The following is a 72089-nucleotide window of genomic DNA, read 5'->3' on the forward strand; positions in this document are numbered from 1 at the left end:
TATGTATTTTTAATATTTATAATATTTTTTATTATTTTTTTTCTATATAACTTTTAATAATTATTATAACATTGTGGCATACATAATTTTTGTAAATAATATTTACTATAATACGATATTTTTTAGTGTCGATATTTTGTTTCACGATATACTTACTTTCGATATATTGATATACATACTAATTACGATATTTTTGTATTCAATATTTCTTTATTTCGATATTTTATTTACCTACGATATTAAATCTTCGATATTATGTCATATCGATATAAAAATTTCGATATTATGTCTGATTACCTCTCCTGATAACAGGTGAGTAAATCAGAATTTGTAGTTCTGCTGATTTTATAGGAATTTTTTAAAGTTCAAAAACTCCACACTTAGAAGAATTTTCAAGTGAAACCAGTCAATGTTAGCCTATGGAAGGAAATTCAAGTAACTGGTAAGTACGGTTACAATTACTTTTCATGATCAGTACTGGGCTCAAAGATGCAGCACTGATGTCTCTCCTGATAACAGGTGAGTAAATCGGAATTCGCAGCTCGGCTGATTTTAGAGGAATATTTGTACGTTTCAAAATTCAACACTTAGAAATTTTTCTGCTGAAAACCACACAATGAATTCCTATGGAAGGAAATACAAGTTACTGGTAAGTACGCTTAGAATTACTTTTCAGGGTCAGTGCTGGGCTAAAAGATGCAGCACTGGGTTCTCTCCTGATAACAGGTGAGTAAATCGGAATTCGCAGTTCGGCTGATTTTAGAGGGATATTTGTACGTTTCAAAATTCAACACTTAGAAACTTCTCTGCTGAAAACCACACAATGGATTCATATGGAAGGAAATACAAGTTACTGGTAAGTACGCTTAGAATTACTTTTCAGGGTCAGTGCTGGGCTAAAAGATGCAGCACTGGGTTCTCTCCTGATAACAGGTGAGTAAATCGGAATTCGTAGTTCGGCTGACTTTAGAGGAATATTTGTACAATGGTGAAGGAAGGGGGCGGGGCCTGAGGTGACGTGTGCAAACACGCTCTGTGGCACATTTTATGTTGGGGGATTAGGTCCCCTTGAATCCTGAGGTCCCCTTGGGGCCAACTAACCCACCCGGTAACTGTTAGGGTTAGTGAGACACAGAGAGCTTGTCCCTCTCAGTATAGTAGCTTTTATTTGCACACACTGTGTTAAGGTACTTTGTGCTAACTCATTAGTTAGAATTTAGTTGTTAGCTTTTATGTGACTGATGATTCCTCTTTTCTAGGTTTGATTATTATTGCTTTTACCAAGGCTTTTCTCTTTGTAACACACTCTAGACAAATGTGCAAAACCCTCTCATGTTAAAACCTAGTTTACATAAAAACCGAAGCGCTGCACGCATCTCATGATCCACGTGCAGCGCGAGAGAACCACACACAGCCCCGGCTATAAAAGGCCTCACCGATTCTCACCCAGTGCTTGTGCTCGTCTATTTCCCGCTTACCTGAGACTGGATCCTCTTCGTCTGCATTCGTGCTCCTGTACCCTTCAGATTCTGTGTTGGCTTCAAGAAGGCGTGGTCATAGGCTCATCCGTCTTCCGGCAATCAGCTTCAAAGAATCCTGTCCCTTCTCCCAATCACTTGTGAACCAACCTGCAATATAAAAGAACAAGGTTAGATAGAAAAACAACCTCTTCAAGTATCAAGTAAGTGAAATCCCCTTTCTTAAAGACAAGATCTTTAGACAGCGCTCTCAAGAATTTTATTAAGGCTCAGATGAAAATAAAAACGGACATTGTTTCCAGGTATTGCCCACGAATTTTTGAAACTTTGTGAAAAGAACATTGTTTCTTTTGGACTTTGAAACTCGAAACTGAAAGAACAGTGGTTGCAAGACTTTTGGTAAATAAGGCTTTATTTTTAAAAAGGTCGTTAGTGCTTTGAAGGAAAAGTACAGAACCCATTTTTTGCAGAACTTCTGGGCAAGTAAACAAGTGAGTGTGTCACAAAAAGAATCATAAGTCTAACTTTAGGAATCAATGTATGCAATCCTAATCACAGTATTTATTTCTTTTTTAGAAGTTTCACTGAATAGAAGAAACATCCCAGAACATAGAGAATCATTTACCTGGAGGCTAGAGACCAGGAATAGAGAGGTATATCAGCACACTATTTAGAGAAGGAAAAGTCAGGCACACTATTAGGGCTAGGTTGTACTTACCTGTTCTTGTTCATGTTTTATTAGGCACATGTTCCCTAAGAAGTCTGATCGAATCACAGATCGTTTCAACTCATCTCCAGTGGAAAAGACGCAGGAACTGTGTTGTTTCTCTTTTTATTATTTTATCCACTTCGCCCTCCCCTGGAGCTTCTGGTTTTTTGCGCACTGTGAATAACTAGTGTGCTGGAGCAAGCAGTTTCAGGGTGGTATCGGACTGTCTTCAATATCCAGCAGAACTAACCGGATACTCAGGTGAGCTTTGACAGTACCTCCAGTATGCACCAGGGGTCTGCGTTGCAGAGAAGTGTTCAGAGGCCTATGATGGGTAACCACAGACAAAAAGGGCGCTCAGCAAATCCAGGGTCTGTAGATTTCCAAAGTAGAGTGGTGCTGCCAAGGAAGAGGATGTGGTTACCTACATCCACACACGGTTTTACCTCAATAAAACCAACAATGAGCAAACAATTACCCTCCCGAGCACTCAATTAATGTAATCAAATAATGTAAAGTTCCAGAATTTCAAATCAAGATTCGCGCAGGCTTCAAAGTCCAAATCCAAATTCTGATATCCCAGAATGATATTCCAACAGAGTTTTATTGCTTGGTAATACAATTCAATCCAATCAACAGCTATATCTTCTCAATGATGTGTCGTGATTGTATGTTCACAAATGACTTCCTCAGGGCTGCAACCCAAAATGAACAAATGAATTCATAAATACAAAATTTTCTTCGACTACTGCGATTCACCAAATATCCAAGTTGTGAAAGGATAGTACGTTCAGAAGGCCCTAGTGCAGACTAGATGAAAATCTGAAAAGAAAGAGAAAAAGAAAAAAAGGGAAACTCACATCATCTGCTTGCATCACCCCATGCATGTGAAAGTTCTCATTTAGTCTACTTATTCAGGAGTCCACGACTAATCAAAGTCCAAGAGTTAATAAAATTAACATCATTACTATTTAAATAAGCAAAGAATTCCTGTAAATCATTAGGGGTCCCGGTCCAAATCATCAAGCAATCATCTATAAAACGACCCCAATAATAAATAAAATCCACCCATTTCAGACCGCGACGGCCCCAGATCCACTCCGCCTCAAACCACCCCATAAAGAGGTTGGCAAAAGACGGAGCGAATCTGCAACACATCGCCGTACCGAGACATTGTCTGTACCATTGGTTGTCATAAATACATACATTGTTTTCTAATACCAATTCCGTCATATTCAAAATCATCTTGGTATGTTCTAATAATTCTGCTGGTCTCCTGTTGAGAAAGGTTTCTAAAGCAGCAATTCCCAAATGGTGCTGAATATTTGAATACAGCTGAAACCACATCTAAGGTAACTAGATACATCCCAGTCTCCCACACCACGTCCGTCATGATATTAAGTACATGTTTGGTATCCTGAATATGAGAGGGAAGATTGCAAACATATGGTCTCAAAAAAGTATCAATAAACTCTGAGAGTCTTTCAGTCGGGCCACCAATCCCCGAAATTATGGGCCTACCAGGTGGGTTCTCTGTGTCTTTATGAACTTTAAGTAGAGTGTATAAACACGTTGCACGTGGACAGGATATTGTCAAATAATTAAATTCATCAATATCTAAAAGTGTTTGATCATACCAAAGTTTCAATCTATCATTGATCATTAGTTTCAGTCTCTCAAGTGGATTACCCCTCAAAGGTTCATAATATCTCACATCATTTAACTGTGAGAGGACCTCTGCCTTGTATTTGGTGGTATCCATAACAACAATATTACCACCCTTGTCCGCTACGCGGATAGTAATATCATCATTATCCTTCAGTATTTTAAGTGCCTTCCTCTCTCCTACATTTAGGTTATCACATTTCCTATACGGGCCACTTCTTCTCTGTTGCTTAATCAATTTGTCAATATCCAGCTCCACTGATCTGTAAAATGCATCTACGGTGTTACCAGATTAAATTTGTGGGGTCCATTTAGATTTTAACTTGAGACCACTGCTCTCACTATGAAATCTATTCACCTCTAGATCTTCTAGTAAGTGTGATATCGTAATAGGATCTTCTTCACTTTCAGTTAAAGACAATAGTAATTTTGTTGCATTAATCCCTTCTATAGTCAATTCACTCATATGTTTTATTTCAGTAGTACATTTATCGTTCCTTGGAACATGTACAATTTTTTTTTTGATTTTCAACAGTCTCACAAATTTGTAAATATCTGTTTTCGGCATAAACCAATCTGGTGATATATTTGGACAAAAGCCCAATCCTTTCTTCAACAAGGTGACCGTATCCTTAGTCAAATCAAATGAAGATAGATTAATTATCTCTATTTCATTACTGCCAGCTTCCTCAGTCTCTAGGAATTCTTCCAAGACCTTGTTCTCATACCTCTTCTTACTCCCTGTTATCCCCTTGCCTCTGGTACCTCTCCTTGTCTTACGATACCCTGCCCACGGTTTCTGGTTCCTGTATCTCTGTTCCCTATTCTTAGTCTTTTCACCTCCTCTAAAAAATTATTTTCTATATTCACTACAGCTTGGGCACCATCCGCCTCCTCATTCTCGCTACTGGAAAGGTTGCTTGATGAAGCGTCTGTGTCACTAACTGTGGGAATAATCTGTTTTGGTCTTTGACCTTGATTCATTAAATAGTCAAAGCGTTTGGCAAAGGTAAAGACGTGTCCTGATTTATAGTCATTCTCATCGCGTCTAAGCTTTCTTGCCTTCCTGTTTTTAATATCTGCTTGTAAGTCATTCAAATAAGTATCTAAGATTGTATAATTTTTAATAGTTGCCTCTGGAAGGTTGAGTTCTTTAATTTCATCTTCCACTTTTTGGATTTCAAGTAAAAGTTTAGTTATTTTTCTCTCCGCATTCTCAATTAGAATGGCCATCAGATTTCTTGAAGAGTTAGTAAGTTCTTTTTCCCAGTTCACTAATAAATCTGGTTCCAGGTCTTCGTATGTGGGCATTATTTGAGATCTTAAGCCCCTGGGTATCCTATTTAGGGTCAAGTACTGCTTTAGTGTTGCAGCATCCCACCATTTGTTAAGTTCCTGTCTCTTCAAAGATTCTAGTCTTCTAAATTTATCTCTTAGTCCTTCATCTTTAGTAGTCTTGTTTATGTTGGTGGCTGCGCTAATAGATCCCCCTGGTGTTAGGTTGCTAAATAATTCTTGTGCCTCCTTATCCCTATTCATTTTTATCCCCTTCAAACTGGCGGATGCTCCTTACTGTGTTAAACAGAAACTATGATGGGTAACCACAGACAAAAGTAGAGTGGTGCTGTCAAGGAAGAGGATGTGGTTACCTACATCCATACACAGTTTTACCTCAATAAATCCAATAAGCAATGAATTTCGGCACAAAATAGTGCCTTCATCAGGGACACTATTTGTGCCGAAATGCATTGGGCAGGAATGGAAAATAGCTAAATGTTATGAATCATGATTGGTCATAAAATGTCAATATAGAGTATATTGTATTATTGAAAATATTGTGACAAATTGTTAATCACAATTGTAAAAAGATTATGGAATGCATTATTATTTGATTGATTTATAGAGAATCAGATTATGATATTAAATAACTGATTGACAACTGTATACAGATTTTATATTGATATTGTATAATTATTTAAGATGTAGGACAACACCAGGTGAACTGTGCGATGAGAGTCTATCCCATCATAACTAGTGTTTCAACCACAGGCGTGACATACCTGAATAGTTGCAGCACCGCTTGATTAGATAGAAAAATTAATTTAGATAGGAGTGCTCCTCACACATCCCCTGAACTGGAATAAATACTTTAGACATTGCCTCTAAACTAAGCCTGACTCCTTTTGTGCCAAGCTGCCAGAGGGTTAAGTGCAGGTCACCAGTAGGTAGATATAATTAGGACCTAGTTACCGCAGGAAAAGGATTTTTTGGCTTGTCTATATCTTTGACGACAGTTGAAGAATCTTCACGAAATATGTTTTTTTAAATGTGACGCACTTTTTAGCTGCTGTCTGGAAAAGTTTTGGGGTGATCCGCCAAGTGGGAGCCTAGAAAATAGGGGGGTCCCAAAATGTTTTTCCCCATGTTATTTCCCATTGAGATTTGGAGCACGACTTTAGCCCGAACAGCTGAATGAAATTACATCAAATTTGGCAAAAAGCTAGCTCTTGGTCCAGAAAGTGAGCTTTTTCTGATGTGATGTAAATCTGTTTTAGGGATATTAACCGAAAAACAAATTTGTATATCTAGAGATGCAGATCCTCCACAGATCAACCCGCAGGGAATCCACGTACCAGCACGCCAAAGCACGATTCTAATTGGCAGGCCGCACCTTCACAAAAAAGTTGCAGGTGCCATTTTATTTATCGGGAAATGGTTTCCAGGGCTGAGAACTTAGTTGAACATTATGTGAAACTGTCAGGTGAGAGCTCTCTTTTTTAAAAATCTTTTTTATTTTTCATAACAGTGTGCATACATAAATCAGTACAGCTCATTACAAATAAGACATCCATGCATTTCGTTCCCAGCTGATTACACATCAATTTCTCCCCCTCCTCCATGTTCATTATCAATTGTATCTGTCAGATGTAATAACCACTGTGGTCCCTCTCCCGGAACTGAGGGGGAAGCACAAACATTGCCCCTGTGTGTGTTCCATTTTCCCCATACCAGGTCCCATTTCTGTGGGCACCCCCTGCTTTTGTAGACCGCTTTTTCTGCAAACATACACTAATCCATATCTCACTCCCATTCCTCCCCGGTTGGCGGCTCCGGCACCCCCCATCTCCGGGCAATGTTCCGTTTAGCAACCATAAATCCCAGAGTAGCCCAGAGTTCATCAGTGGGGTTCATGTCGGAGGCCTCCCACACATTGAGGGGTCGAATCCGATTCGGGAAAAAAACCGTCCGTACGATTTGTATCCAGAGCCCTCTCCGTACGAATCGTACCCGTCCGTTCGAGTCACGAAGTACGATCTGTATTCCGTGATTCCGCCTGAATGGTCGCGATCCGTACGTATTGCAAGGCTGAAACCGTGAACCGTACGACTCGTACACATGCCGTACGACCCGACGAGTACGATCCGGGCCGGAGTATGAGGACGCAATTCGTACGGTCCACGTCAGGTGGGGCGAGTTGTACGGAAAAGCACACAAACACTTACGCACCGTAGGGTTCGTACACCCCATGATCGCAGGAGTACGCACCGTACCCCTGCGATCATGGGGTGTATGAGCCATACCCTCATTGTACGATTGGTGTACGAGCCGTAACCCATGTACGATCGGTGTACGAGCCGTACCCCCATTGTACGATCGGTGTACGAGCCGTACCCCCATTGTACATGGGGTAAGGCTCGTACACCGATCGTACAATGGGGGTACAGATCATACACCGATCGTACACCGATCGTACAATGGGGGTACGGCTCGTACACCCCATGATCGCAGGGGTACGGTGCGTACCCCTTTGATCATGGGGGTACGCACCGTGCCCGGGGGGGGCGTTCCGTACCTGTTTCGGCACAAACTCTGCTTTTACGGCTGTTTTCAGCTCCCGTAGAAAAAGGGTCGTACGGTGCGTACCCGACACGTATCGTACTTGCTGGGTCGTAAAAACCAGCTGTGAACCGTACAGATGTCGCGTACAGTGGGTTCCGAGGGAGAATCGTACGGAGATTAGAGTCGTACGGTGTCTTGTACGACTCATACGGAGTACGGCTCCTGGTACGAATCGTACTTTGTCGTACGTACGGGGGACGTTGCAGGGTACGATTTGTACGGGAAAAACGCTCCGAACGGCTATTCGGAGCGGTTTTTCCCGAATCGGAATCGAGTAAACACAGTTTGGGTGTCACAGGCAGGGTAGTGCCACTAACCCCACACACACCCACAACTATGTTGGTCCAGTATGTCTGGATGACTGGCATTCCCAGAGTGTGTGGTAGAAGGTGCCAATCCCCCCACATCTCCTTCTACACTCAGTATCAACACTTCTGCCCATCTTAACCAATGATGTGCATGAGATGTGTGTTCTGTGCAGGATCTTTAACTGGATTAACCTCAGGCATGATGATATGGCGACTTCCCTTCGGGGAGGATAACGCATCGCACCAGTCCTCCTCCTCCAGGTGCCCAGGTCTACCTGCCAGCACTTATGCAGCTTTTGTGGTGGGTCAGTAGTGTTGTTGATTATTTTGCGATAGGTGAGTGCAATCATTTTACGGGCCATGTGTTCCGTGAGTAACCTGTCCTCCAGAGGTGAGGCATCCGGCACCCCCCCCTCGAAGCACTGACTTTAAAGCCTGCTGTATTTGTGTGTATCTAAATACCTGCCCAGTAGATAGCTCGTATTCTTGTTGTAGCACAGCAAATGTATTTATTTTCCCTTTTTTGTCAAGATCCCACAATGTTGACAGTCCAAAGTTATCCCATTTTCTCAAATCCTCGAAATCTGATTAGCTTGCCCAATGTCTCAGTATGCCACAGGGGTGTGCTCAGTGTGAATTGATTACACCAGCCTAGTTTTCTCATGATGGCGTGCCACAGGGCCACTGTAAGGGCCGTTGGGCTTGTGAGTTGCTGCCTACCGGGTTTCGTATACAAAGCCTTTCTAAATCTCCAATTGCCTAACAACCACCTGGTCATTCGGTAGGCCGGGTCTTCTGAGTGCCAAACACCCATTTATTAATTATCGCCAGCTGTGCCGCCTAGTAATAGACTTGAATATTTGGTAGCGCTATCCCTCTATCATACCACCCCCAGACCAGCTTAGATGCCGCAATACGGGGTGATTCCCCATCGCATAGTAGAGTTCTGACTTCCCCATCTATTGAGGTAAAGTATGTTTCAGGGACGCTGTAAGGCGTATTTTGTAGGGCATATAAGAAATGGGGTAGTGCCATCATTTTGTATAATGCTGCGTGCACGAGCAGGGATATTGGTAGTGCTCGCCAGTGTTGGACGTCACCTTGCAAATGCATGAAAGGGCCTACAAAATTCTGTTCATGAAAGATTGTTGGGTCGGCCATCTGTCCGTCTCTCTGTTCACTTCACTTTCCGCCGGGAGGACTGGGGTGGGCCCCTGTAGCAAGTATATTACTGAATTGGAGCAGTTGATGGTATAGCCAGATTACCTCCCAAAGTGGGAACAGACATGAAGGATCCTGTCAATGAACGAGTGAAGGGATGCTACATATAATGAAATATTGCCTGCATAAAGTGAGATTCTATCCTCCCATCCGACTGTCAATTAATCCACATATCAGCAGATCTCCTGGTATCCAGCTCTCCAAGGGCTCTAAAATCAGTGCAAATATAACGGGCGACAAAGGGCAGCCATGCGCTGTCCCATGGTACAGAGCGAATGTCCATGATTTGTGGCCGTTCACCACTACTTGCGCGAGTGGGCCGGTATATAATAGCTGGATCCATTCAATTAATTTTACCCTGAGGCCCATGCGTTCCAGAACGGCAAACATGTAAGGCCATTCTATTGTATCAAGGGCATCCAGGGACAGTATAGCAGCTTTTTCTTGAATAGTATCTTTCCTAGCGAGGACGCAATTCACTCTTCACATGTTTAGAGCTGTATTCTGGCTTGGCATAAATCCGGACTGGTCCAGGTGTACTAGTTTAGTCATTATTGGTAGTAAATGAGTTGCCAGTATTTTGCCCAGGATTTTTACCTTAATATTGAGTAAAGATATGGGGCAATATGAGAAGAAATCCTCAGCCGGCTTCCCCTTCTTATGGATAATGACTAAGGAGGCCGAGTGTTGATCTCTGGGCAGTATCACCCTACTATTGCTCTCAAGATACATATTGAGCAGGTGGGGAGCCACATTTTTGACAGTTAGTTTGAGGAGTTCTACCAGAAGGCCATTCGGTCCCATGGCTTTTCAAGCCTGTATACGGTGTATAGCCGCTATTATTTCCTCAAACGTGAGGTCTTTGTCGAGTAATTGTTGGTCCTTGATGGTGAATGTCGGGATCTGAATATAATTTAGTAGTTCCCGCGAGTCATCGATTGTGTATGGGGCCAAGGGGGAATTGAACTTCTTAAAATCAGCTGCAAATATCTCTACTACTGCTGGCAGATCCCTAATCCATACCCCATCCTGTCCATGTATGGCCGCTATCCATCAATCTGCCCTGTCTTGTCTCTCTAGCCATGCAAGCAGCTTACATGCATGGTTTCCGAGCTCACATATTCTGTGCCCGGTGTTTGTCTTGAGCAGCCTCAGTAGTTAGCACCCTATATTCCTGCCGCTTGAGCTCTAAGACATGGGCAACTGTATCATTTTGTGAATTTACAGTAGCTTGCTCCCTGTCTAGAATATTGTGCTTCAGTTCTTCTAGTTTTTTGCATTTCTCTTTCTTTTGTCCCACCTCCAAGGTGAAAGCCTGCCCATTTATCACTGTTTTATAGGCCTCCCAGATGACTCGAGACGATTGGATCAAACCCACATTTTTGGAAAATTGTTATCTGTGGCTTCAATAAGATTCAATTTAATGTACGGAATTTGGAGGCACCAGGGGTTCATCAAGATTGTACTGCGAGTGCGGGCTGTGCCAGCCACATATCGAGCTGATATTGGGGGTGTGGTCCGAGTTGCCCTTAGCAAGATGGCTAATTTCCCTGAGATAATGATCTTTGTCAGCCAGCATCAGAATATGGTCTATTCGTGTTCTGCTAGTATGTGCTACAGAGTAAAAAGTGTACTGGCATGTTTATAGATGTATCTCATGCCACACGTCGGCCAGGCCCAGAGACGCCAGGTCATCAGCCATAATAGTTTTGCAGCGGGGATTATTTTTGGGTGGGAATCTATCTAGTTGCTCACATAGGGACATATTGAAGTCGCCGCCGATCACTAATTCCCCTTCCAGTAGATCTAATATCATTTTGCTCATATCAGGTAGCCCCACCCTGTGAAGTGCCTGAGGAATGTAAACCGACATAATGTTTACACATCTGCCATCCCAGGTGCCTGAGAGAACCACAAAGCAACCATACTTGTCTGTGCTTGAGTGTGTCAGTATGAAAGGAAAACTTATCCGCAAAAATATCCCCACCCCCGTGGACCCAGTGGTGAAGCCTGAATGCACCACTGATTTATATCCCCACCTGTCAAGTGCCCTATATGTGGTTCTGGCCGAATGGGTTTCCTGCAGCAGAACAGCATCCATCACATGCAGCTTATTATACTGGAGAGCCACCCCTCTATTAAGTTTGTCACCATACCCATTTACGTTCCAGGAGAGCAGCATAAATGCTGCCATGGAGTGCGGAAGTGTTGGTCATCACTGGTATCTGCTCCCCTATGGATACTGGAGCGCGATTATCTAGGGCTGTCCCTCTCTGTGCTGTTGACAGTTCTGTATTCATAGTGGATACTAGATTTATGAGCTGTGTTGTCCCCACACCGAGGGGGAGGGGAACCAATCGCAACAAAAGCATGCTTTGTTAGCCAATTCCCTGGATGTGTACGTAGCAAAAAATGAAGAAAATAACCCTAAAACTTACAAACACCCCCATCCCTCCCTCCTGTATGACGTACTTTGAAGTACCCACCACTCGAACATTGCAGAGTGCCTGTTGCCCTCCCTTCCCTGTTTCGGGGGAGACGACGATCCTAGACCCACCCTCCCAACCCCATTTTCGATATTTATCAGTGCACCTGGAGTAAATATAAACAGGCTCGACATTGGTATACTCAGCCGGTGTTGCCATAGAAGTCACCCGTTCCAGGACCCATCCGCCCAACATCGTCCAGCAACTTTCACTGATGAACTTTTCTGAACCTTCCAGCTGTTTGAATAATCAAAGTTGAAGGCATAAACTAGAGTACGCTTCCTCTTGGGTCTATTAGAAGATGTTTTGGTGACACAGTGTGTGGTGCAGTAAGCTATGTGCCCAAAAGTGTGTCTTAATTGGTGAGATTCTGCTCTTCTTGGCAGGACACGGTCCGCTTCTGGGCGTTCACCTTTTGTCTTCTGAGCCTGTCTGGATTCCCCGGTTCTCCGATTTTCGGTCAACCGTCCAGCCACTCCCAGGCCGCTTCAGGCTCTGTGAACAACCACGTTTTGCCTTCTGCCTCAACTATGAGTTTTGCAGGAAATAACATTGCATATTTCAGTGCTTTTCTCTGAGGGCTTTTTTAACTTTGAGGAAGCATCTTTGTTGCCTTTGTACTTTCATAGTGAAATCAGGGAAGAACATGATGGTATTGTTCTCAACTGTTCTGTATTTGGCTATTTTCACTGCCAGCAATTTCTCTCCCTTGTCTGTAGCTTCTTCCAGTGCTTTTCTGTACCTGGTTGTTTCTGCCTTTAGCATTATCGTTCAATATGATTCATAGCTTAGTGTTGCGAAGAGGCGCAGAACACTTACATAATAGTTTGATGGAGTCCATCTGGAACCAAAAGGGTACTGTAATCGCTAATTCACAGGACGCTGCAGTACTCCGCAACAAAGTGAGAACTGAAACAACCAGCAGAGAGATTTGAATTGAAGGAAATGTGTATATAACAACAGGTTTTTAAATGGTAGGAGCAGGAAAACAGGGCAAGAAGCAGACACAAATTCAACAGGAAAGTAGGGCTAAATGTCTACAAAGAGCCTCCAGGAGGTATGTGCCTGGAGATATTTATCCCAGGATTACTTTACTTGCTAAATTTAGTTGAAAAATAATAACTTCGGTCTGTCTGCTCACCCTAAATTCAAAGATACACAGGGACGGATCAAGGTGAAAAGTATTTTTTGTGAATTGAGGGATGTGTCTATATGAGTCTAGGGTAAATAGTACATCTAAGTGATTTAGACTGAAAGGTGTGCCTGTGTGTGTGTGTGTGTACCAGAGAGCGTTATGTTTTTTGAGTGCAGGGTGAGGAATGTGCGTGCGTAAATGTGGTATAGGTGTGTCTGTGCTACTATTTTTTCCATATCACCCATGCATATGCTTGCAAAATGACGCATTTTTAGGTCTCGCCTATGCAGCGCGCATGCGCTGAATAAGAGGGGACCTCTTGGAATTGATCAGCTTTTTTGCCCAAAAACGTGCACGCTTTGCATGGCTTTCAATTTCAATGCGTTCCCTGGTGCGAGCTAGCTTTGGTAACATCTGTTTGTAGTTATCTATTTGTAGCAAACAGATGGTGCCCCTGCTCTCTCCCACAAGGGAAACAGGCGCAGGCATGCAGGGGCCATATGTTTTTTTGATTAGCATGGCCTTTCACTTTCACAGTTGTGTCGCTTTCACAGTCATTTTTCCCCCAGCAGCATCTCCTACCCTGCATTTGTGCAGAGACATATATGCACATTTTCAGCGAAGAACTATGGGTTTTCGCGTCCTGGCAGCTGACTGACAGAAGCTTTTTAGCTGTTGATTCACTTGCTCTCCTCCCACCCCCCCCCAAAAAATAGGAACATCACCAAGTATGAAAACAAAGGGGTCAATTTTCTCTTGGTTGACGCTCACGGACTTATAAAGCGGATTCTAATAAGGCAAGTTTTCAGCTCTATTTCTCGACGTAAAACATTTTTTAATCGGACAAAATGCGCAGTTTGCTTGTCAGGAAGCCCGGGATGGCGGGCGCGCATCTGTTCCACAGACACCCCAGGAGCCGTGGGCTGTGCTCGCTTTAAGCAGTGTACACGAGCGTGGGCAGACTTTGCCTGCCAAGTTGTGCATTTCATCTTGAGGGCCCAAATCAGAGTTTTATCCACTGTGTACTGGGGGGATGCCAAGGCACGGAGAAAGTGGGCGTTCATTGGAAAGGAAGCTGGGGGTGTGCTTGAGGTAGTCGAGTTGTCTGTCTGTGGGAGGAGAGGCTGTGAAAATGTAACATTTATTAAATCAGGCTGTGCCCCTTACCCCTTCCTGCCCTTTAGCTACGAGTTACAAAGAGGGATCAGAGAGGCATTACTACCCAGGCACCTCCTCTTGGCAATAACAATTGTTTGTAGATGTTTACCCGCATACACTATTTAATAATGAAACAGCACACGCCACTGCAGTGACCCTTCACACATTGATAACAGCTATGGGGCCTATCTGCCAAGATGATTCGAAAGCTTCAGAGAGTCCAAAACGTTGCTCCTTACTCATCCATAACTATGCTATATGACTTAAGAGAATATGGCAATCAAATGCTTTAGGGTCACACTTTTCAGATTCAGTTCTTAATGTTTATTAATCCTTTGACTTGTATTAAAATGTCTTGGCCAACACATGTTTCGTAAAAATGTTCACTTCCTCAGGGTCTGACGGTGTCATGTCAAACTTCCATTCAATTTGTAAGTCTGCAATGAGCCAGTTATGAGTCGAATGGATAATGGACTGTGCTCTGAATTTAAAGGGAATTTAATGATACTACAGGATTGGAGGAAGTCCCTCATGATAACACAATTGGCCTGTTCATATAACACCGTCAGGCCACGAAGGAGTGATCATTTTCATGAAACACGAGTGGCTAAGTTTTTTTTTTTATACTAGAGAAAGGATGAATAATAATTATAAACTGAAACCTGAGAAGTGCACCCAACACTCCTTTTGTTAATATTTATGCTGAAAAATAAGTCTGGGCAAACTGATGTAACTGAAGAGGACACCACATTGGTCTAAAAACAATGGATGCCCTGAGTTGAGTGACTTGGCTTAAGAACAGCTGCACCTTGCTAAGGAAACACGAACACCGGTCTGGTGGATTATTGAACTATTAAGTTCTTATACGACACGGTTCTATCTAGATACCGAGCATTGCAATGTAACTATGGAAAGGTGCATGCCCGGTCACATGAATTTAAGAGATAGAAAACGGCATTCGAATAGCGCTCAGTGTTTACATATATCAGAGTCATTGAGGGGAGGAGACAGCACATGTTTCTCTAAACACGCAAGGCTATATAAAAACGCACCTACTACAATAGAATGACAGACTGTATCCATACAGCTGCAATTAGCATGAAATGCAATAACATGCTGACTTCAAAATCATTAAAAAGCTATAACTGCAGAACAGTCAGTAGGGCTTCAGTAACATTTTACATACTACCCCTCCCTTTTTCCTTCACAGTGCAAGGAGAAGTGCCCCAATATAAGGCAGCACACACCAGTACAGCGCCTAAAGGAAAAAGTTGGTGTTGACCTGGGGAGCCAGTAATTAAAAATCTGGGTAAGCTATATATGGCAAAATTATAACACAGCCCCCTTCTGTTTCTGGAATTTTGAATGAAACTATGCAAAATAGAGGCTGAGTACATTCTATAAATTTTTTTAGCCCTTGTTGAAATATACATATCGGTGGCTTCTACTACTAACGCGACATCTCCACTAAAGAAATCAGAAGGTAGCTATGATTTACCATCAAGCCCTGCACTCCAGACAGGTTGCCTAGTCTAACATAGGCTTTTTTAACTTCACTTCCCTACAGGATTTATAACTACCTGCAGACCTGGCAGCATACAGTCCAGTTGAAACCCAAAAGGTATACTTGGGACAACAGTCTCCCCGGATTCATCGGGCTGAGAGTTTTAAATAATTAAGGTAATCACACCTTATTCCAATATTCAACTAGGGTATGAGACATGAGCCACCCACAACCAGATGAATAATTAATAGTGAAAATTGAGAGCACCATGATCTATTGGAATTAGTGAAATATTTTCATGTAAACATTGCCACTACCCTTGGAGAGATATTGTAATACCTATCTCCTACACCCACTAGCGATATGCCCTACCTTGGAATCAACATGTTCTTTTACAAATACCAACAGGTTGCCTTAGTTTTGTAATCAGGTCATGGCTAATCATGAATAGAAACAACAGTGTTCTGTGTCTATAACAGTCAGGACGTGTTTTATGTTTAAAAAAAGTAGGAAGAAAAATGCTTTGTATATACACTTGATACTTGTCATACGCAAAAAAGTAATTATATGTTTCTTTTTAGAACTTGGTCCTGAAGAAGGTTTTTAATCGTTTCTTCAAAAAACCGAAACGCCGCGTCGACCCCTGTTCTTGCAATAAATTGTTATGTTTATAGTGTTTATGAATGAACTTTTGCCTTGAAGTACATACCACTGTATTTTTTATCTTGTTTTTAATCTAGCTACTGTATAAATTGTTTTTAATTACCTGTGTCTTTGCGAATGACCTCTGAAATAAATATATACTGTTATATTTTTCTACAAACCTACACGTCCTGTCCTTTTTAGAATTTGATTAAACTAAAAATGTAAGAGTACTGAATATTTTTCTGATTCGTTTGCATCTAGGTGTTGGCCGCCTTACTAGCTACCTTTATAACCATTAGGTTTTGCATACAACAATGTGTGATTGGTATTTGTAAAAACACAAGTTCGGGCATCCGTAAGGTCATACTGCCCAATCAGGGCCAACTGTGGGACTTCCTTGCCTTACTACCTACTCTCCCCTGTCCCAGATTTGACAGTTAAGGGGGCCTCCTAAATTTTTTTACTTAACAGATACCGCTCACTGTGGATTGCTAAGCAGCGGGTCAAATTCAAAAACCCTAAACTTGTCCACAAGGCCTTGAACAGTGTACTGGAGAACCCAACCACATTTCCTCTCCTTTACCACCAGATTAGCCATCAATTTCACACTCCCGAACAGATCTTTGCTTCTCTTAGTGTACAGTGGTTCAGAGGACAGACTCTGCGCTTTCACAACTCGACCAACAAGGAATCCTTACCAAGGACGTTTCTTAGTCAAATAGGTCTGGGGATGGTGATAGCTCTATTGGCTGTATTGACTGCACTTATAAGGGGACTGGACAGAAGCACTCACATCTGCTTCATTTTGCTGGGATCTTTCTGCTGAATGTGGTAAAGTTGATCTCTCCATCCTGATCCAGCGACCTGAAGAGGTGTCAGTAGAAAGTAGCAAGCCAGTGGTTCATTCTTTCTGAGAGAACTCAAGCGTTTACTTTACCTCCTTTACATTCAGAGCCACTCCCACACGGGGCTAGAGGCCCTCAGGTGTCTACTTTCTCCCTTATCCTCGTCAATATCTTTCTCCTTCCTTTCATCAAAATCATTAAAGCCATTGAGTTTCACATGATGTTATACGTGGATGGATCCCAGGTTATTGATATTCAACAAACCAGCAGGGGAAACTGGGTCCCCACTCTTAATTCCACAGAAACAATGGTGGTAATTGCATATGACTGGTACGATCTGCACAAACCCTGTGGAATACTGTATTATTTTGTGTTTTAATCTCTTATCTTCTTATACCGCTGTCAGAGAGCATTTGGGTTTATTATGTTAATGTTCTCATGAGCCGTGAGCACAAGTGAGATGCGACCAAATATTGAATTGTGTATTAATACATGGACTGTGACTATGCTACATTCCGTATTGCTGTATCAACATACTGGCCTGTTATGTTGTTGAAGTGTTTTGTATCTTTAACAAAATGTCTATAAAAATATTTTCAAAAACCAGCAGGGGAAACTCAGGAACGCATGAATGTCTGTCTGTCATCACTTTATGCATGAATTTCACCTTGCCCAAGCTTTGTTCAGCCAAGACTTGGTTCTGTAACTTGGACAGGTCACCCGCGGACCAACACAAGTCATCATGATTAAAATCCTAGGCTTCTGAATAGGTAAAGAACTTAACCTGTTAGCCCAAGCAGCATTTTCAATTTATTATCATCAGGTGCTGATTTAAAAAAAAATCCTCCCTTTTATACCTGCCCATCTTGAAACCTGCACGGCAGACTCTCTAATTGAATTCAGATAGACTTTGCCAATGCCTGCTATCCAGCTCTTTCGGCTTTATCAATTATTAAACTGCAAAGTGTACACAAATGGCAGACTGGCTTGTCATCATCTTGAGAAAGTTCAAGTGGGTCACTCAGACCCATTGCCCTCCTTATCGGTTGTCTCTCTCAAGTCGGATTCAATACATGGAGCTTAGCTTTGTGCATAATGTTGTTTACAGGATTGGCCGCTCTCAGGGGCGGCTCTAGGCTCTAGGCGGCCTTCGGCAGGGAGCATAGGTAGGGGGCCCCCGGAGGAACACAGGCGCGGAGGCCAGTAAAGAGGGGGGGTCAGGGTGTTTAGAAGTGGAACAGAGCCGGAGGCTGCCAAATCCCTGCCAGGGGCTGCCACGCAAATATGTATCCATCCTCAGAGGATTATTATATTAAGGATATATATTGGCGTGGCAGCCCCTGGGGTTTGGCGGCCCTGTGCAGGTGCACAGCTTTGCACATGCCTAAGACTCCCCCTGCCGCTCTGCTGTTCAGAAACTTCTCCTGAGACACTCCGAAAGGAGACCCCTACACTCAGGATGTCTGTCTCTCTTTAGTGTACCACACTTTAGGAAATCTCAGCAAGGTGGACAATCCTTTTTGGCAGCTGCCCCCTCCATAAGATGCTTTGTCTACACAAATACATTGACTTGAAAGCCATGAAAAAAGACAACAGATATTTTCTACTAAGTCTTGCTGACCATACTTTTAAATTCTTGGGCCATGAAGCTTTCTGGTGTTTGTTTGTGTCCTATAAACATTATTCATTCATTCATTTATTCATGTCACAGCAGATTTCAGAAAGCACCATAAAGTCTTGAAGAACCAGCACTTTTATGCTGCAAATTGAATTTCTTCAGAAATATTATTATTACTTCTCCATAGTGGCCAAGTCATTGTGTAGACACAGCAGCGCCATCGAGCTACAAGTGCCTTTTTATTCTCTAAGTTGTATCGGTAAGTAATTGAAGCAAGCATTGGCATAGCCAATAGGTCTCGCTTTTGGGACCTTATAAGTAAATAGTTATGCAGCACAATATCCTTGGTGCAACAACATCAAGTGTTGCATGGCTAAACACTTATAAGGTCTCAATGGCGCGACCTATTGGCTATGCCAATGCTTGTTCAATGTGGGCCCCTCTAAGGCTGTCTCATGAACTAGCACAGAGAGGTCAAGGACTGAAAAGTACATTACATAACAAAAAACAACTTGAAGCTTTGCTTCCATCGAATTTGACGTCTGCCATTTGTATTAACAAGGTTTGGATTATGCATAATGTTCAAAAGGACATTTGTAATATAGCAACTGAACATTTTTTAACATGTTAAATGTTTTATTTCAATATCACCTCATTTGCATGCTGCCATTATGCTACTGCAATAAAGAGGCAATGTAATATTCTTCCACAGGCAAAGACGTGTTTGTTACTTGTTTAAAACAGTCATTCTCTTTGACAAAATATGCAGAACACATGTTGACTGCCTGAGACACGCCTTTGAATAACAGCTATTTATATTTTAACCAAATCATGCATGTTTTTTCTACCAAACACCCCATCACAAAACGAAACGCTCGTTAGGAAAGCCAATAGGCTTGGGGCCTTATTTATGAAGGACTTGCGCCGCCGGTGCGTCACTTTTAACATGGGAAAAAGTGCCGCAATAAGGCCCTTGGCTTTAAGGCGCCAACACACGCAAACAGCATTTGTGTGCGCACGTCTCTACCAGCGTTGTTCCTTAAAGCCAAACCAATTTGCAATGCCAATGCTTGTATATTATTTTACTTGTTACTTCACTTCTCTGATTTTCTGGGAAGTGTAGTTTTCGTTGGTTAACCTGGCTGGTAATCCAATAAAGCTGCATTATAAAACCATTAGGTGAGCATCCATCTTGCCATAAAATCAGATAACCATGAATAAATCAATATGAGAACTATTGAAGATTATTCAGCTGATCATAACACATATATTTTACTTGCATGACTAGGGCTTTGTGTCCTGTTTCATTGCAGGGTTCCTTTCTAACGAGGACAATCCTATTCAAATTTCCTCGCGTAACAGTTCCCATAAAAAGAATCTGATTGGAGATGATTCATTTTAAAGTCAATTTTCCATTATTCAAAGTGAGCTGTTCCTACTTCAAACAAATCCTTGGCTCCCTCGAGGATGAGAAATGTTGAACAGGGAACCTCCTTGAAGAATTAACTGATGTAAATTTCAAACACCAGTTTTATGTGACAGATGATACCCATTAATTTGCAAATGAGCCTGCATGCTCTAATAACTAGCCCTATTTTGAGATTACTACCGTGTAGCCATCTAGATATAAGCCCCAGCAAAATGGAGGGCGAGAAAACACAGCATGATTTCACCGGAATTCTGGGAAATGGGAATATTGCTCACGGTTGCCCATTAAAGCTGTTAAACTCACTAGAAATTAGACTCCAGAAGTATTATAAACTGACGCTTTTGAAAATGTTATTATCTCAGATGCGGGGACCCTATGTTCTTACAGCCAGTGGTTGCCAGGGGAACTGAGTGATAGTCGAACCAACAGTAAGGAAAAATACAGCTATTTTTTACTCAACATTAAAGACATGTTTTTGCAATATTTGCTCCTTATGGTGATGTTGAGGCTTGTGATGTGTTTTCCCTTAAGCTCCTTTGAGGATTGTCATTAAAGGGGAGCATATGGAAGTGAAATTTCATAATTAATCATTAAGGGCACATGATACAGAGAAAAATGACGTACGGTATAAGAGGCTTTTCTCAAAGTGAAACGAGGTAGTGCATGATATTCTAAACGAGTTAAACTTCTTGTACCTGGTATTTTTGGCGTCATGACCCTATGTCAAATAACGGTCGTGTATCAAGGGTGCAATGTTATCTGTTCATTGTTTTTTTGTTGTTTTTTTTATTAAGAAAGGTTTGTGTAATGCTTTTTTAAACCCACGAAATACTATGTAAATAATCCCTAATGCACGGGTTATGTAGTTTCTCTGCCACGTCTGCTCTGTGAAGATCTTTGATTTTTTCCTAAAATGTTTTCAATTGAGCAATCCTGCCCCAGTGTAGTGCCACACAGAGCAGGAGCCAGTCACCACCAACACCCCCCACCCAAGGAATATGAAGAGAGGCCCCTGAGTATACCATGGATGTCTTAGAGTTATTAATTCGACTTGACCTGAATGGGGCCTTCGGATGGATTGGGGGCACCCTGAAGGGTTGTGTCCCCCCCCCACCCCAACCCCGAGCCTCGCGCTGGCAGGGGCTTGGGCTACGCCCCTTCTCCCCCTTCTGTCTCGCTCTGCAGCAATTGTTACTTCAGCTGGCTTCCTTTTAACCTACAATGACCTTTGCCTCAGCTCACTGGCTTTCACTACGCCAGGGTACTGGAGGCTGCGTACAGTGTTCTAGCGTCAGGATCTTGTTAAAGCGTTAAGCCTGTCCTACGAAATATCTCAGCAGGGCCGGCTATAGGGCAGTGCGACTGGTGCAGTCACACTGGGTGCTGACCTGTTGAAGGGGGCGCTGTGATCTCAGGGGGCACTGTGTTTAGCAATATTTTATGATAGGAGAGATATGGGGCACTTTTGCAGGTGGTAGTGAGAGAATCCGAGAAGGCAGTCATGGGAGGGGGGCGCCAAAAGTGATTGTCGCACCGGGTGCAACCTGCGCTAAAGCCGGCCCTGCATCTCAGAACGCTGTCTGATAGGGTGGCTTTAGCACTTCGTCGTTTAAATAATTATTTAGCATTACTGCTTTTCGTCTGTCCTTGGAAAGGCAACTGTGTCACCTCTAAAAATATCCCGCCTTGAATCATGGTGCATTGTCTAACTTAAGTCCCTTTACACTTCTTTCTACTCGCTCTAAACTACTGGGAACTCTGTCATGTCGCAGCTTTCCTTGTTGAGCTAGGAAATTGTACTCTGGGTACAGAATTCAGGAAGGATTCTTACTGGTCCCCTGTGCAAGTTCTGTCCGGTGACATTTGGACACAAGGATCCACCTTATTGTCCATCTTCTTAATAAAAGGTAATTATGATTATAGAGCGATTGTGATCATCTCTAGTACAGCAGTTGCTAGGGATACCTATAGCTAGCTGGTCGTTTGCATCTTTTTGTATAACCAGAGAGTTCAAGATGGAGCTTTTAAGGGTACCACATCCTTTAATTGTTCTTCCCCAGGGAGCGTCTGGAGAAAATAGACATGACTCATGCTAGGTGGAGAAGTGTTTACAACAAGGGGTGGTGAGGGACAGAGTCTCTGAATTAAACAGAATACTCTCACCCAGTCAAGAGATCAGGGCTAGATCCAACACCGTTTTTTAGCTCACTGCACCATCCCAGTTTCAGAACCTGGCTGTATGCAAATTAGTCTGTTCCTGTCCCAGTGCATGATGGGAACAGGGCAAACCAAACTACAAAAGCCAATTCTTACACTGGGAAGGAAACAAGCTACCGGGGACCGGTTTCTGGCATTTCAGCCTCTTCGGCCCGGCTTGCTTGAATCCTGTATAGGTGTGGCAGGGTATACTCAGACATGAGTCCCTTTCTCACTGCTCCATCAGGATTCAAGCAAGCCGGGCCGAAGAGGCTGAAATGCCAGAAACCGGTCCCCGGTAGCTTGTCTCCTTTCTGGTAAAGAATTGGCTTGGTAGTTTAGTCTGCCCTGTTCCCATGATGCACTGGGCCAGGGACAGACTGATTTGCATATAGCCAGGTTCTGAGCTGGGATGGGGCAGTGAGATAAATAACGGTGATGGATCAAGCCCTGATCTTTGGACTGGGTAAGAGTGGTCTGCTCAATTCAGACACTCTGTTCATCACCACCCCCTTTTGTAAATCGAGGTGGAGAAGTGTGGCTCACTGGTTAGAGGAGGCATTCCCTGAAGCAGAGGTCAGACCCGGGACCAGGGTTCAATTCCCGACACGGCAGGGTCTTTAGCCCAATTGTCCATGGACTCGATAATTCTCGCTTCGGTGCCCACTCTAAGCACGGGTTCACTCTATGCCGCTCTGGGCATTAAGCTTGCTTAATCTCCACAACGGCCCCGCAGCGGGATGCCTGGCTTTCACCTTGGGGATGCCCAGTACAGGTTATCTCACAGGGAAAAGCCAGGACGGGTTCCCAATGCATGCGCCGAGATGCCCTAGGGTAAGTCGAGCGTACATACATACTAGACTACCCTTCATGAAACTACCTCTTTATGTGGTGGCAGATAGTCACCTGTGTGCACCATATAAAGGGGGAAGGACAAACATGCCCTGTCCAGAAGTGGAAAAACCTGGTCCGAGTTCAGTGGTTGCATTTCAAGCACAGGATGTGAATGTCAGTTGGAAGCTATTCATCTGCTGTGGGTTGGAAATGGAAGCTCGAGAATCCCACTGCCTTGTAAGACTTTAATGTTAATGAGATCAGCATGGGCCTACCTGAATTTGGAGCTAATGCTGAACTTTATAATGTGACTAGGAGTAATGCCCTGCTCAAGCACTGCTGTCTTGTCCTTCTGCTGGTACTGACATTGACTGCATGGAAGCCCCAACGTTGCCTTAAAAGTCAGACCTAAGATTCAATAGACACTGACTCAGAGTGACAATAATCCCTTTCTACCCATCATCAGATATCAGAGAAGAGCTGCCAGGAAAACCTACAACTGCAAGTGAGCAGAGTGGAGATTCAGCCTGGTGAGAAAACTCTGCCTATGCCAACATCTATTTTTATTTTCATTTCTCTGCAAAAAACAAAAACAAAAGAAGGCTCTAGTTGTTGTATGGGGAGTGGGCTTATAATTCCATCAAATGCTCTTTAGTTCATCTTTCCACCGCCATCTGTAAATAATCGCCAAGAAGTCTATTGAATCTCTCAACTACTCAAGTCTCCTGAGAATGATATAAAGCAGTTATATGGTGTACAATACTATGCCTCTTCGCAATTAATACATTTTTGTGGAAACAGATTGTGGACCATTATTTGTGGTAATCATCTCTGGCATGCCTTTCTCAAGAATATACCACTATGATCGAAATAATATTCTCAAACCTTATCTGATTCACCCTTCTTACTCAGGCAATTTTGAAATATAATCAATAATTATGATCACTTATTTGTTTTTTAGATCTCTAAAACAAAATGGCCCACAAATATCTAGCCCGATTCTCTTCCATGGACTGTCAGGAATTTCAATTGAACTATTGGAGACCCTTTTACTATGTGAGACGTATCAAACTACATATAACTCTTACAATTCATTATATCTCTCCAAATTGTGGTCTATATGCGTGATTTTATCTTTATGGATGGCACTCTTCTATGTCCTTCATGAGGCAATGATATCATTCTTTATCACAAGGACATGGGCAACATCATTTTTAACTATTATAGTCCAGAACATTCACTATCAACATTTCTGACCATATTAACATGAAGTTACCCAACAAGCCATCATCAACAAATTCCTTTTTCCAGTTCTGGGTTATGTAATTCCTCATACTTGCCAGCTCAGGATTTAAAAGGGCCTAATTTTCCTCTCCTCAGTAATGGTACCACAAGATAATGATTCAATATTTGCAACCATCCAGTCATCCTCTTCGAGTACAGTTGACTCCACCAGTAGTAACCTAAAGAGACAGGCAGCACTCCGATTTCTGATACCCGTAAAATATTTTCATTCAAACGACTACTCTTGTGAATAATTGTCACTTTGTCATCTGCGGAGTAGCCTTTCCTGCATCTTTGATGGAGAATTATCAACTATCAGCTTGTGGTATGTCCCCATCTCAGATCATGTACCCCATGGGTCTTGGGTCAATGTCCGCGGACTCGATAATTCTCGCCTAGGTGCCTACGCTAACCATGGGTCCCACTCTGCAACTCTGGGCAATAGCTTGCTTAATCTCCACAACGGCCCCAGCAGCGCCGGGGATGCCTGGCTTCACCTTGGGGGTGCCCTCTCACAGGGAAAGCCAGGACGGGTTCCCCAGCGGTATACACCGCCAGGACACCACGTAACGAGGTAACAGTGCGCTTTACAAGTATACATACATTACATTACATTACATTGTGCATACAAAAATACTGACTGCACTACCAAGAAGCCAATGTCTTTTATTTTTATAACAGAAAAGCTACTTTCCGTACATTTGAGAGTGAGTGAAAACCACTACTTTTCCTCTTCATGGTAACTTAATTGTTATAATTCCGCGATTCTGATGGCAAAGTCAAGAAGCTGACCTCGCCAGGGAAATGCCACTGTGTTTTAAGTCCTGCAAAGTGCCCAACTTGAGAATACAGTGTTTATTTCCAGCATATATATGTGAAGTGGTAAGGCTGAGATTAGATATCAAGTATCTTAGTTTCATGGCAAAAACATTCCCTTTGGACATCTCGTTTTGTTGTCTGCCCACCCCAGTTACTTGACCACCCTGTTAGACAGACTGTCAAGCTATAGTACTCACTATCCTGTGGCAGCAGGTGATTACTGACGACTATAGGTAGAAGATACTGAGATTTTCCTTTGATGTATCAAAGTTTCAGACTATTTCATTTTGTTTGGATACAAGAGTTCTTCATTTTCACATCTTTCAAAAGTGGCAACTGTTAGCAGAAGAGGCTTACTCTAGGAGGTGGTAAAGGGATTAGAACTTAAATACAGCATGATATAGCAATCACACTAAATGAGCTCAGTCTCCTGTCACATTACTTCTTCTTAGTTGGCCTCAGAAGGAGAATTTAAAATGAAACCCCAAAAGCTGCAATGCTCTATGTTATGTTATGTTATCCACCATTTGTAACGTGCACAGAGACTCAGAAGTGTCCTGGCGTGGGAGACAATTCGGAGGAGAATGGATGGCGTAAACCCTGGCTGGATGACTAATTAAAAAGCAAGGTTTTTGACTGCTTTTTAAACATTATGCTACTCGGAGTCTCCTGTTCCGTAATAAAAGTCTTTTTATGTCCTTGATCGCACAAAGTGTCTCTTCACTCACAAAGTGTCCTGAAAATTATTACTGGAAAATTGGCCACACTAGGATCAGAACCACCAAGAGAAGGTAAGAGGCTAGAGATATGGTAAGAGATATGAAAATTGAGCAGAGTATTGACGGTAGAGGAGAAAATAGGAGAGGCATACCCAGCAAGAGAAATTAATAGGTGGGGTGCAGAGTGGGAAGTGGAAGGCAGTTGTATAAGAGAATAAACCAGTACGAGAACATAAGAGGCTGAGGAAAGAGTTAAAGGGAAATGAGAGAAGTGGATGTAAGAGGGCAGAACCAACAAGTGAAGGCTGGTGCAGGTGCAATGGATATGTGGGTGTTAGATGATTAGAATCAGCGAGAGATGGTTAAATGCTGGTAGAGAGATGAAAGGTGAGTAGAGCATGAGAAAGAGAGATGGATATAATTGGGGAGAAAAAGCAAAAATTGTTAAGAGGTTGGGGTGGAGAGGGAAAAAGAAAGGAGACACATAGATGTAAGGAAGCAGAACCAGCAAGTGAAGAGAAGAAAGCAGCACCTTCACCTTTCTGACTGCGAAGGAGTGGAACTCTCTCCCATCCTTGCTGCAGTGTGACACTATTCTGCTCTACTTTCAGAAATAAATTGTAAAACTTGACTTTCCCCGCATTAGTGTAGTCTCTGCCTCTTCTTTAATACCTTAGTGTGAAAGCACTTGTTAATTCATTCATTGCTTGTGTTAATTCGAACCGTTCCTAAAGGTAAACTGCGGTATTTGTCACAAGTTTCCAAAATGCCTTAGAGGAGTGGGGAAGTGGATGAAGACCAAATGAATTGCAAAAGTATTTTGAAGCCCTCATTAGTTAGGACCACTGCCTCGGACCAAGACTAGTATAAGATGCACCAATAGCCATTAATGGTTCAAGAACCTAGAGTTGGAACTAGAAATATCACACCCTACTAGGTAAAGGTGTTTAATGCGTTTTAAATGCAATATTTATCATTTCTTTTACTAACATTCCTTGAAAGATAGCTGTAAGAATCACTGACAGAATTTCGATTTCACAAAAATCGACCTACTATAACATCGAGTCTCAAACATCGATATCACTAATATCGACACCCTATACTTAACATGAAAACTACAAAATTATCGATCACAAAATATCGAAGCACAAAAATATTGACTACACAAATATCGCTAACATTATTTTCGACTACCATAATATCGACACTCAATACTACATATAGCACACTACAAAAATATCGATAACTAAAATATCGATAGCACTATTGTCGTCTATATAAATATATCGATAGCTTAAAAATACTCTTTTTTTGATATATAACACCAATGCGTCTATTCTCTTAATAATACACACATTTGAAAATACTTCACTAATTTATTTAAGTATTATTAAGTAAAATTTACTTTTAATAAATTTATTTTTATCTCGCTAACGATATTTTTATATACACTCATTGTAAACATACATTTGTTTATAGATTATACTCATTATAAATATACTATAATTATTACAAAGTTTTTTTAAAACATAAATACATCATTTCTCTTCCTCTATATAAACAATATAATCAGATATGTCATAATTTATTTACTTAAAAAAATTCAAACTAACCAATAGTAACTCGTCTTAACATATGTGACCAATCAGAAAGCAAACCTAATTACACATACCCTATATAAACCAGTCACAAACAAACATACAAGTTGCAGGGAATATTCTTCGTGACCACATACTGCCAATTTTGGGAGCAACATCTATATTCTTCTGTGCCAGAAATTTCGTCCTAATACTACAAGTAAGTAATAATATAGCTCTGTTAATAATTTCTAATGTTGTATTAACTATTACTTATATACCAAGATTTTTAAACTAAAATGTGGTTTCTCTATGTACTTTTCCTTAAAACAGAGTCTACAGCAAAATTTATTTCTACTTCTACTTCAAGATATTCGACACTTTGACTATAAAAAAGGTATCTACATATTTTAATTATTTACTTACAGTAATTAAACAAGTAACTTCCTAAAATCATGCTCTCTAATGTGTTTCTTGTGCTGTAACTCATAATACATATTGTGATCCCCGGTTTTTTAGGACGAAATAAGTTACAATGCTTTATTAAAAATTATCTATTCATGTTCTTAAATATGTTTCTTCTGCTTTAATTCATAATACATGTCATCCCAGGTTCTTTTCACCAAATAAGTAACAATGTTTTATAACAAGTGTCTATGCTTTATGCAACATATAAACTCTTTAGTAATTTTCTTAAACATTCTCTCCAAATAGACCTCAAAGCAACTTCAAACAGATAATTCACATCAAAGAACAAACATTCTGCTACAAGTCTAAATCTCTTGGTAAGTACAAAAATCAAACATAACAAGTCTTTATAAACTCTATAGAATATACTGTAACAAAAATTGCCTCTTTTTATACTTCTGTTACTATTATTTTGCAAATGTCTCTTTTAAAATCCAAATAAAGTAAAGTATTTTTAGTAACGTTAGAAACTACCAAAACTGTAACGAAAATACACATTTAAACATATCCTATAACATACTTCACTTTTTTTCAACAGACCGTGGCAATAGGACTACAACATCTGACTGAAACTACACCTACTTTCAATACATACAACTTTACTGCTGGTAAGTAAAATACTAGAAATAGTACCTGCTTAATTGATAATGTTTTTTAAATTACACATCTTCATAATATTTTTATATTAACTTTTCTAGATACCAGAACTCAAGAATGACTGATGATGCAAGATTTATTACATCTCAGAAAGGCAAATTTTTGTTATGCTATATGGGCTACACTTATACCCAGGAGAAACAAAAAGACCTTAAAGTGAATTGGAAATGTACGAAATATTACTCCAATAAATGCTATGGGCGAGCTACAACCAGGGAAACAAGTGTTATTAATACTACTGAACATAATCACCCACCTAACATTTCAGAAATCGAAGTGAGATCCACTCTGGAGAATATCAAACATTTAAGTAGCACATCAGACCTACCTAGCAGCGTAATTTTGAAAGAATTACTACCTAAAGTTCCCAGAGAAGCAAGAACTCAGTTACCATCTATTGCTTCCATTAAAAGAACAATAGCAAGGACAAAAAAAGCAAATATACCCAATATACCAATTCCCCAAACTTTCGAGGAAGTCATAATTCCACCTGACCTTGTAATCACTCATAATGACGAACCATTTATTTTTCATGATAATCATAGCAAAGACAAAAGAATAATCATGTCTGCAACAAATAACAACATTAAGAAATTGCAAGAAAGTGCTACTTGGATGATGGATGGAACTTTTTCTATATGCCCAAAACCTTTCTACCAATTATACACAATTCAGGGGCAATATCATAATACCTGTGTCCCATTCATATACTGTTTATTACCGAATAAACAAGCCACAACTTATACAGAAATTTTGCAAAAAATAAAAGAACAAACTTCTGACTACTTCCCAATTAAAATAATCATAGACTTCGAACAAGCTATGATTAATTCTATTTTGAAAACTTACCCACACACATCCATTCAAGGATGTTATTTTCATTTCAATCAATGTCTCTGGAGACATTTACAAAAATCTTCCCTTAGTGTTGAGTATGCAACAAATATAACTTTTGCATACCAAATTAAACATCTCATTGCTCTGGCATATGTACCAGTAACTGATGTGGCAGAACATTACAATCTATTAATTGAAAGTCCTTTCTACACCCAAAATGAGCAAAGACTTGCCCCACTTTTAGATTACTTTGAGGACAACTGGGTAGGGAGACTACATAGGTCAGGCCACAGACGCCAGCCAAAATTTTTAATTCCCTGGTGGAATGTATATCTTTCAACACTGAACCAAGAGGCTAAAACGAACTATGCTGTTGAAGGTTGGCACAATGCCTTCCTCTCTTCTACTGGACGTACAACACCCACATTACACAAGCTACTCACAAGTATACAAAAAGAGCAAAGCTTTCAGGAACTACGTATGGAGCAATCTGTCATACAACTAAAACCAAAACTCTCTAGACAAACTGCTCAAATGTATCTATATCTTCAACAGCAAGTCCAACTCTATCCTACAACAAGAGGACTGGAATGTCTAAAAATGATAGCCAAAACATTAAACTAGTTGTAATAAGTATACTGTTTCCATCCAAATAAAATAATATAAATGAATAAGTTACCTTGAAATACAACATCATAAATATTAATCCTTTACCAACAATATACTGTCTAAATCTGAAAGACCTAATACAACAAATCATGAAATAATTTTCAATTAACTTTGCTAAAAGTATCCATCATCCAAATAAAACGACTCTTGAAATGCCATTGAAAATGACGACTATAATCTTAAACTGTGATAAAGATTTCAGGGAACTCAAAAAATTACGGGAGAATGTTATACATCTCCGTTCTAACAACTGAAACACACTTCCTTTTCCCAAAAAAAAAATAGTAATCGGAAACGGAAATAGCAGTTTCAAAATACGAGAAAAAAAAATTCAAAACAATCCCACCGACATAACACTAACGAATATAGCATAATATATAAACATAACAATCCTATTATTTAAATTTTTAATTAAATCATACAACAGACTCATTAACTCCAACTACTTTAAATGCTACAAAAACTCGATAACGGAAATACGTATTGAGTCCACTCCATTATATGTAAATAGTCATACTTTAATTACCAACCCCTAAATATCAAAGGACTACCTTTAATTTTTAGTTACAATACTTTAAAATGTTAAAACTAGAATCGTACCTACTCAAACGTGAAACTGCTTCCAACCGCGACTTTCCCTTTCCCAAAATAACGCAAAAAGACAAAGAGTGGTTACAAAATAAAAGAACTAAATTATGTCTGACTGTGAAAAGTACTACTATAAATGTCCATTATAGTTATATATATGTTTAGAAATTATGTATAATGTACTAAAAATTGTATACTACATTGTGAGTTAAAAATAATGTTTTTCTATATATTATTAATATTTTACATACTTTTAATATTTATTACATTAACTATAAATATGTTGAAATATTTAATGTAATATGTATTAAAATTATAATATCGCTAAATGTGTAATATTGTATTTGTTTTTCTGATTAACTTTTTTACAATATGACTAATATGTGAAAATTATTATTATTAAAACTTATTTATTAATAATAATAATTATACATAACAATATTGTATTCTTAAAACAATCATTGATGATGATCTAAATGTTCTAATCAAGATCTTAATATTATATTATACTTTTAAAATTGTTCATATGTTAATATCATCATCTGTATAACACTATATTGTATTTAAATTAATGATTTATGTTTTTCATTACACATGTTTTAAGTTTTATTAATAAACAATATTTTTATTATGTATGTATAGTATCATACATTGCATAATGTTAACTAACCATATTTTCTCTACAAATGAAAAGTACTTTTCAAGAAAACTACTCAAAAATGTGATTATTCAAAGAACATTGTCCTTCTATTTCTTCATAATGATACGAAATATAGCTTGATAAAATGTATATCTGATCGTATTTTTCAAATGTTGAATAAATAAAATTGTTTTTAAAAAAAACTTGTCTAATATTTTTATATAACCTATTAAAAAATCATGTTTATGTCTTTTTGCAAATGTAATATAAATGTAATGTTCTATCTATTTGTATATACCAAAAACAAAAAACTAACCCTGAACCTTAAAAATACCCCTTTACTCAAAAACTAAAAACTGACCCTGAACCCTAAAAATACCCCTTTACCCAAAAACTAAAAACTGACCCTGAACTCTAAAAATACCCTTTTACCTAAAAACTAAAAACTGACCCTGAACCCAAAAAATACCCCTTTACCCAAAAACTAAAAACTGACCCTGAACCCTAAAAATACCCCTTTACCCAAAAACTAAAAACTGACCCTGAACCCTAAACATACCCCTTTACCCAAAAACTAAAAACTGACCCTGAACCCTAAAAATACCCATTTACCCAAAAACTAAAAACTGACCCTGAACCCCAAAAATACCCCTTTACCCAAAAACTAAAAACTGACCCTGAACCCCAGAAATACCCCTTTACCCAAAAACTAAAAACTGACCCTGAACCCTCAAAATACCCCTTTTCCCAAAAACTAAAAACTGACCCTGAAACCTACAAATACACCTTTACCCAAAAACTAAAAACTGACCCTGAACCCTGAAAATATCCCTTTACCCAAAAACTGAAAACTGACCCTGAACCCAAAAAATACCCCTTTACCCAAAAACTAAAAACTGACCCTAAACCCTAAAAATACCCTTTTACCCAAAAACTAAAAACTGACCCTGAACCCTAAAAATACCCCTTTACCCAAAAACTAAAAACTGACACTCAACCCCAGAAATACCCCTTTACCCAAAAACTAAAAACTGACCCTGAACCCTCAAAATACCCCTTTACCCAAAAACTAAAAACTGACACTGAAACCTACAAATACACCTTTACCCAAAAACTAAAAACTGACCCTGAACCCTGAAAATATCCCTTTACCCAAAAACTGACCCTGAACCCAAAAAATACCCCTTTACCCAAAAACTAAAAACTGACCCTGAACCCTAAAAATACCCTTTTACCTAAAAACTAAAAATGACCCTGAACCCAAAAAATACCCCTTTACCCAAAAACTAAAAACTGACCCTGAACCCCAGAAATACCCCTTTACCCAAAAACAAAAAACTGACCCTGAACCCTCAAAATACCCCTTTACCCAAAAACTAAAAACTGACCCTGAACCCTCAAAATACCCCTTTACCCAAAAACTAAAAACTGACCCTGAAACCTAAAAATACCCCTTTACCTCAAACATATAACATTTACAATCTAATTATTTACTTAGCAATACTTACATTGTAATGGAATGCGTTGTAAAGGTACCTGCGTTGTTAAAAAATACGTTGTAAATACATGCAGTGTAAAGGTTTTAGCGTATTAAAAGTTGCGTTGTAATGGTAGTTACTTGTAAAAGTTGCGTTCTAAAGGTTGTATACCTTGCTGGACACAAAACCTATGTAATTTAATATTCGAACTCCAATAACAATTTAATTAGGGTAAGTGCTGGACACAGAACATATTTAATTTACTATTCCAACTACAATCATCAATTAATTAGAGTAAGTGCTGGACACAGAACCTATTTAATGAACTATTCCAACTCGAATCACCATTTTATTACAGTAAGTGCTAAAGAGTCAACCTTAATAAATGAGTATACCAACTGCACTCACCATTTAATTAAAGCATTAAACCATAATCCATAAACTGCTATACAATTTCACTAATTACTAATAATTCGTAGAAAAGACGATTATTTGAAATTTAGATTTTAAATAGAATTATTTCAATCTATAATTACACTATACTTTTTTAAAACACTACGCACCCTTATCAACTATAAACTGTACATCCCGGTCCTAATATTAATATACATTTATTTATTAAAGATCTAAAAATAAATATAATAATAATACTTTTTACTACATACACTAAAGCACAAATAAATTAATAAACAATATAACATAATGTTCTATAAAATTTCGCCTTTTACAAATATTTATTACAATTTTCGAAATTTAGAATTTTTAATTAAAATTCGAAATTTATTATTCTCTAATTACAGTATACTTTTTTTAAACACTACCCACCCTTATCCCCTATAAACTCTACATCCCGCTCCTAAAATTATTATACAATTATTTCAAAAATATTTAATAATAAATATATATTTACAATAATTTTTACTACATACACAAAAGCAAAGTACAAAAAATTTAACAATACTCCATAAATTTCTATAAAATTTCGCCTTTTACAAAAATGTATTTCAAATTTCGAAATTTTGAAATTTTAATTAAAATTCGAAATTTAATATTCTCTAATAACACTATACTTTTTTAATACACTACCCACCCTTATCCCCTATAAACTCTACATCCCGCTCCTAAAATTATTTTACAATTATTTCAAATATATTTAATAAAAAATATATATTTACAATACTTTTTACTACATACACAAAAGCAAAGTACAAAAAAATTAACAATACTCGATACATTTCTATAACATTTCGCATTTTACAAATATTTGTTTCAATTTTCGAAATTTTGAAATTTTAATTGAAATTCGAAATTTATTATTCTCTAATTACACTATACTTTTTTAAAACACTACCCACCCTTATCCCCTATAAACTCTACATCCCGCTCCTACACTTATAACTAAAATTATTGAAATTATATGTATAAATTACCTTATATATAGACAACATTTTGCTATATCATTACTTAACATACTTTAAAATATCACTTTTAAATGTCGATATTTTAGCCTGTCGATATTTTAAGCTTCGATATTACATATGTCGAAATTAATGTCTTCGATAATTTTGACACACACATAAATCGATATTTTGTACGACGAAATTTTGGTAGTCGATATTTCTTACCATCGACTTTTAGGACTCGATAATATGGTACATCGATATTATCAACTCGATATTTTGACTGTCAACCAGCTGTAAACGTCCATTAGTGGTACAGCAACAGTGATGTGACCTTCCCCAGGTCAGACTTTCGATTTGGCTCCGCCTCCTTTGCAAAGTGGCAGCCTCACCAAAGTGTGGATCTAGTTGCGCCCCTGGCCAACATTTGCAAATATATGTAAAGTCCTTAAAATGTCTTAAAAAGGAGTGGGCACCTATAAAAACAGAAACTCTGTGCCTGTGTTATTAATACATTTGTGTGTGCCTCCGGTTGGAAATGGGGCTAGTAACACGAAAAATATGCACAGTAAATAGAAGTAACACAAAACACATCTAATTTGCTCTCCCATTCACTCGCATGACGTTGACCCACCAGCTCTGACTTTGAGCTGCTTTTTTGTCAGACGTACACATGTGCACAGGCAAGATGCCGTCACGCACACTGAAGTCAGGCAGTGGGTGACTCTATTGCAAGGATGGATTGTTAAACCTTTTCAAAATATGAAATGTATTTGGTTGGCTGACTACAATAATGCTAACCCATGAAGATTTTCTGATTGAAAAATCTTTCACACATAAGCAACACATAGTGTATTTGTTCTCAATGTATTGAGTTTAAGCAGTTATTATATTTTCTGTTTTTACCTTCTCTGCTGATCAAATGAATTTCATATCTTGAAAGAGTTTAACAACACAACCCTTGGCATTTGAGTCACTTATTGTAAAGATGTAACTCCAGCTGTATAACATTGGACTTATTGAAACACCAACGGGTTCCATACAAAAACACATTTTCGGTGGAGAAATTTATTCGGAACTCTGATGTGGCTTATAAGGTCCTTAAAAGGTAGCAGACAGGGTTGCGTTGCACTGTGTAATTGACTACGTGAGGCTGCTGTGGAAAAAAATTCAAGAGAAATGGCCACATTTCAATCAAAACCATTCTTGTGATACCTAATAGAAATAGAAAATATTTTAGAAAACCATTCTTGAATGCGGAGTGAATCAGGAAATTGAAATTATTATCTATTTTTAGCTTCCTCCCTTCAATAAATCCCTATAAATCCCGTTAGTGCATCAAAGTATGTTGGCTAACATCTGTTGGAAAGCTGAGCTGAAAAAATACAGTCTCCCTTGAACATAATCATGCAGCCTTGAAACCGCAGTCTGTCATGCCGCTCTGTAATCACAAAACCGATTTTCATTTTGTAAAAAAATACTGTGTAAAATTAGAACAATTATATAATAAAAATAAATCAATATGAAATGGTTCAGGTTCATCTTTTAGGACAATGCATTCGCGGTATGATGATAGCCTGTGTATAGACAATGTTTTTCTCAACAATTTAATCCCTTTGTTTAAGTTAAAAGACAGATTTAGCTATATAGTCGGCTCTTTGGTAAATAGTAGAAACCTACCAATAAAAATAGTAATACAAAGACAGGCTTAACCTCCTTCAGCCATTGCTTACTGAGAACAGAAGGGCGCATTTACCAAATAATCGCGCAGGAAGTCACCTTGCTTCACTGCGTGATAGGGACAGGGCAGGAATGCGCTGTACTTAACAATATATGGTGCATTCCAGCCATTTCCCGGCACTGGCGCACAATGTGCTGCCTAGCACCAAAGCAGTCACCTTTGCATCATGGTGCAAGGTTGCCTGAGTTGAAAGAAGGATTGTTTTTGTACAGGAAGGGGCACCTTCCTGCACAAAACAATCCCGTGAGGCCTTTTCCTCTTTCTGTGTGTGCTGCAGAACACAGCACACATAGAAAGAGCAAAATAGAGAAGGCGTGGCATTCTGACCCATTTCCAGGTTTACCTTTGCTGGTAAATCTGGGAATGCACCAAAATCCATGGATGGATACATGGGAACACCCAGGCTCTACCCATGGAAGGCCTCGCTGGGGCAGAGTAACGTAACACAGCGATTTGCGCTGCGTTGCACTACTCTCGATTTATTAAGCCATGCAGGGCCATGCAAGGTGGCCTTGTGTGGTTCAAGGGCGATGCAGAACCTTTATAACTGTGCCCCATATTCCTCAATATGGATCAGCCTACAGGACAGCAGACAAAGAGTGGGGAACTGGTCAGCATCATTTAGACATTGGCTTTGTTTCCAATGCCATTAAGATTTTGGACCAACCCAAGGGACAACCATTCGCTATTTGGAGTGTCAGGCAATGTGACTAAAGGCATGTTTACAACTACCTACTGGTAATCCAGTTCAGGCTGGACTGTTCCTATTGGAGAAGGGTCTCATGGCTGCCTCCAATCTAAGGTTGCGTAATGGGCAAAATAACAATGGATTGGAATGCTACCCGTAGCCTATTGCTATAGGTTAGACTGCATGCATCCTTTCCATCGCCTTTTGTGTGTATGATGTAACACCCTAAGTGGCCAAGGGTTTGCCCAGACATGGGTCCCGTGCTTACTGTGCCACTGGAAGCAAACAACACCTGACTGACAGCCTCAGTCAGGGCAAAATCAGCTTTAGGTTTTAGGTTGCTTGTGTTCTGGTTCAAGGAGGCCCTGGTCTGTAAGTTCAGGCGTGTTTACAAGTGGTTATAACTATTGCAAGCATTCCCCTCTTCACCTTTAGTGTGTTCGAAGAGCTGCATAACGAAAATCAGCATGGTGGAGTATATAAATCTGGGCATATCCATCCCACTTGCGGTGACACATGCAAGAAGAACAATTGATGGACAGAATGTTGAACAATGTCAAACATTCACCCCAGTACAGAGATCTGCGCCTAAACCCATTGTTTTTTGCTCCCTGTGCCATTCCAATTTAAACCCAGCCATATGCAAATCAGTCTTGACCCTGCTCCCTATGGGAATAGTCCAACCTGAACTGCCAGCGTTGCACTGTGTAATTGACTACGTGAGGCTGCTGTGGAAAAAAATCCAAGAGAAATGGCCACATTTCAATCAAAACCATTCTTGTGATACCTCATAGAAATAGAAAATATTTTAGAAAACCATTCTTGAATGTGGAGTAAATCAGGAAATTGAAATTATTATTTATTTTTAGCTTCCTCCCTTCAATAAATCCCTATAAATCCCGTTAGTGCATCAAAGTATGTTGGCTAACATCTGTTGGAAAGCTGAGCTGAAAAAATACAGTCTCCCTTGAACATAATCATGCAGTCTTGAAACCGCGGTCTGTCATGCCGCTCTGTAATCACAAAACCGATTTTTATTTTGTAAAAAAATACTGTTTAAAATTAGAACAATTATATAATAAAAATAAATCAACATGAAATGGTTCAGGTTCATCTTTTAGGACAAAGCATACGCGGTATGATGATAGCCTTCTGTGTATAGACAATGTTTTTCTCAACAATGTAATCCCTTTGTTTAAGTTAAAAGACAGATTTAGCCACTTTCTGGACTGGAAACAAGCATTGTGGGACCGGTTTTGGGGTTTCACCCCTCATCAGCGAGGCTAGCTTGACTCCAGTGTCATGGAGAGCACAGGACCCATGTCTGGGCATACCCACCTGACTCGGGGTGACAAATGCAAAAAGAACAATTGATGGACAGAATGTTGAACATTGTCAAACATTCACCCCAGGACAGGGATATGGGCCTAAACCCATTGTGTTTTGCTCGCCATGCGATTCCAGTTTATACCCAGTCATATGCAAATCAGTCTTGACCCTGCTCTCTATGGGAACGGTCCAGCCAGAACTGCCAGGCAAGGTCATCCCTGGACTGGAAACAAGCATCCTGGGACCAGTTTTTAGTTTTTCCGGCATCGTTGTCAATGAGGCCCTCAATGAGGGAAGCTTTCTGTGGAAAGTCCTGTGTCAAGGCTGCATCATGCACCAGCTAGTTCCGAAGAGGCTGCGGGTGATACGTTGCGAAGATCTGCATCGTGGCTGTGACTGCCGTCAGTGACAGGTTTGCAATGTGAGGGCCTGCATCGGGTAAACATTGTGCATCAGTGGTTTGGATGAGGCTGCCGGCTGTGAGGGCAATGCAGAGTCCTAGGGCTGACATAATCCTCGCAGGATAGGCGATATGTCGGTTCTGCACAGAATTGTGCCACGTAGCAGAGGAGATGCATCAGTTCAGCTGGGTCCACAGAAATAGATGGCAGAGTGCCTTCAGGCCAAATTTCAAATATCCAGGACTGTGATGGCACCACTTGGCAGGGTAGAACTCATAGTTGCAGAGTACAGTTGCTGGTTACAATAGACTGGACATTGGAGTCCCTCTGGTGGTCTTGGGTACAGGTTGCAGGCTCAGTCCTTCTCACCCAGGCAAGAGGGCAACAGGTCAGCTCAGCAGTCATTCAGGTCAGCAGTCTAGCTGAGTGACAGTCCTTTCAGCAGCACAACAGTCCTTTTTCCTGGCAGAGTCTTCCACAGGTCCAGAAGTGTACTGAAGAGTAGGGGATTGAGTGCCAAAATTTATACTTGGTGCCTCCTGTGAGGTTTGGGAAGCTTCTAGAGATTTCCAACACCCTGAGGGATCCCTTTCTTTCATGTCCTGGCCCTAGCTTTTCTAGGCTTACAATACACCAGTGTCAAATATTTTGTGAGTGTGCTCAGGCAGGGCCTTTGTGTTGTGCAACTGTGGTATGTGATAGGTCAGCCCCATGTTAACTCAGAGTGGCCCATCCTGACAACACCTTTCTTCCTTTTGTCTCACTGTCTGGAAGCAATACACAAGGACCAACTGCCAGCTACACCTAGTCATGTTACCCAAGATCAAGCTGTAGGCTTCAAATGGTTAGGAAAAAACACATGACAACTTTCTTGAAGTTTCATTATCAGAATTGAGATAAAAAATGTAACTTTACCATTAAAGAGGGCTTTGAATTACAATTCCATAGACATCAAACTCAACATACCTACCTGCTACCAAATTAAACTCATCACTTATCCAATACACCCCGCGCCGCACGGCCACCAGCTGTGTGTGTGTGCCCCCGCTGCTGCTCGCAGCCTCGCTGCTCCGTGTGCCTGCCGCGCTGCACGTTGCCCCCGCAGCTCCGCCGTTTTTTTTAGAGGATTTGTCATTGCCTGTGATTTTGGATTGTCTGTGTTTGTTGCTATTGTGCCTTTCTGTACCCGTGATCATTTTTTCCCCCCCTGTGCCTTCCCGCCCCGCTCCCCGCTTCCTGCCGCCGGTCACGAGGCCACGCCCCCTTTGTGGTCTGTGCCCTCCCCGCTCCCGCCTCCCAGCTGATCCGCCCTCCCCACTTAACCTTAAATGGCGACCGCACGGACGCGCAGCGGTCACGCGCAGTGGGCGCGCTGATTGTGCGCCAAAGGCGCGCCACAGGCAAGCCCGTCTGCGCCCGTCCGCGCCTGGACCGCGCCCAGTGCCAGGACCCCTGGCCCCCGCCGAAGCAAGACGCCCCGACGGACCTACGACGCTGCAACACTCAACGCACTCAACACCGGCCGGAACCCTGCCAGCTACCGAGTCACCCCGAGACGCACCCACGGACCCTTCACCTGCCAAGCCTGCCGTTTCTCCTGCTACCGGACCTGTACGGCCCCCGCTGTAGCAGGGTTTCCGTTCTCCCACAGAACTGTGCATAGAGATCTAGAACCTCAGTGAGTTAGGATGATCCAAAACTCATCTCAGTGTCAGAAATCCCCTTACCTAGCTAGCTACAGTGTCTCATGGATCATTATGGAATGATCCATGTCTTAGACAAACCAGAACATGATCTTTAGAATACCTCAGGAATCGTGGAACACATGAACACTCTTTCGTTATATAATCATTTCAAACCAAAACTGAGAGTCAAAGAACACAAGTGCAAGTTTGAAATATTTATTATTCAATGCAAAGTTCTCAAACGCAGTATCTTGTATAATACCAAAATGCAGATTATAAAAATCAGAGTCAGCAGCATAGTCACTAATCCATAGTAAGCAAAAGGTGCTAGCATGTTATAATGCAAAACCTATAGAAATCTATATCACCTATATTTCGCGCACCCTATCTAGCATATTATTTTATATCTAAGAAGGTCTCATTCGGGCTTTAGCAGGGCGGCCCCATACCTCTCAATGTCAGTAGGAGCAGTTCACATCAACAGCTACCAGCTCTCTTCATGCGCAGCACCAAGTGTCTACGTTCATTCCGTGTAACTCTATCTTAAACCCGCGTAGAGCCCAAAATGTTGGCATCAACATTATTTGTGTTATGTCTAATGTGGTGCGAGGATCAGGCCTCCCAGCAACCTTGTGTTAGGTTAATCTTAGAGTGTGCAGCTCTCAGTGTGCAGACAGTTGTACCAAGTGTACCAGGCAAAGCTGATAGCATAGAAATAACATATTATTCTCAAATAAACCACCTCATCGCTTCTAGGGTGAAAGCTACAACAACAAGTATGTGTCGTGTGCAAAACTGAAGCCGAAGGCAAACCGGCTGTTTAAACATGTAATACACTCATGCTAACTTAACGCAATATATGTAATGAAGTATCCATATGACACCGCCAAACCCTGCACCAGCAGCAACCACCTGAAGTGCATCCTGCTCAACACCCGCTCCATCCACAGGCCCTCCGTGGAACTCTGGGACCTGCTCGACACGACAGCACCGGACGTTGTCTTCCTCACCGAAACCTGGATGAACGCCTCATCAGCGCCCGACATCGCCATAGCCATCCCGGACGGAGACAAGATCACCCGGAAGGACCGCGTCAACCAGACGGGAGGAGGCATCGCCATCGTACACAAGAACACCATCCGCATCTCAACTAACTCCGACGAAACCTTCACCGCCGCCGAACACCTGCACTTCCAGATATACACTGACCCCAAGACCACCCTCCGCGGCACACTCATCTACAGACCACCGGGACCACGCACACAATTCAGCGAAGACATCGCAGACTTCATCAGCCCGCACGCCCTTCCCTCCGCCGACTACATCCTCCTAGGAGACCTCAAATTTCACCTGGAGAACAACAACCACACCACCACCGCAATCCACCGCCCTGCTGGACAACCTCGCCAACCTTGGACTCAAGCAACTGATGAACACCCCCACCCACACCAGCCACACGCTTGACCCAATCTTCTCATCCAGCAAGCACATCTCCTTCAGCCACGCCACCGGACTCCACTGGACCGACCACAGCTGTGTCCACTTCAGCTTAAAAAAAACTACGACCCACCACCACCCGCAACAGGTCCCCCGCCGATGCTGGAGCAAGATCACCGCCGAGCAGCTCACCGCCTCCCTCAGCCAGAACACTCCCACCAGCACAACGGACCCCAACGAAGCAGCCAGCAACCTCACCAAGTGGCTGACCGCCTGCGCCGATGACCTCGCACCACTAAAGAACCCTCCCAGCAGACACGGCAGCAAGAAAACCCCCTGGTTCACCGACGAACTTAAGGAATCCAAGAAGAAATGCCGCACCCTCGAGAAAGCCTGGCGGCTCGACCACACCACAGACAACAGGACCGCCCTCAAGCACGCTACCGGCAAACACCATCAGCTGATCCGCGCCACCAAGAAGACGGCACTCAAAGAACGACTGGACAACAACACCCACGACAGCAAGGAACTCTTCAGCATCGTCAAAGAGTTCTCCAACCCCAGTGCCGGAAACAACTACATCACTCCCTCGCAAGACCTCTGCAACTCTCTCTCCTCGTTCTTCCACCGCAAGATCGCCGACATACACAACATCTTCGACGCACAGACCACGCACCCCACCACCGAACAAATGCCCGCCACCACCATCCTCTTCAACTGGACCCCGATCAGCACCGAAGACACCACCCGCACTATGAACTCCATCCACTCCGGGTCACCAACCGACCCGTGCCCACACCACGTCTTCAACAAAGCCGACGCCACCATCGCACCCCATCTCCGAGAAACCATCAACTCCTCCTTCCACACCGCCACCTTCCCGGAGAGCTGGAAGCACGCCGAGCTGACCGCCCTCCTGAAGAAACCAATGGTGGACCCCACCGACCTCAAGAACTACCGTCCCATCTCGCTCCTTCCTTTTCCAGCCAAGGTCATCGAGAAGACCGTCAACAAACAGCTGGCCGTCTTCCTAGAGACGAACGGATCCCTCGACCCCTCGCAGTCCGGGTTTCGAGCCAATCACAGCACCGAGCCTGCCTTGATCGCAGCCACCGACAACATCAGAACCCTGATCGACAACGGGGAAACAGCGGCCCTCATCCTCCTGGACCTCTCTGCGGCATTCAACACCGTCTACCACCGAACTCTAGTGAAGCGCCTCAGCAACATCGGAATTCGAGAAAAAGCGCTGGAATGGATCATCTCGTTCCTCACCGGAAGAACCCAGAGAGTCCGCCTCCCTCCATTCAGATCCGAGGCCACCGAAGTCATCTGCGGCGTACCACAAGGATCTTCACTCAGCCCAACCCTCTTCAATGTCTACATGAGCCCCCTCGCAGCCATCGCACACCAGCACAACCTCAACATCATCTCCTACGCCGACGACACCCAGCTCATCCTCTCCCTCACCAGTGACCCCACCACCGCCAGAGCCAACCTACACGAAGGGATGAAAAACGTCGCCGACTGGATGAGGAACTGCCGCCTTAAACTGAACTCGGACAAGACGGAAGTCCTCATCCTGGGATCATCGCCCTCCGCCTGGGATGACTCCTGGTGGCCCCCGACCCTGGGCACCGCTCCCAAACCGACGGACCACGCATGCAACCTGGGCTTCATCCTGGACTCCTCCCTGTCAATGACCAGACAAGTCAACGCCGTCTCATCCTCGTGCTTCAACACCCTGCGCATGCTCCGCAAGATCTTCAGATGGATCCCCACGGAAACCAGGAAGACCGTCACCCATGCACTTGTCACCAGCCGACTTGACTACGGGAACACCCTCTACGCCGGAACCACAGCGAAACTTCAAAAAAGACTCCAACGCATCCAGAACGCCTCCGCCCGACTCATCCTCGACATCCCCCGACACAGCCACATCACCGGACACCTGAGAGATCTGCACTGGCTCCCCGTCAGCAAGAGAATCACGTTCAGACTCCTCACCCACGCACACAAGGCTCTCCACGACCTGGGCCCCAAGTACCTCAACGACCGCATGACCTTCTACAGGTCCACCCGCCAGCTATGATCGACCGGCCACGCACTCGCCACCGTACCACGCATCCGCAGAGCCACCGCCGGAGGAAGATCCTTCTTCTACATGGCAGCCAAGACGTGGAACTCCCTCCCCACCCACCTCCGGCGAAACCAAGACCATCTCGCCTTCAGGAAGCAGCTCAAGACCTGGCTGATCGAGCAGTAACTTTCCCCTCCCCCAGCGCCTTGAGACCCTCCCGGGTGAGTAGTGCGCTATACAAATTACGTGATTGATTGAATATATTAAAGAAAACCAATGTTTCCTATAGGAGAGGTAGGCCTTGCAATAGTGAAAAACAAAAAGAGTTTTCTCTACCAGGACGCAAAACTTAAAAGTACATATCCTACTGTTTAAATACACTGTACCCTGCCCTCTGAGCTGTTCATGGTCTACCCTAAGGGTGACTTGTATGTATTAAAAAGGAATGTTTGGCCCTGGCAAAAGGTTTATTATGCCATTTCGAAATGGCAGTTTAAGACTGCATACACAGGCTGCAATGGCTGACCAGAGGCATTTTAAAGGACTACAAATGGGTGTCACATGTAGTGCTGCAGGCACACAATAAGCATTTAATATACAGGTGCCCTGGGCATATATGGCATCACCTACTTACTAGGTACTTACAACAAATTAAATAGGCCAATTGGGTGTACGCCAATTCTACCATATTTTAAGGAGAGCACACGCACTTTAGCACTGGTTAGCAGTGGTAAAGTTACAAAGTCCTATGGCCAACAAAAGTAAATTCAGAAAAGAGTAGGGTTAATGCGAAATGTTTGGGGATGGCCCTGCAGAGAGAGAAAAGTCGAATACTACCTCACTTAGAATGTCCTCTAGTAGAAAATATTTCACTCATCATCTGTCATTATTTAATTATGACAGGTGCTGCTTCGGACAACATTACAATCCTTGCTAAAAAAAATCAAACAGGCAATTTCAGGCACAACAAATGATTATCTTAAGAGCTTCACCTGCTGTAACTCAGTGCAGAAAACTAGAAAGGCAATGGAAAAACGTCCTGTTTCCCATTTAATAAAACTGCCTATCTCATTAACGAAAGAGTTTACCGAGCAGCCATATTAAGAAGAAAAGAGGCCCACTTCTAATCTTGTATTCTATGCCCTGAAAATTCTCAAATGAACTCCAGGTTTACAAATGAATATTAATACGCCGGCTCCCAAACCACCCACTGCAAACCACCTCCTGAGACTATTTCACTCCAGTGACTAAAGAGTGCATTCACAAAACCAATAACAAAGACAAGCCTTTGTCTACACCATTAGAGCCTCGAAGTGAAAAGAAATTCCCGCACAGCCAATCTAGTCTAGAACTGATTGTCAACTTATTTGCAGGTGTACCCCTACTTACTGAAAATGCTCCTAAGAAGCTTGAACAAGCTACAAACACACCTGTCCTCTAAGACACCCACATGTTTGTCAACTATAGACATATCTGTAGCACCTCCACTATTGCCAAAATCCATGAAGGCATGGTCGACTCCCAAATCTCGGCTTACTTGGAAGAGGTCCTCTCGAATGATTTCCTACAAATCACATTGTTGGAGTAGTTACATTTTGTATCTATCAACAGAGTTATGGTGACCCCACCTACTTTGAGTAAAACATGTTGCTCGCTTGAAAATAAAAATAAACCACAGCCTGCTTCCTGCACTATTTTCATAGCTTTAAGTTTATGGGATAGCCAGTAAATCAATGGACAGCCTGCTTCTAATTTGGATTCTAGCAGTGGATAATTTTAGGAGGAAAAAATGCCAGCAACCGCTTTTTCCTGCTCTGCCGACCTCCTGTTTTAGATCTTCAGCAAATAATGTAAAGTTTATTTTCACTGCACTAGTGCACTCATGTGCAGTGGAAGCAATTTTACTGTATTGGACCAGATCCTGAGTATGTAGATGAAAAAAGCCTGCTGTCTTCTTTTTTTAATCTTCTTCGTCTCCAATCTATGGTGTCCTGGTTGTAGGTGTGCTGAGAACAACCAGAGATGGTGATAAGTCGTGGTACTGGTTGTGATGACTTTGTAAAGGATATAAATGGTTTTGAAGAGCGTACAGGTCGGCAAGGGGAGCCAATGAAGTTCCAGCAGAATCATAGTTCTTCAAGCCTTCATTGAGACATGCTACACTCTGTAGGATGCCCCTAAGGTGTATAATGTGAAGTTGGAAGGCAAATACCAGGAATTCTGTGTTGGATGGGTTGAGTTCTGGTAGGCACTGGACTTCCAGGTGTGGATAATATGCAAGCAGTTCTGGAGGTGTTCATTATCTGAAGCAGATGAGGCTTTAAAAAAAGAGCTGTGCATCATAAGGATATTGTTAAAACTCAATACTGTTGTCCGTGAATTGAATGCCAAGAGGTTCCATGTAAAGGTTGAAGACAACAGAAGACAGCATGGAAACCTGGGGGACTCTCCAGGTGATAGGGATCTTTTGTGACTCTAATGTGCACATGTTAACAAGTTGGTGTTGTTTGGAAAGGTAGGAGGAGAACTAGTGAAGGACAGTGCAGGTCAATCCAATTCAAGACTACAGAGTGTCTATGAGTGTTCTGTGTTGTCTGTGTCAAAGGCAGCTCAGAAGTCCAACAATACAGGGGCTGGGGTCATCTTCATTTGTGGTCAAGAGGGTATTGCCTGTTATGAGTAAGGTAGTAGTCTCCATGTTGCTGCACAATCTGAAGCCAGTCTGGTAGTAGTGTAGGAGATGATTAGCATTGATGTGATCTTAGAGTTAAACAAACTGCTTTTTCAATGATCTTTCCAATAAATGGTATATGAGTGATGGGACGATAGTTGGCGAGGCCATCAGGGTCTAGTGTAGGTTGCTTTAGGAATGGGAGGATCTGGCCTATATTTATAGCATCTGGGAAGATACTTTGGGCCTCATTTATGAACAGTGACACATCGCTGCACGAAAACAGCGAGGCGTCACTTTTCCTTGCGACATGAAGGATGCATCATATTTACTGTATGACGCATCATGTCGGCGCAAACATTACACATTGCTGGAGTTGTGTCGGAAGCCTGACCCAGCTCCAGAAATGCAGGGGGAGGGCTATGGATACAGCACTGTGTCCACCCTTACGCATAGGGTGCAACAGGGGGCATGTTTTACACCGCCGATGCATCACAAAAAGTGACACAGCGGTAGCGCAAAACTGTTGCAAGGCATTATAAATAAGGCCTTTTGGGAGAGGGAGGCATTAACAATGGTAAGTATGAGTAAGAAAGCATCCCCAAAGAAAGATTTGATGAAGAATGTTGGTAAGACATCATCTTAATAAGAAGAAGAAGTGGCTTTGGGGGACTTAACTATATCGGCAAGATCTGGGATAGATAGAGCTTTGAAGGATTACCATTACAGAATTCTAAGGGAAGAGTTGCTTGGTGTCACTGATGTGCTGACGGATCTTCTGTATTTTTTTCACTGAAGAAGAGGTTGATGGTATTAAAGTTTTTTGTCGAATGAGGAATAGGTGGGTCTGGCTGGGGGTTGAGTCAGTGTTCCATTGTATTGAACAGCATTCTGTTTCTGTTTGTGGCTTCATGATGATGTTGGAACAGTGCTTTGCTTTGATTGATGTGATTGGCTTTCTGTGTGTTGTGAAGATGGACTTCAGTATCAAAAGATTCTCTGGAGTTTTGTTTTCCTTCCATTTTCTTTTCTGTCTGCAGATGGGACATTTATTGTCAGCAACATCTTTCGAGTGTCAGAGTACTGTAGGCTTTGGCTTGCACCTGAGTTTTATAATTGGAGTTCGTAGGATGGGAAATGAATTCAAGCATTAGGTTGTCTGTGGAGAAGCCTTTAAATGATCTGAAGATTTGGGCTTCTCTCTTGTGCTGACCTTGGTTTGCTGGTAGGATGCTGAGCAGAGAGATAGGGAAGGCAAAGTGGTTGCACCAGTCCAGGGTTTTGGGTGAGTTGGCTTGGATTGATGGTGAGACAGTCACAATGCCAGGATACCCTTGTGGGTGATAGTGCACTTTGCAAATACACATAACATAACAAGGTCAAGAATGTAGTCTTTGAAGTGCGTTGGTTGTGTGGCATGCTGTACCACATTGAGTGTATCTATGAGGTTAAAGAGGGTGTATCTTGTGTTTTTAAGTCTGTGTTGTCTGAGTGGATAAAGCAGGGCCGGACTAGCCATACCGGGCATCAGGCATTATCCAGGGAGGGTGGGGGCCAGGCTTGCAGGGGTGGGATCCGGTTTTGTTACTAATGGCTGGTTTTGCAGAGGTGCTGCAATATCAGCAGCCAGTAACAGAAGCTGCAAGCAAGTATTTCCAGCCTCTAGGGGTCAGGCAATGCTTCTCCAGGGCTAGTCCAAGAAAATTGCCAAGCCTGATTTGGGTTTTCAGTCCGGCTCTGGCTTGAAGTCTCTCAAGAGGGTGGTGTGAGTTTATTGGATGCACAAGGTGGCGAGGAGAGCTGATATTTCTATAATTAAGTCATTGTCCTAGGAAATTTGTTGAATTCATTTTAAGCCTATTTCATAATAGGGCTGTATGACTTTAGGGGACTCATTTTATCAATTAAACCTGCGATATGTAAAACATAATAAAACTTGCTATTTGCAAAACATTGTATCTGGAGTATCAGTGTAACCAATCTCTCTTTACTGATTTGAGAACATCTGTATATGTAGAAAACTACCTACTCCATTTATTTTTTGCAATGATTTTTTATTGAAATGAAGCTCCATAGCACTCCATGTAGCATCAAACATATATTAAGACTCATGACAGCTTTCAACCAAATATGGCCATAAATGCTAAAGCAAGCTTTGTCCCTCTATTCCTCTCACTTTGGATCACCCCATGTTTTCTATGGGAGAAGTAGTGTGTATTGTTCCTTCAAATAATTAGTACCCATTTATTCTGTGTGTATGTCCTAGTTAAAAAGTCTCAGAGCAGGCATATCAGTTTCCTGAATTAATTCTCTTAGCTGGGTGTTCAACCCCTTAACATTCTCACCCAGCTCTGCCTTCTCCTCTTGGACTCGTTCACTGGTGAACAAATATAGAAACACTCTCCCCCATCCCCTTATTGTCCCCAATGTGAACAATGCAATAAAACACAAGCAGCAAAAACAAATTTAACATTATAGATATAAAGAGTTTAAGTCCCGTAGCAACAACCTAATTTTAGCATGCAGTTGATGTGACGATGTTCAATATGGGTCTGTTGTCCACTCCAGGCTCTTCAAGTCAGTATTTTCACCATTAAGGTTGGGTGGTCATTCCTCAAAAGAAAATCAGTACAATTATAATTCATAGGTTTTTACTTCTTTTAGAGCTCTATGTGCTTATGATGTGTAGAAGATTGTGATTTTGATTCTCCAGACTTCGCTTTAATCCTCCTCCTCCTCCTCCTTGGAATTCCATATCTTCCATGGTCTTTCAATTCAATTCAATATTGCTTTATATCGATTTTGGTTGCAAATCATAAAAGCATACATTACAAGTCATACATCTATTCATAAATAAATACAATCATATAGCCATTTATAATACAGTTAAAAATACAATATTTACAAAATAAAATGTTCATCGATTGGCAACCTGCAAGTTGAATTTTTACAAATGTCTAAGCAGTACTTGTTATATTATTAAAATTCAGGTTTCAATATTTTACAGTGAGCAATTCTAGGGGCAAACGATGGCGGACAACGCATTTAAGGAAGCTCGCCACTAGAAAAACCAACCGCTCACCCTGTAACAGTTGTAAAAAAAACAATGCTGGACGGTATTGTATAAGACCAGTACTCCTTAGTATAGGTATAAGCCATTTTTTCCTAAGGTTATGATAAAAAGTGCAAAAAAATAAGATATGGGGAGTGGATTGTAACGAGACACCATCACAGGGACATGGGGGAAGTGCTTTTGCCCAGTTATTTCTAGTAGGGAATGTAACCAATCTATAAAAGAAATTCATTCTGAACCTTACCAACAGATGTCGTTCATAACTCGTGGTGTTATAGGTGAGGGACGGCTGTATTGTAGGTTCCGTTTGTATAAGCAAGGCATGAGTGACAGAGGGTTTAATAATCTCACTTGTTAATCTCAAAGCCTCTAAATGAGCCAAACATTTCTTTTTTAGAGCCTTTCTCTGTACCTCACGAATTAGGGAGGGATTTATATAATATTGGTCCCACCCCAGATCATGGAAAAATCTCGCTACGTAGCGCAGCCACCTTGAGTTATTAGCGTCATCCATTTTCAAGCAATCAGAAAGAATAAGCTGGGTAAAGGTTGCCTTGTCTGAGGTCCAGATCCTATGCCACAGTAACAATGGTTCAGTTTTTGCTAGGTCCGTAACATATGGAAGACCTAGCTCAAGCAAGAGTACCCGAGCTACCAGGTACTCCTAAAAGATATCTTAGGAAGGAGTTTTCTACCCGTTGAATGCTATCGAGAGCAACGAAACCTCAAAGACCCGCCCCATACAGAGCCACGGAGAGACATTTGGCTTTGTAAATCTTTATCATTTCCAGGGGCGCTCTCTTTCCCAGCTTTCTGGCAAAATTGGTTAAGGCAGCTGTGGTTCTTAGAAAGAGCAGTTTACGTGTATCCACGGCTGCTCTCCATGAAAGTTTATGGTCCATTGTTATGCCTAGATATGAATATTTATCAGTGGTCGCTATTTTTTCTTTGTTGAGGTAAATCCCCCTCATTTTGCTTTTACGACTCAAACCCACCCTCATAACAAAGGTTTTATTGATATTTATTTTCAAGTCCAGACCAGCCATAAACCTTGAGTACCTATCCAGATTCTTTTCCAGTTCAATGGGGGTGCGGGCTAGTATTACTGTATCGTCCGCATAGAGTAATGCGGGAATTGGGCGGTTTTCCACCATTGGGAGGTCTTGGGAATCCTTCAATATCTCACTTTCCAGCCCATTTGTATACAAAGTGAAAAGGAAGGGTGCCAGGACACATCCCTGCCTCACCCCTCTTTCTATTGGAATGTCCTCCGTCAACTCTCCTCCCATTCCATAGCGGACTTTAGCTGTGGCATTTGAGTAGAGTTCTCTCAGGAACTTCACTTCGTTTGATGATGCCCCCATATCGATCAACAAGGACCAGAGTTTAGAATGGGAGACACAATCAAACGCGGATGATAAATCTACATAGACCATGTAAAGGTCTCCGCCTTTGATGGAAACATATTTATCAATCAGGAGGGAGAGATTTAAGGCCTGCTCAATAGTCCCTAGGTCTTGACGAAAACCATATTGTAGGTCTGAGATAATTCTGCCTTCCTACGCCAAATCTTGTAACAGTTCTAAAATGGCTCGACCTGCCACTTTGCCAAGGGAGTCTAAAAGCAAGATTGGGCGGTAGCAGGAAACAGACCCTCTGTCCCCTTTTTTAAATATGGGAACTAATACGGAACGTGACTAAGATTCCAATAAACCAACATTACAGGTTGCATTCAGGACTCTGGTGAGAAGGGGGGTCCATAGATCCATTTGGGCTTTGAACAGATCAATTGGGACGCCATCGGGACCAGGCGCCTTCCCATTTTTGCTGACTTTCAGAGCCTGTGCAACTTCTAGCGTTGTAAATTGCAGGTCGATGGGGTAAGAGCTGGGTAGATCATTGGGTCTGGGACCCCCTGAATTTTGGGAGTCCGGGCTACGGGAAAAGATCTTGGTAAAGTGTTGAACCCAGTCTTTCGCTTCTATTGCTACCTCAATTTTCGGGAGCTTGGTATTATCATTTAAAAAAGGGGATTTGACCACTTGCCAGAAAGCAGCCGAGTTCCTATAGCTGCAGCTTTCGTGCGGTTGGTCCCAAAGTTGGTTTTTTAGTTCCCTCTTCCTCGATTTGAGTGCTAGATTATATATCTTCCGCAGTTTTTTTACCTCTTGGTGGATCCTAGCCGACTTCCTAAGGGCAGTTTTTAAATTAGAGTAGGCCACCGTACATGCGTGGTTGAACCAACCTTTTTTCTGCCTAGGTTTTTGCTTAATTTCAATCCAGAGTGCCTCTTTTATTGTTTTTAGAATTGCCTCAAAATTAATAATGATTTCTTGATCAGATACATCCGTACTAAGACATTTTATTGGAGTGTGATCACTTAATGGGATTTTATGCGAAGTGAACACTGCTTCTGCCAACATAACACCATTTGAGACCAAAATATAGTCTATGACTGATTGATGTCCCCTCCCGTGGAATGTTGGAGTGAGTAGCAAGTCTTCCTTATTGGCGTTGTTTGCTATTACTAGGTCTAGATCAAACAATATTTCATTAAGGAGATTGCCTAAAGTACAATGCCTGAAATGTGTAATTGGATTACTGGCTTCATCTATTATGCCGCAAATACCATTACCCTCAGAGATACATGGACCCAGGTTAAACCCCCCCCCCCCAAATGATTGTCACATCCTTGTCAGTCTTTCTCATACAAGTTAATAGAGTGGATCGAATCAGTGTTCCCACATTCAATGCATCTAGAACTGTCAGATTGTTGTACAAGTTTACCACGAGAAAATGTTCCTTGTTGGTAAGGCATAGCCAAAGGGTCTGGAAATTTGGGTCTAATTTGATAGATACAACTTTAGTCATATAAAGGAGGTTCGAGACGTAAATTGTTAAGTCTCCTTTCGCTCTGCCTGAAATAGAAGGTTTGGCAGGCGAGAAATAGGTCTTATATCCCTCCATATGTATCACATCACATGCCTACGTCTACTGTAGTGCTAAGATGTCAAAATTTGGAATAAAATCTATCCATTTGTCATTAGTCACTTTTGCCCGCTGCCCTGCCACATTCCAAAATAAGACAGAGATACAATGTTTAGTCTCAGCCCCTTTATGTCCCCAGTAACTGGTTTTAATCTGTTATCAATTCTGGAGTAGCAATCCTGTTTAGAATTGGAAACTAGAGAGGGGTAATTTTGACCTGCGATCGTAATGGCAGGAACAATCGCTGTGTCTTTCAGACAGGCTTGCTTAGGGCATTGGGCAGACGAGATGCCATTTGAAAATTGTTGCTCAATGGTCATCGGGGGAACCTTTTGTGGACTAACAGAACTGTTTTTAACTGTCATCCCTGAATCAAGTCAGTCGATTCCCTACATGCCTGAAAAAGCAGCGTAACGATTGTAAAGTGGGATGGGATACTTGGGTTGTTGATAAAATGGATGCCTAGGATAATCTTCCAGATTCAGGGGCGGATGCCTAAACCAATCAATCTGTCTTTGGTTCGAAGGGTCTCTGTGATTTCCAATGGGCTGGAACAGTGGTTGAGCACTATGTACTAGGGGCCTGGGGTAACCTTCTAGATCTAGAGGTGGATGCCTTAACCAATCATTCTGATTTCGGGATGGAGGTTCTATATAGTTTGCAGTGGACTGGAACAATGATTGAACATTGGATGCTGGGGCCGTTGGAATTCTGGGGTAAAAATATGTAAGGTCACATGTATTTATGGTATTGCTAGCATTGTGCGGGATCCAATTAATAATGTGACCAACAGCTCTTTTATCTTTAAAGTTTATTGTTATTATGTCTCCCTTTATGTCTTTTTTCCTATGTCCTATCCAAGGAAGGCATCTGACACACAAAATTTTACCATTTAAGTTTGGAGGGAGAGGGCGGTTCTGTTTTAGCCAGAATATTACTTTATTCCTTAATTGATATTCGGCTTCATTGGTCCCCTCCTCCAAAGGTGGTACTCCAGTTAGAACCACCACAAATGGAACCGCTTCCGGCGGCAATTCCACAGTGAGCCTTTTCGGTGGAATCTCCCTCGTAGGCTCATTCGCTTTTGGAACACTGCGGGTAGGATTCGATTTCTCAGTTGCCAAACCCTCCTTGTCTTTCTGCTTTGTAGTTAAGTTAGGTACTGCTGGTTTAGGGGGAACTAATTTTACAGCTTTTGTTTTCGGTGGGTTCACAGTTTTAATTACATCTTTGTTTGTAATATTTGGAACTGAGTCAGGTTTCAGGGGAGCAGGCGTGAGCTTTTTTAGATCTTTTGTGGCCTCTTTAATTTCCCCCATGACTTGTTCCAAAATTCCCAGTTGCAAACCTATTCTTTTCAACCTCTCTGCTACTGGCAGTATGAGGGATTTGATTAGATGTTCCATGTTACTCATTAAATCAGTGGAAGACGAATCTTTTAGTGGTACATGCGGTGGTGTAACTACTACAGATGTTAATGATGGGTCATCCACTGTGCCTTTGTTGTTCCCAAAACTAGTATTAGTGATTTTATTTTTGTTTCTATTCTGACCACTACCTCTTTTCCATCTTTTTTTCGGGGGCGGACCCACAGCGGGAGTGGATTTATTGGTCTTTTTTTACCTTTTGGTTGGATTTATTTTTTGGTGGTGGGGTGTCTAGCAATATTTCAACCTCCGGGGTTGAGTTAGCAGAGAGTGTTGAAACATTTATTGTTGGAGGACTGATTACTGGCAAAGTAGGAGATCTATCCTGAAAAATTAATGGAATGCTATCTTCAGGAGATGCAACAAAACCCTCCTTTTCACAAGTGGGATTAGGGACTGGGGAGACAGCCTGCAGCAACGCGCCCATAGACGAACGTTTGTTCTTAATAAGCTCCACTGAGCGGCGTCTATCGGCCCGGCGCTCTGCGAGCATTGTTTCCCTGTCAACATCATTACCAACCCTAAAAATGTAGTTATCGAGCGGACCTCGATTGGTTCCTCCTGGGGGAAGTGATTTTTCTTTTTGAGTAGAAGACATTATGACAACAGGCAGATAATGAGTAGGGGGACCGGCTAGGCTCATAGTACAATTCTGACAATAATAATGATGATACAAGACCAATGTATAACCGGGCATTTATAACAAGAATACCAAATGGTAGTCATGTTAGAGTCTGCTTACTTCGAGGACTATGATTGGAATCTCTGTACGTCCTGAACGTCAGTTAGCCAGGTGGAAGATGAAAAAGATTGGGCCCAGCCCGGCCTCCTTCGGCCTCTGAGGGCCTAAGAGGGCCCACCCTTTGCCCGGGATTCGCCCGGCGCTCCTGCGCAGCGGGAATCAGTTCTTAGTATATAGAGCGTGCAGGTGATAGTGGGCGGGTCTCGCTGCTAGCGCAGGAGCAGGTGGTGTCAATCGAGCAGGGACTCTTGGGAGATTTATTCCCTGCTCCGCAGCTCCTCGCGCCTTGCAAGACACACAGGTTCCTCTGATTGGCGAATGCAGCCGCTCTGTGTCAGCGGGCCGATGTACAGAGTCCTTAGTGGCGCAGTGGCACCCGCGAAGCGGGTGCGGCAAGATGTTGAGGTGGAGCGCTAGAGAAATCCTTGCAGATGTAGCGCTGAGGTGCTAGGGAAGTCCTTACAGCAAGAACCAAAGCCTTCCTTCGTGAAGAAATCTCACGCGGTGTCCCAAAGGTCAGTAGGAGGCGTGGAGGTTTTAATCCATGCAGGTGATAGTGGGCGGGTCTCGCTGCTAGAGCAGGAGCAGGTGGTGTCAATCGAGCAGGGACTCTTGGGAGATTGAGTCCCTGCTCCGCAGCTCCTCGCGCCTTGCAAGACACACAGGTTCCTCTGATTGGCGAATGCAGCCGCTCTGTGTCAGCGGGCCGATGTACAGAGTCCTTAGCGGCGCAGTGGCACCCGCGAAGCGGGTGCGGCAAGATGTTGAGGTGGAGCGCTAGAGAAATCCTTGCAGATGTAGCGCTGAGGCGCTAGGGAAGTCCTTACAGCAAGAACCAAAGCCTTCCTTCGTGAAGCAATCTCACGCGGTGTCCCAAAGGTCAGTAGGAGGCGTGGAGGTTTTAATCCATGCAGGTGATAGTGGGCGGGTCTCGCTGCTAGCGCAGGAGCAGGTGGTGTCAATCGAGCAGGGACTCTTGGGAGATTGAGTCCCTGCTCCGCAGCTCCTCATGCCTTGCAAGACACACAGGTTCCTCTGATTGGCGAATGCAGCCGCCCTGTGTCAGCGGGCCGATGTACAGAGTCCTTAGCAGCGCAGCAGCACCCCCGAAGCGGGTGCGGCAAGATGTTGAGGTGGAGCGCTTGGGAAATCCTTGCATATGTAGCGCTGAGGCGCTAGGGAAGTCCTTACATCAAGAACCAAAGCCTTCCTTCGTGAAGCAATCTCACGCGGTGTCCCATGGTCTTTGTTTCTGGCTTTGTCTGTTTGGTGCCACTTCCTCTCATTGGTGTCCTAGGCTTTGATGTGAGCCAGAGGGTTTATGGGATAAAGCCTGCATGCTCCATACTTTAAGACTATCTTTCATTTCAGTTAGTTGAATATTGTGATCATCCACTTGAAATTGCACTCCATGGGGGAAAGTCCACAAAAATTGATATTCTATCTAACTTAGGCTTCCAACAACAGGGAGAACTACATTCTTGTTGCCTGCATTAATTGGGCCAGATCCTCTAGAATCAACAACTTGTCTTCATTGAAAATTACTATACTTGGCCTCCATGCTATCGTTGACAACAGCTTTGGTATTTTGCTGTGGACGCCTGAAGTCAGACTCTATGAAACATATAAAAGCCAAGTGTTCCACCTTCCTTGAAGACCAGGTGGAGTTTGGAGTATTCAGCCAGATAATGTTCTGCTGCCCTTTGTACCACTTTCACATTGCTGTGTCTTGCATTGTGTTCATGGTCTTCAAGCTTGAGTTGAAGCATGCCTATTTGTGCATTTAGATCTGTAAGGTTCATGCCAGAGGATGTGAGGTTCATATACATCTCTTTCATGCTGTTTTGTACTTGGGACCACCCTCTCTACAACAGGTTTATGTCTCATTTCAGGGTTTCCAGCAGTTCAATTAAGCCTATCCCTACCTCTGCCAGTTGTTGTTGTTTTATGTCTTCTTTCCATTTGCTCACTAGTGCAAGTACCGCGAGACTAGACAGAGTGATTCTAAAGCAGTCATGGTTTTTGTGGTGAAGATTTTAAAACTGATACCAGGTAATATCAGGCGGGACCTTCAGAGGTCAGAAGTATATTTGCAATCATTGTGGGAAGATATAAGGCAATGGTGAGCCATTATAAGGCAATGATGTATTGATTAGTACACAACTAGAGAAAGGCCTTTAGACATTGATGGTTCTAACTCAGGTGAAGTCGAGGTTCTCATAATATTTTTGAAAACGGAGCCCAATTCCATTCCATATTAGAATTTTTATATACTACCTGCAAATTTGTGATGAAGAAATAAGTGAAGAACCCAATTCTTGATGCTGGAAAAATGGACCATTGATTGTTTGGTACACATACAGCCTGTAATAAATTCCCTGATTCCCGTGTGCAATGTAACTGTTGGTAGATTATGGAATTTATGGAAGATATTTATTTGTTAGTCCTGAAGAAGGTAAAATTTACTAGCCAACTGCACTGAAAAGCTTCAACAAAATATTGCAATATGATCTACAGACATTGGATATCCTTATACGAAATGAATTAGATATCCTAGATGTTCAGTGATACATGAAATAGAGGTGTATATTTTTGAAAACAGATTAAATTGTCTTAGAAGAATCTTCCTTGTTTGTGATGTTAAGTATAGGTTCTAATGTATTTATATGTGATTTTGAGCATTTGTTTATATATAGTAGAATTAAAGTCATATATATGTGTCTAGATCTTGGTATTCAAACTTGCCATACTGGGGTTATGCATGTACATTGTGTGGTTTGAATGTTTGTGAAGAATAAATGATGGTATTGTTCAAAGTTGACTAAAAGAAGCATTTATTGTTTGGTTTAAATAGCCCGTCCTTTAGTTTTGAGAGGTTACTCTCTATTTATCATTATTATTTCATTTATTTTGAGTTGTGTTGTTTTATTAATCTGTTCCCCTGAGGCGGAAGTCGGGGGTTAGGAAGCACTGCTGAGCTGTACTGTAGCGCTTTTTAAAATACCCTTTGTCTCACTCACTCTTCCTTGGCAAACCTTGCATTCTTTTAAATCAGACCTGCACTGTGTAGTGCTGACCCGAGGCTCCGCTGATTAGGTGCGGTGTCCAGTTCTTCCTCGCAACGCTGCGTTCTCCCTCCACGCCCACCTCAGAGGCGGGGCGGTGGGGGTGCGACTCAGGCAGCTGACGCGAGCGGCGTTCCTTTAAAAGCAGCAAGTAAGTCGTGATTCGCCCCACTCTGTACCCCTGAGGCGGAAAGCCGGGGGCTAGGAAGCACTGCTACGCTTTTTAATCATTATTATTTCATTTATTTTGAGTTGTGTTGTTTTATTAAACTGACTTATTCTGTTCCCCAGAGGCGGAAGCCGGGGGTTAGGAAGCACTGCTGCTCTGTACTGTAGCGCTTTTTAAAATACCCTTTGTCTCACTCACTCCTCCTCTGCAAACCTTGCATTATTTTAAATCAGACCTGCACTGTGTAGTGTTGACCCGAGGCTGCGCTGATTAGGTGCGGTGTCCAGTTCTTCCTTGCAATGCTGCGTTCTCCCTCCACGCCCACCTGGGAGGCGGGGCGGTGGGGGTGCGACTCAGGCAGCTGACGCGAGCGGCGTCCCTTTAATAGCGTGTGGTGATGCCTCTGCGCAGCGGACGTGCATGGCGGGCGCACAGTTGGCGTGCCGAAGGTAAGCCCGTCTGTGCCCGTCCGTGCCGTGGCCGGGCCCAGGGCTAGCCATGCTGGCTAATCCATACCCACTCCGATTCTAGCTAGAGAGGAGATTCTCTCGTTGAATATGCATGCCACTTATTGTCATGAGTGCATAAATGTGGAAAATTGGCTGGGGCCGATCTGCTGTCGTCATTGCATGACGTATCTTATCCCAGAGCAATATACCCCGGTTATTGGATGCCCTACCTCCTTTCGAGGAGGACTTATTAACGCTAGATCTATGAGCAAGAATGGGCACATATCTATGACCTGATCTCTGAGAACGAGCTAGACTGGGTCTTCAACACAGAGACGTGGCTGAAAGCTTGGTGTAATCCTGTTATTACATTAGCTTTACCTCAAGGCTATCTTATTCAAAGATTAGACAGGCAGGAATAGCGTGGGGGAGGGCTTGCTATCATCCACCGAGACTCTGTGAAATGTACACTATTCGAACTCTCAGATATCAAGTTGGCAGAAAGCCTGGGTTTCTGTCTGCAGATACATGAGTCGGTTACTTTCACAGGAGCCCTAATCTATCGTCCACCTGGACAACAAAAGGACTTCCTTGAAAGTCTTGGGGAAGTACTTAGCAATCTCATCCTCAAATTTGCCAATTTCACGCTGTTAGGCGATTTAAACCTCCACCTACATTCTGTCGCAGATTCAAGTGAGACATGTTTTAAAGATCTCATGAATGTCCTAGGGCTTACCCTATTGACATTGAATCCCACCCATAAAGCTGGACATATCCTAGATTGTATTCGCACAAATTTTAAATCTCTGAAAGTAAGACCACCATGTATCCAGACCTGGTCCGATCATATGTATGTGCCTTTTGATCTTTTAGTTGAAGGAAAGGTGATTAGGACGGGCCACATTAAAGCAGGCGGCCGTACAAAATATGACTGGAAAAAATAAGGTACAATCCCAATCTCCAGCCGATTGCCCTGGAAAGTAAACCATTACTGGCCGGCGACACGGAGACAGATAATAAAAGCTTCTGTAACTGGATTGCTGGAATTTACGGGCCAGCAGAGACCAGCAAATCGGGCAAAAAGCGGAATAAAATGTCCCCGCCTTGGTTCTCTCTCTCCCTAAAGGAGAAACAAATGGAGGTCAGAATATTAGAAAGGAAATGGCGTCGTTTTTATGAAGCTGTGGAACTCACTAGCTATAAAGAAGCTAGGAGGCAGTATCACGCATTGATTAAAAATGCAAAAAAAGAGTACTTCCTAGAGGCTATTAGCTCTTCTGACAATCAACAAAAGGAGATCTTCAGAATAGTTAACAGCTTCATGAATCCCAGAATTCTCTTACAAGAAATCCCTCCCTCTCTTACTCTCTTTAATTTGATTGCCAACTACTTTGAGCAGAAAATATCAGACCTCACTAAAGATTTTCCACAACCATTGATCTCCCCTCTGGTAGAGGTGAGTGAAGCTGGTACTGATATGGTTCATCTCAACAAGTTCGCTCCCGTTAGCCTGGAAGAGTCCCGCTAGGCGATACTATCCAGCAAATCCCGCTCTCCTTTTGACCCCTGCCCCCCTATGATGCTGCACGCTCTAGTGGACACAGTGAATCCGATCATTAATACTATCATTAACTCCTCCCTGTCCTCTGCAGTGATCCCATTGGATTGGAAAATGGCCGCAGTAAAACCACTGCAAAAAAAACCTCTAGCAGACTCTACCACGCTCTCAAACCTTCGTCCCATCTCGCTGCTCCCGGTACTTTTTAAACTTACGGAAGCAGCAGTGAATAAACAACTGACGAAGTTCCTAGAGGAAAATGATATTCTGCACCTGAATCAATCCGGGATTAGGGCCAAGCACTCCACGGAGTCCGCTCTATTATACACCTTGGAGAGCTTGAGGACTGCCATGGATTAGGGGAAGAAGGCTTTACTGGTCCTACTTGATCTGTCGGCGGGTTTCGATACGGTGTCACACTCCGTATTGATTGGCCGCCTAGTAGCATCAGGGATAGCAGGGGCTGTGCTCGAATGGCTAAAGAATTTCCTCAGCCACAGGAGGCAAGATACGGTGCTCGGGGAGTACCATTCGGAAGAGAAAGCGCTGACGACAGGGGTGCCGCAAGGCTCAAGCTTAAGCCCCGTACTGTTCAATCTATACATGACCCCCCTGATTGAGCTTATTACATCCTTCCACATCAGCACAATATCTTATGCTGATGATACTCAGCTCATCCTGGTACTAGATGGCGAAACGGTGAAGGCTGAGGAAAATCTTAGAGACTGCCTCGCCGCCACCTTTGACTGGATGAGAAACAATCAAGTGCAATTCGGGCAAAACCGAAATTCTACCGTTCAGACAGCAGAACTTCTTCTCCTCAAGACTATGGTGGCCACTAGATGCAGAGGCTCCCCCGAACACCATTGTTACAGCCCGTAACCTAGGGATTAGGTTTGATGAGGCACTATCATTTAAGCAACAAGCAGGGGCTGTGGCAGGGTCCTGTTTTAGCATAATCAAGGGGCTAAGAAGCAGTGGCGTCACTGGGGTTGGTGTCACCCGGTGCGGGTAACTCATGGTGTCACCCCCTCACAACTTACCGCATGGACCACCTCTGTCGGAAATGTACGGCGCTAGGTACGGTCTTACTCCCTCTAGCTCCCTCTCTCTGTCTAGCTCCCTCTAGCTCCCTCTCTAGCTCCCTCTGTCTCCCTCTCTCTCTGTCTTACTCCCTCTAGCTCCCTCTCTCTGTCTAGCTCCCTCTCTAGCTCCCTCTCGGTCTTACTCCCTCTAGCTCCCTCTCTCTCTCTGTCTTACTCCCTCTAGCTCCCTCTCCCTTACTCCCTCTAGCTCCCTCTCTGTCTTGCCCCCTCTAGCTCCCTCTCTCCCCCTCTTGCTGCTTCTAGCTCCCTCTCTCTGTCTTACTCCCTCTAGCTCCTGCTCTCTCTCTCTTACTCCCTCTAGCTCCTTCTCTCTCTTTTACTCCCTCTAGCTCCCTCTCTCTCTGTCTTGCTCCCTCTAGCTCCCTCTCTCTGTTTTACTCCCTCTAGCTCCCTCTCTCTCTCTGTCTTGCTCCCTCTAGCTCCCTCTCTCTGTCTTACTCCCTCTAACTTCCTCTCTCTGTCTTACTCCCTCTAGCCCCCTCTCTCTTACTCCCTCTAGCTCCTTCTCTCTCTCTTACTCCCTCTAGCCCCCTCTCTCTCTGTTTTGCTCCCTCTAGCTCTCTCTCTCTGTCTTCCTCCCTCTAGCTCCCTTTCACTCTGGCTTGCTCCCTCTCTCTCTCTTACTCCCTCTCTCTGTCTAGCTCCCTCTCTCTCTGTCTTGCTCCCTCTAGCTCCCTCTGTCTTCCTCTCTGTCTTACTCCCTCTCTCTCTGTCTTACTCCCTCTACCTCCCTCTCTCTCTGGCTTACTCCCTCTAGCTCCCTCTCTCTGTCTAGCTCTCTCTAGCTCCCTCTATCTCTCTCTTACTCCCTCTAGCTCCCTCTCCCTCTGTCTTGCTCCCTCTAGCTCCCTCTCTCTCTCTATCTTAATCCCTCTAGCTCCCTCTCTCTGTCTAGCTCCCTCTCTCCCTGTCTTACTCCCTCTAGCTCTCTCTGTCTCCCTCTCTGTCTTACTCCCTCTAGCTCCCTCTCTCTCTGTCTTACTCCCTTAGCTCCCTCTCTCTCTGTCTTACTCCCTCTAGCTCCCTCTCTCTTACTCCCTCTAGCTCCCTCTCTGTCTTGCTCCCTCTAGCTACCTCTCTCTGTCTTGCTCCCTCTAGCTCCCTCTCTCTCTGTCTTACTCCCTCTAGCTCCCTCTCTCTCCGTCTTAGTCCCTCTAGCTCCCTCTCTGTCTTGCTCCCTCTAGCTCCCTCTCTCTCTCTTACTCCCTCTAGCTCCCTCTCTCTCTGTCTTGCTCGCTCTAGCTCCCTCTAGCTCTCTCTCTCTGTCTTACTCCCTCTAGCTCCCTCTCACTCTGTCTTGCTCCCTCTCTCTCTCTTACTCCCTCAGTCTCCTTCTCCCTCTCTCTTGCTCCCTCTAGCTCCCTCTGTCTCACTCTCTTTCTGTCTTACTCCCTCTAGCTCCCTCTCTCTTACTCCCTCTCGCTCCCTCTGTCTTGCTCCCTCTAGCTCCCTCTCTGTTTTACTCCCTCTAGCTCCCTCTGTCTCCCTCTCTCTCTGTCTTACTCCCTCTAGCCCCCTCTCTCTCTGTCTTACTCCCTCTAGCTCACTCTCCCTCTGTCTTACTCCCTCTAGCTCCCTCTCTCTGTCTTGCTCCCTCTAGCTCCATCTCTCTGTTTTACTCCCTCTAGATCCCTCTCTCTCTCTGTCTTACTCCCTCTAGCTCCCTCTCGCTCTGTCTCACTCCCTCTAGCTCCCTCTCTCTCTGTCTTACTCCCTCTAGCTCCCTCTCTCTTACTCCCTCTAGCTCCCTCTGTCTTGCTCCCTCTAGCTACCTCTCTCTGTCTTGCTCTGTCTAGCTCCCTCTCTCTCTGTCTTACTCCCTCTAGCTCCCTCTCTCTCCGTCTTAGTCCCTCTAGCTCCCTCTCTCTGTCTTGCTCCCTCTAGCTCCATCTCTCTGTTTTACTCCCTCTAGCTCCCTGTCTCCCTCTCTCTCTCTGTCTTACTCCCTCTAGCTCCCTCTCGCTCTGTCTCACTCCCTCTAGCTCCCTCTCTCTCTGTCTTACTCCCTCTAGCTCCCTCTCTCTTACTCCCTCTAGCTCCCTCTGTCTTGCTCCCTATAGCTACCTCTCTCTGTCTTGCTCTGTCTAGCTCCCTCTCTCTCTGTCTTACTCCCTCTAGCTCCCTCTCGCTCTGTCTCACTCCCTCTAGCTCCCTCTCTCTCTGTCTTACTCCCTCTAGCTCCCTCTCTCTTACTCCCTCTAGCTCCCTCTGTCTTGCTCCCTCTAGCTACCTCTCTCTGTCTTGCTCTGTCTAGCTCCCTCTCTCTCTGTCTTACTCCCTCTAGCTCCCTCTCTCTCCGTCTTAGTCCCTCTAGCTCCCTCTCTCTGTCTTGCTCCCTCTAGCTCCCTCTCTCTCTCTTACTCCCTCTAGCTCCCTCTCTCTCTGTCTTGCTCGCTCTAGCTCCCTCTAGCTCTCTCTCTCTCTGTCTTACTCCCTCTAGCTCCCTCTCACTCTGTCTTGCTCCCTCTCTCTCTCTTACTCCCTCAGTCTCCTTCTCCCTCCCTCTAGCTCCCTCTGTCTCCCTCCCTCTCTGTCTTACTCCCTCTAGCTCCCTTTCTCTCTGTCTTACTCCCTCTAGCTCCCTCTCCCTCTGTCTAGCTCCTTCTCTCTCTCTCTGTCTTACTCCCTCTAGCTCCCTCTTTCTGCCTCTCTCTCTGTCTTACTCCCTCTAGCTCCCTCTCTCTGTCTTACTCCCTCTAGCTCCCTCTCTCTGTCTTACTCCCTCTAGCTCCCTCTTTCTCTGTCTTGCTCCCTCTCTCTTATTCCCTCTAGCTCCCTCTCTCTCTGTCTTGCTTCCTCCAGCTCCCTTTCTCTCTATCTTACTCCCTCTATCTCCCTCTCTCTGTCTAGCTCCCTCTCTCTCTGTCTTACTGCCTCTAGCTCCCTCTGTCTCCCTCTCTGTCTTACTCCCTCTAGCTCCCTCTCTCTCTGTCTTTCTCACTCTAGCTCTCTCTCTTTCTCTGTCTTACTCCCTCTAGCTCCATTTCTCTCTCTGCCCTCGGCATACACGGACCAAGATGGGTGTGTCTGCAGAACTTGTCTGGAGGGACCAAGGAAGGGCTCTGGTGTTAAGGAAGGAGCTGTGGAGCTTAGAGAAAACGCCATCCTGCACATGGTGTTAAATACGCATCATAAAAGGCCCTCCCGAGTACCTAGTCACGTGGGCACTTTGAGGGTGTTCCACTACCCACAGGGCTAAGTGCGAGACACTGCAAAGATGCGTACACGGGCCAAGTGGACCCTTTGAAAGGGCTCTAATGGTCTCAGGGCAGTGGGGTCATTGCTTAGGCAGCTTGAGGTGCGTACACTACAAAGGAGGCCCGTATCCTCACTGTCCATATACTTTCATCTGCTAAGTGCATTAAGGCAGAGTGGAGGAAACGACACACTTCAAGGTTCTACTAGTAATAGCGCCGCTTAGACCTGGCCATTACTTACTTCTATCTCTCATTCGCTCGTCTCGGAATCACGTCACTGAGCTGCAGGGGGGTCTCCAGTCTCCCACTGCTGCAATATGGATGTTTACACTGCCTGATGCGCGGGCGGCCCATGTTGAGAGTCAGTCATGGACAGGTGTGGGGCGCCGAGGTAATAATTACATTTTTAAACGCACCCTAGGCCCCGAGGCAGCAGAAGCTTGACTCTCTGCCTCTCTCCAGTTCCCCGCCACTTCTAATGACTTCCTGTGTTCTGGAGGCAACCGGAATTGAGGTCCCAACATCCAATAATCTCTCCTGCCTCTGCTCTGTTGAGCCAAGGGTAGGAAGTCTTGAGTGATTGACAACCGCGCCGAGGGCCCGGGGTGCGCCGGGTCCGTCGCAGAAGATTGCAACATTGTAGCACCTCATGGACTCTGAGAGGAGAGACAGATTTAACTGTTAACTATCTGACGGAGCCAGCTGCTGTAGTAAGTCTACAGCGCCGGGGAGCAGCATGGTGTCACCCCCATGTGAGGGTGTCACCCGGTGCGGTCCGCACCCCCCGCACCCCCCTAGTGACGCCACTGCTAAGAAGATTCTTTGACCTCCTTCCATTGGCAGCCAGGAAGACGGTGGCGGTGGCACTTATTACATCTCGCCTGGACTACTGCAATAGCCTATATGCAGGATCAAATAGATCAGTCCTGCATTGGCTGCAGATGATCCAGAATGCCACTGCCCGTCTTGTCCTGAGATGGCCAAGGAAGTCATCTGCCTCAGCAGCACTCAGGACCTTGCACTGGCTACTTATCCACAAACGGGTGCTGTTTAAAATCCTAGTCATCACCTTTAGGGCATACCACCAGCAAGGACCCAAATACTTTCTAAATCGGTTTCAGAGATATGTGCCGTCTCGGAACCTTAGATCATCAAACCTGAACTTGCTATTGATTCCTAAATTCAGGCTATCCACCAAGGGAGGAAAATCTCTTGGAGTACTGGGCTCTAGGGCCTGGAATAAGCTTCTGCTCCAATTGCGCCAAATCCCTCTGGAGAACCATTTCAGAAAGTCCCTGAAGACCTGTGTTTTTAATCTTTCAGACAAAGCATGTATAGCTCTGAGATAAGTATAATGTTATAGGCAATAGCAGACTGATGCTTGACTAGTCTTCCGGCCTATTCCACTCTAGGTGACGGGTTTTCAGCGCCAAGATGCTCCTTGGAGTGAAAGCTGCGCACTATAAGAATTAAATTACATTAGATTACATTACATTTACCACAGCTGCGTCCACAGCTGCGCCCACTTCAACTTCAGGAGAACAACGACCCACCACCACCCGCAACAGGTACCCCGCAGAAGCTGAAGCAAGATCACCGCCGACCAGCTCACCACCTCCCTCAGCCAGAACCCGCCCACCAACACGACGGATCCCGACAAAGCAGCCCGCAATCTCACACAGTGGCTCACCGACTGCGCCGACAAACTTGCACCACTAAAGAACCCTCCCAGCAGACCCGGCGTCAGGAAAACCTCATGGTTTACCAACTACCTCAAAAACTCCAAGAAAAACTGCTGCACCCTCGAGAAAGCCTGGCGCCAGGACCAAACAGCAGAGCACATGACCGCCCTCAAGAATGCCACCCGCAAACACCACCAGCTGATCCGCACCACCAAGAAGACAGCATTCAAAGAACGACTGGACAACAACACCCACAACAGCAAGGAGCGTTTCAGCATCGTCAAAGAGCTCTCCAACCCCAGTGACTGCAACACTGACATCACCCCCTCGCAAGACCTCTGCGACTCTCTCGCCTCGTTCTTCCACCGCAAGATCGCCGACATACACAACAGCTTCGGCACGCTGACCACGCACCCAACCACCGAACCAGCTCCCCCCACCACCACCCTCTGCACCTGGATCCCTGTCAGCACCGAAGACACCACACGCATGATGAACACCATCCACTCCGGCTCCCCTATCGACCCCTCACCACATCTTCAACAAAGCCGACTCCATCATCGCACCCCAGCTCCGGAAAATCATCAACAGCTCCTTCGCATCCGCCACCTTCCCGGAGAGTTGGAAACATGCCGAGCTGAGCGCCCTCCTGAAGAAACCCACCGCGGACCCCACGGACCTGAAGAACTTCTGCCCCATCTCGCTCCTCCCCTTTCCAGCCAAAGTCATCGAGAAGACCGTCAACAGACAACTTTCCACCTTCCTCGAGATCAACGGATCCCTCGACCCCTCACAGGCCGGCTTCCGAGCAAACCACAGCACCGAGACCGCCCTCATCGCAGCCACCGACGACATCAGGTCCCTGCTCGACAACGGGGAAACGGCTGCCCTCAATCTCCTGGACCTCTCAGCAGCCTTCGACACCATATGCCACCGCACCCTGATACAACGCCTCAGCAACACCGGAATCCAAGGAGCGGCACTGGAGTGGATCATCTCGTTCCTCGCCGGAAGAACCCAGAGAGTCCGCCTCCCCCGGTTCCGATCCGCGACCACCGAAGTCATCTGCGGCGTCCCGCAAGGATCCTCACTCAGAGCCCACCCTCTTCAACATCTACATGAGCCCTCTCGCAGCCATCGCCCGCCAACACAACCTCAACATCATCTCCTACGCCGACGACACCCAGCTGATCCTCTCCCTCACCAGCGACCCCGCCACCGCCAAAGCCAACCTCCAGGAAGGAATGAGAGACGTCGCAGAATGGATGAAGATAAGCCGTCTGGAACTGAACTCAGACAAGACGGAAGTCCTCATCCTCGGACCATCTCCCTTCGCCTGGAACGACTCCTGGTGGCCCCCGGCCCTGGGCTACGCACCCAAACCAAAGGACCATGCACGCAACCTGGGCTTCATCCTGGACTCCTCCCTCACGATGACCAAGCAAGTGAACGCCGTCTCATCATCCTGTTTCAACACCCTGCGCATGCTCTGAAAGATCTTCCAATGGATCCCCACCAAAACCAGGAAGACGGTCACACAGGCCCTCGTCACCAGCCGTCTTGACTACGGGAACACCCTCTACGCTGGAACCACAGTCAAACTCCAGAAAAGACTCCAGCGCATTCAGAACGCCTCAGCACGACTCATCCTGGACATCCCCGCCGCAGCCACATCTCTACCCACCTGAAAGACCTTCACTGGCTCCCTGTCAACAAGAGGATCACGTTTAAGTATGGGCGGAAAATCCGTTCCGCTCGCGGATTTTGCGGATTTTCGGGAAATTCGCAATCCGCGAGATTCGCGAATCTCCCGCAAAATCCGCAAATCCGCGAGCAGCGGATTTTGCTCGCACTGCTCGCACTGTTCGCGGGAGTTCGCGCCCCGCGAATAAGTGCAAAATTGCAGAAATACGATCTTAGCAAAACTGAAAGTAACTACTTACCAGGTTCAAAAGTTCAGGCTCATCATTAGTAGCCATTTCCTGTAGTGCTTCCTGAGGGGCCCCTCCAGAGTTCAGTTGCCAGTTGAAACTATTATGTGACCCTGCTCTGAACCTCAGAATAGTTACACATATGCCACAAAGGTCCTGAATTACAGCTAAGGGAGACAAGCAGGAGCCAGGCTGGAAGTTAAAATCCATTAAGCAGCCCCTAATTCATTATTGTCAGTTGGGGCAGGGCAGGTGTTGTAACTAATTTTGCAACAATGAAAGCACTTAGCAAGTGCAAAAGATCACTAATCAGGGCACACTAAGGAAGCAGGTGCCAGCTAAAAAAATATTCTGTGACACATTAATCAGCCCCAAATTAATTCAGGTCACTTGAGGCAGGGAAGGTGTGCTTTGCTTTGCCAAAAATAATGTACACTGGACAACCAGAGGGTGTGGTGATGAAACAGAGGGTGGCATGGGTGGGCCAGAGGGTGGCATGAGTAGTCAGAGAGTGGCAGTGGTGACAGAGAGTGGCAGTGATGAAGAAGAGTGTCCCAAACAGGCTGGACACGTAGAAACAACAAGTTCGCAAAACTTGCGACCCGACAGGTAAGTTCGCAAATTGCGAAATTGTAAAAACCCTCGCGAACTGGCAGAAACACGGGCGAACACAAAAAAAAAAAATCAGCAAATTCGCGGGAATTCGCGGATTTTGCGGATTGCGAATCCGCAAATCCGCAAAATTCACGAACGCGAGATCCGCAAAATTCGCCCATGCTTAATCACGTTCAGACTCCTCACCCACGCACACAAGGCTCTCCACGACATGGGCCCGAAGTACCTCAACAGCCGCCTCACATTCTACACACCCGCCCGCCTGCTCCGATCTGCCAGCCTCGCCCTCGCCTCCGTCCCACGAGTTCGGAAATCCACCGTCGGAGGAAGATCCTTCTCCTACCTGGCAGCCAAGACATGGAACTCCCTGCACACTCACCTACGGCTGACCCAGGACCATCTCTTCTTTAGGAAACAATTCAAGACCTGGCTGTTCGAACAGTAGCGAGCCCCCCACCCCCCCACCTCTGCGCCTTGAGACCCTCACGGGTGAGTAGCGCGCAATATTTATTTTGATGATTGATTGATTTACTTTGATTCTTTCTGTTAACTTTGGAGTTGGCTTTAGATTCATTCAGAACCACCTTTTCATCCAGGATAATGACTATGTTCTCAGCTATTCTAGTGTGAGATGTACCTACCTCTCATTTGTTCCAAAGTATTGGCACCCAAGAGGTGGACACACACCATTTCACCGATCAAGAGCACCCACTTTTTAAGCTTCTATTCTCATCTTCAGGTGTTCAGCATTACTGGTCCTCCAAGTGTTGGGTGCATCTTTCATCCAACACAACTATGTCCTCTGAGGTTTTCTAAGGCTTTATCTTGCATTTCCAACCTGCCATATCTAATGATTGGGTAGTCATGGGCTTTCCCCTCCTGAAGCCTATGTCCCATCTCGCAAGTGAACCTTTAGGGGGAGGTAGATTCCACTTTTTTCTTTCTCCCTTTCGGTGGCTTGGGAGCTCTGGAGTTGCATAGTCCACAATAGTTTATTTTATTTATTTTATTTATTTATTTTTGTAATTTATTGAGCGCGACGAATACCCGTGGGCGTCTCGGCGCTAATTGATTCCATTAATTCCCTCATCGCTCATAGCAGACTGTTTTGGACTACTGATCGAATAGCCAGGTTTTTAATAGTTTACGAAATTGCATAAGTGAGGGAGAGGTCTTGATGCAGAGTGGCAGGGAGTTCCAAAGCTTTGAAGCCGCAACCAGGAAGCGACGGTCTCCCCAAGATACTGTCTTGGATCGAGGGACCACTAGATGGTTCAGAGTGGTTGATCGAAGCAGTCTGGTTGGTTTGTAGGGTGTCAGCTTTGCCTTGAAAAATTTGGGAGCCTGGTCATGTAGTGCTTTATAAACTATGCATAAAGATTTAAATTTTATTTGGTTGCGGATCGTTAGCCATTGGTAGTTTTTAAGGGTGTCGGATACTGAGGAGAATTTGGGTGTTCCTGAGAGGAGCCGTGCTGCAGCATTCTGCAATGACTGAAGCTTGTTTATTATCCTGGTTTGGGCATTTAAAAATAGCCCGTTGCAGTAGTCAAGGGAAGTTAGCACCAGTGAACTGATTAGTGTTTTTGCAGCAGTAACAGGGAGAAATGGGAGGATTTTCCTAATCAGCCTTAATTTATGGTGGGCTGTTGCCGCTACCTTATTTGCATGTGCCATAAAATTTAGGTCCACATCGAAGGTTACTCCTAGGTTCCTAACCTTGAGTGCTGGCTTCGGAGGCTCACCCATTCCTGGTGGCCACCAAGTTGATGACCAATCTGGTCTGAGGGGTCCGAAGATCAGCACTTCCGTTTTATCGGAATTTAGCTTAAGACAGTTGGATGCCATCCACTCACTAATTGCGAGCATTCCGTGCCGAAATCGGTCAGCCACCTCTGGTCCATTATCTTTAATACCCAGAACCAGCTGGGTATCATCTGCGTAGGAGGTTACGCTCATCCCGTATGCCTTGATGACATTGGCAAGGTCCGACACATAAATGTTAAAAAGTGTCGGACTTAGGGATGAGCCTTGAGGAACCCCACATGGTAATGACAGATTGATAGATTGATAAGGGCCAATGGTGACTGCCTGTGTTCTGTCGGCTAGGAATGAGGCAATCAAGTTGCTCGCCGATTGGTGGATGCCCATCTTTTCGACACGGTCGACAAGAGTGTTATGGTCGACCGTGTCGAAAGCCGCCGATAGATCCAGCATGACCAGGACTGCTGTCCCACCGAGATCTCGGATGGCCCTGATGTCATCCGCAGCCTTGATTAAGGCGGTTTCGGTGCCATGGTGTCTTCGAAAGCCAAATTGTGAGTCATCCAATAGGTGGTGTGTCTCGATGTACTCAACCAGCTGTTGATTCATGGCCTTTTCGACCACTTTGGCTAAGAAAGGCAGGCTTGCAATTGGTCTATAGTTCTTTGGGTCTGTCTTGTCCAAGCTAGCTTTCTTCAACAGAGGCTTCACAATCGTGTTTTTTAAGGAATCAGGGAAGATTCCGGAGCCTAGTATGGTGTTACAGACTGAAGTGATCATCGGGATGAGAGTGTTCATCACTGGTGGGAGAACCGAGAATGGGCACGGATCCAATATGGATCCAGTCTTAATAGAAGAGATTATTTTTTTTTGTTTGGTCTATGGTCAGTGGTTTAAAGCTCGTGAATTCATTGTCCTGTGCAGTCTTAGGGGAGGGCAAGTTTAGGGGGTTTGAAGAGAAAGCCTGATAGATATCATTGACTTTAGAGAAAAAGTATTTAGCCAATTCATCACAGAAGGATTGAGAGGCAGGCGGGGTAAGATCTGGTGCATTACCAGATAATGTTCTGGCAATGTCGTACAGTTGTCTTGTTGAGTTTTTAGCTTTGTCGATTTTTTCTGAAGAAAATGTTTTCTTTGCTTCCGTAATCATATCTTTATACACTGATAGTGACTCTTTGTATTTCGCTTTCTCGTACGGATCATAATTTCTACGCCACTTCCTTTCCCTGCTTCTATTAAGCAGTTTTTGTCTCCTAAGCTCGTCAGTGTACCATGGAGCAGAAGGGGTCGTTCTGTTCGTGGAAACTTTTTTTGTTGGTACTAAGATATTGGTAGCATTTTTTAGCCAGTCGTGAAATTGTTGAGTGGCAGTGGATGGGTCGGCGGAAAGTAATGGACAAGAGCTGTCCAATAGATTGGTTAATTCGGTGTGGTTTATGTTTTTCCAGATTTTGAACGTGGTTGGCTTCGGTGGCATAGCCTTTATCTTTGAGGTATCAATTAGAGTCAACTTGTTGAATATGACATAATGATTCGTCCAAGGCAGTGGCTGGATGTTAAGTATTTGAAGGGTCTCAACATTAGAGAAAATACCATCAAGAATGTGTCCAGCTTGGTGAGTCGGGGACGTGATCAATTGTTTGAGTCCTAACGTGTCCAGATCCATAATCAAGGACTGGGTATCCTTGTCCTCTTTCAGGTCCAGGTGGAAATTCATGTCACCCAGAATTGTGAAGGATTCCTCCATGATTAGTGATTCCATTATTGTGTTGAGGGTGTTTATAAAGGGCGTTCTGGTTCTAGGGGGACGATATAGGAGTAGTCCCTTGAAACTATAGAGGGCAGTGAAGCGAATACTAAATTGAAATACCTCACATGTGGTTGCTGAAATGGGTGTTATTTTAGTTTGGAATCCTTCTCTGGCAATAATTGCCAGTCCCCCCCCTTGTTGTATTTTCCTGTCCAGTCGGTAAATGGTATAGCCGTGGGGCACAGCAATAACCAGATCTGGTCCGGATGCT

Source organism: Lissotriton vulgaris, chromosome 3_2, assembly GCF_964263255.1.
Source record: "Lissotriton vulgaris chromosome 3_2, aLisVul1.2, whole genome shotgun sequence".
NCBI lineage: Eukaryota > Metazoa > Chordata > Amphibia > Caudata > Salamandridae > Lissotriton > Lissotriton vulgaris.